We start from the raw sequence: 72,089 nt of genomic DNA on the forward strand, positions 1-72,089 counted from the left end.
CCAGTAATGGAAAGAATCAAACATTGCCGGCCGGGCTTTCTTCCTAAACAATTTCGCTTCTAAATTGTCAAGGATTTCGGGTTCAAAGCTACCATGCAGTGGCCAACTAAGGACACCGTCCTTTTCCGTATAGCGGACCCACACCTCATTATAAGATATAGGTTCCACACCATGCTTACAGTAAAGATCATATAAGGGAGTCCCAATCGGAGGAACCAGACATGAGTCCTCCAATCGTGAATCACTGTTGCAACCAAAACAAGACAACATACAATTTCTCCGACTTACCATTTTGCAATCCGGAACACAGAACAAACAAAACAAGAAACAGATATGTGCACCTGAACCAAAAACTTAGGCCTACCAAAAGCGAACTGATGTATCGATACCCAAACTAAACCAAATAGATTATCGTACCCAGAACAACCAGTGATAATCTTACAAAACCAAACCAAACCAAGAACTAAAAAGGATTTTAGCAACCCTCACGAAATAACCAGCTAGCAACCACTAAATACTTAACTGAGGCACTGAAGACGTCACCAAGGAGAAACCCGTCACGTTTCGCCGTACTAAGGACTGCACCTCGGGTCCAAGACAGGGCGACGGTCAAGGCAACGGCCCACTGCAGCCGTCCTGAACGGGAACCCTCGTGGAAGAGAACTTCGGGCCACTTTTGCGATATGCCGGGATCGATGAAGTGGGGCGCCTCCCTCAGGAATCTTCACACGAAGCTTCTCGAACTCTTCAGGCTTTTGGACCGGTACTGAATGACGTCGCCCTACGTTGGGCGCCAATTGGAGTTCTGGACTTTTTGGTTCCGTCCAGAGGTGTCAGGGAACAACACCCGAAGACCCCGGAGTTCCACCTGTCTTGGTGCACAAATAAACAGAAACACGGGCTTCTTGATGGTGGCGTCAAAGACCAAAGGTTTATTACTGCAGGGACACAGAAGTCACAGAAACTACGCATGGGCAGTGTCTAGGAGCCTGTTCAATTTGTACAAAGAGGGTTGCTCCTTATATACTAAAATTTGAGCTTGAGGCAAATTCTTTACATGTAATACATTCCCAGAACCTTTGTGTCCTAAACAATAAATATTTGGCGTTACACAGGAACTGTCGATAATATCTGATGCCAAACATTACGAAGAGGGGTTCCCACTAGTTCATCACAATCCCTTGTCAATATTGCATTCAAGAGCCGGACCGCCTCATCGTAAATTTCGTTACCTCCCCCTAATAAAGATTCAGAAAGAAAGGAACGGAGCCAGGTGTGGAAGATAGGAAAGTAGGATAAGGGATGTTTGTGGGTTGTAAATGGGCAAGGCTACCGGCTTCGGCCGCCTAATCGTGATCAGGTCAACGGACATGAGAACCAGTTTAGCAGGACTGGCCTCGGGCAGGGGAGGCAGCCTTTGTCGAGTCATGCAGCTACAGCGTGTTCTGGTCTAAGGAGCACGTGTCACTAGAGAGGTGAATCTCCGGCTAAGGCTACGTGTCCTTAATCGAAATGAAGTGATCAGAGGTTATTGCGTATGTGAGGGCAAGAAACACAAAATGGCTGCCATGATCTAAGATGGATGCCATGGGTAGATCAGAAATGTGTCTATTTACAGGAGTACTCTTGCTTGTAGCGTAGCAAAAACACCAGGATATGCTAAATGGATCATTTGCGGTTCGCTGATACCAATATTATGTATTTCCGACAATATTGAAAACACGGGTTCAAATCGTCACGGAACCTCACACAGCAGTTGGATCCGGCACTTGCACTGCCTCCTCCCAGAACTTTCCTCCTCCACCTCCCCACTGGGCCCAGCACCAGATGTTCCACCTACAAAGTACATTTAAGAATGTTAGATGTCATAGACATACACCACTCACTAATATTTTGTCTAGGAATGAAGAAATGTGAATACAGAAACCAATCTAATAATTTGTGACTGTCTACTCTAAAGTAAAAATGTCCCTTTTTCCAGGAAAGGTTATTGTCTTGCTGCACTTTTTGGCACAACTGATGAATGCTTGCTTTTTAACACGCACCATTTTTCTCATAACAGACAGAAGCTTCACTTCTAAGAACAAATCATCATCACTAGGACGGAGGGACCAACTATTCAGCACCAAAAAGAAAAATTAAAGTTCAAACCAGGTGAGGGCTCGGCTCGCCCACAATAAATGTGTGAAATAAATCACTATAAGCACTTTTCCATTTTTAATCAACCGTTTATGTTTTATGACAAGCTTGATTTTAATAAATATTTTTAATTTTAATAAAGCTTTAAAACTTAAATAGACTCTGTGGTTTTTGCTCAAGAGTGAATGAGCAAAAGGTTTTGCAATTTGCAAGCATGAGTCCGTGCCTCTGACACTTCTGCACTCTGACTCCGTACTCTTGTCCTGCGTTGGATAATCATCATTGGGGATCAATCATCGATGAATTCGGGAGCGAAATGACTCTGCCACACTATCTAGTCAGTAAGGAGGTTGGGGGTTCTTCAAAGTCTGATATCACTGAGGTATGTGGAAAGTCTACCTGCACCTATTATAATTGATAAACAATGCACTATTTAGTGTCCATAGTTCTGTTGGTGCAGATTTGTCCCTGCAACAGTAGTAGTATGGATTGTCCTCCTATCCAAACCAAAAGTAAAGTAGTATCTTATTCTTTCTTGGTGGTCATTCACCTTTTTATTGTTGGTAATTGTCAAAGCATAAACATTTAGAAGACTTGAAAAGACATTATGGACAATCCCAGAGGACTTCACTCAGTGCATAGAGCTATTGCTGACTAGAATGGGAGTTTCGTTTAACACCTTTTGCCAAATGTGCAATCTTAGTTAGCTACACAGACAGATTAATAAGAATAGTCTAGTAATACCACAGGGAGTCATAGTCGAGGCAGGATAAGAATTTAGATACAGTCTACAAGAAGATCAAAGACGATTTAGAAAAAATCGAATGAGGAACGCTAGGAAAAAATAGGTACTCTATATTAAAATTAAAACTTACCGGGGCCAGCAAAGGAGCCCTCGCCGGACCGATCCTGGCCTTGTTCAGCAGCAGCTGCCTCCTCCAATGTCCTCTTGCCCCTGGGGGGAGCTGATGTACAACATGAAAGAAAGAAAGACCTGAAAACATGGATGATTGTTGTCAACCAAATCAAACATTTCAAAAGAACAATAACAAAATATTTTGGCGAAATAGCAAATAGACAACTATTCCACGGGATATATTGACCTATCTCATGAGTTCTACTACGATATTAGTATTGCTTGATTTGCGGACCGTCGACTTGGAAAGTTATGTAACTCACTAAACAAACTACTAAAAAGGTTTGCCTAGGACTGGCAGGCAGCAGTCCGCAGCACGCGAAGTGACAAACAAACTCCACCGTGATTGCAGATCAGCGACAATTACTGGCACATCCCTGCTACTTTGCAGAGATGCGCCGGTAATTAAAAATCTGACCCTTAGTGTCTAGCATTAAGCAGCTCTACACTCATACATAATTTCTCAGGCCAATGAAATTAACACAAAATCAAAAACAAATAAGCATAGTAGCAATGCTACTGAGAAGGAGAGCAGTGCACCTGAAATGCACAGAAGATTTTGAAATATAATTTACCTACAATGTAATCAGCAGCATTTTTGCTCTTGGTAAAAAACAAAAATTTGCAATATAATAACACATAGAGCAGGAGAAAACAGAGTATTGAAGAAATAGCTACTACTACTCACCAAGCCCGGGGATCTTGAGGCCGAGCAGGTTGATCAAGTCGCGTTCCCGGTCCATGAGATCCGTCCAACGGTGGGTGGCCTGGTTGTAGATGCGCCGGACCCGAGAGTGTTGGTAAATGGCCCGGCACACCTTCTCCCACCGCTTCCGGCGCTCCCGGATCCCGTAGCCACTAGCGATCTTGCCACCTGCCATGATGGTCCTGGGGAGGCAGTGCTGGACATAAAAAATTAGTGCAGCCACCTCCTCCGTGCTAAAGATCTCCTGGGCTGTGACTGACTCCCCCCTCAAACGCCCGAACGGGAGCCGGGCACGGGGTGCGGGACCCTTCACCTTCTCAGGCTATTTCCCGGCTCCCTTTACCATGGTCTGGGCAGAAAGGAAGGTAAATAAGAAATAAGAAATAGAATAGGGAAGAAGAAAAGAAAAGAGTTTTAAGAAGTAGTTTAAAATTAACCAAAAGTAGCAGAAAACACAAAAATATAGAGCTAGAAAAATAGAGGGATAGATAATAAGTAAAATAGATTAAAAAAAACTTCAAACAAGCAAAGGATGGCAGAGATTGACAGAGGATACAGAAGGCATACCCAGAACCATAGCAATTAATGAGAAAGAAGATGGCCGCGCCCGTTCACGACCGCCTGGGTAAGTTCGCACGAGATTTTCCTCGTGATCACACGCAAACTTGTACTAGAGAGCCGCACACTTTGCAAGATTACACATAGCGCCCGGAAATGGAAATACGTCACGCAAACAAGATAGCCACGCCCGTGAACGACCGTGAGGGTAACTTCGCGCCATTGCGCTACAAGCGGCTCGCTAAAATGCACAAAACCTTGCAAACTAACACGCCGCAAAAAACAAAACGCATATTCGCACGAATTTGCGGCTTCCAAAATCGATCTCGTGCAAATTCGCGCCCCGCAAATCCCGCGATTGCAGAAAAACGATTTTTGCTAAACTGAAAGCACTCAGCAGGTGCAAAAGTTCAACCTCATCATTAGTAACCATTCCCTGTAGTGCTTCCTGAGGGCCCCCTCCAGAGTTCAGTTGCCTACTTGCAACTATTCTATGACCCTGCTCTGACCCTCACAGCAGGCTCAGAGAATAGATACAAGTAGGCCACAAAGGTCCTGTGAAAAAAAATTGCACTGCAACAGAAAGCAATTACAGATAAGGAAGCAGATGCCAGACTCAGTGACACATTAATCAACCCCAAATTAATTCATGTTAGTTGAAGCAGGGCAGGTGTGCTTTTCCCCCCATAATCTACAGTGATGAACCAGAGGGTGGCAGTGATGTATCAGAGGGTGGCATGGGTGAACCAGTGGGTGGCAGTGGTGAACCAGAGGGTGCTGTGATGAACCAGACGTAGAAACAACATAGTCGCGACAGTTGCGGCCCGACAAGTAAGTTCGCGTTTGCGAACTGGTACAAAACACTTGCGAACTGGCAGAAACCCTTGCGAACACAAAAAAAGAAAAAATCCGCAAATTTGCGAGAGTTCGCGGATTTTGCGGATTGCAAATTCGTGAATACGCAAATTCGCGAACCGCGAATTCCCAAAATTCGCCCATGCTTAACAAAAATTAGTAGGCCCAGTGGACTCCCAAGATATAGCAGACAGCCAAATCTTGCTACAATCCAAGAGGTTCTAACTGAAAGACTTATCACCTTTTACAAACCTGCAGTAAGAAAAAAAAGACTATGCAACAAAGCCATGGAACGTGTACCGCTTGAAACCCAAATAACAGTTCATCAAGAAACACCTGTCTACAATGATATAGCCTCTGACTATACTAATATGACAAAGGAAGAAACAGCCCCAGCGATTCCGAATAATCTGGATGCAATCCCAACAATTGACAGAACTACCTCTGGCTATTTCATCAACTTTGATACATTTTCTGAGGATCCCAGTGAACCTGAAACTACGCAAGTTAACTTTAAAAAAAAAATAACAGAACTCTTTCATCAATTTGGAAAAATATATCTGGTTTCACCATGGGTTGAATTTTGGATTGTGTTAGGTGTACTTTTACTCCTGCTCTGGCTCATTTTTGTTTTAAGTTTGGGACAGATGATAGATGTAAAATACAGTACAATGGATACAGTAAGGAAGAACATCAACCTGCTCCTGAAACCTCACAAATCATCTCATCATGAATGAAGAGACCTGTCATCAGTGAACATCACAGCACTTCCTATACCTGGTGGTATAGCATGGAACACAACTGATTATGACATTTATGGCCCTGTGGAACTGTTTGAAGATTCCACACCAGTTTAAGGTTTCTTTGAGTGACTTTGTCTCACCCGGCACATTTCCTGATGAATGGGACTTTGAAACTGTTAATAATATGCTGACAGATCTAGAAATGTCAGCTAAATTCACAAAACATGAATACTTAGAATGTTCATCAGATTATGAACAAATGTATTGTTTTATTCATTATGGTCACCATTACTTGCACAAATCTGCAAACCCTAGAAATGTTTTTACTTATAATCAATGGGAAAATTGTCCAACACCGCCAAAAGGCAGCTCAAAAACATTTTATGAAAAGTTTCGGTACTTCTCAGGTTTTAATATCACAAATCCAGAAACGTTTTATTTCAAAAATGTGAATAAGACAGGAATGAAAAACATGCTGGCCAATACTAAACAAATTTATTCTGCGAACTTTTATGCTCCGCTGTCTACATTAGGTTTTAACTTTTGGAAAGACAACATTGAGACAAAAACTGTCTGGGACACAAAAGACTGGCAGCTGCAAGGTTTAGAAGTCTTATTCAGAGCCTGCATTATTTCAGAACAAATAATGTTTTTAAATGACACTGTACAACAAACATCTTGTCTTGGCTTAGCTAAGATAAAAGATTTAAACAAACCGTCCATACCTAAACCCATACCTGATAGTAATGGAACTACAGATCAGGAGGTAGACGTAAATTATAGTTTACAACAGAACAGAACTAATCCTGATTATGAAAAATGGTGAATCCGAAACCGGTCCCAGGATGCTTGTTTCCGGTCCAGGGAAAACATGGCTTGGCAGTTCGGGCTGGACTGTTCCCATGAGGCACAGGGTCAGACTGATTTGCATATGGCCATGTCTTAACTGGGGTGGCTGAGTGAGCTAAAGAATGGTGATGGATTAAACCCAGATCAGTTGACTGTGGTGAGTGTTTGATTTGCTCAAACGCTCCGTCCTTCATCCTTTTTTGTTTTGCTTTGTTTGCAGGGTATGCTCAGATGTGAGTCCCTTGCTCACTTGGCCACTGGATTCAAGATAGCCTGGCTGATGAGGATTATGAATCCGAAACCGGTCCCAGGATGCTAGTTTCTGGTCGAGGGAAGACAAGGCTTGGCAGTTCGGGTTGGACTGTTCCCATGAGGCACAGGGTCAGACTGATTTGCATATGGACATGTCTGAACTGGGGTGGCTGAGTGAGCTAAAGAATGGTGATGGATTAAACCCAGATCAGTTGACTGGGGGTGAGTGTTTGATTTGCTCAAACACTCCGTCCATCATCCCTTTTTGTTTCGCTTTAATGTGGCCCACAGCTGTCAAGATAGATTCCTGAACAAAACACAAGGGTTCAAAGTAACCAGGCCAGACCCAAGATACTCCCAGAGACAACATCCAGGGATAGTTTCAACATACAGTGTAGGAAAACTATGCCTTGAGTGGCGATAGAAATCCACACTTCCAGAAATTAAACAAAATGTAACTTTACTTAAAGAAGGTGTTGACTTACGAGACTTCTTACTTGGACCTCGTAAACCACGTCAAAAACGTTTCATATACGCCGCAATGAAGCATAGAAAGTCACACAAATGGAAACTGCAGAAAGAATACGAGAAATGGATTGTATTAATTTAGAGAAAGCTCTCTCTGTAGCTGACAATGGGTTAACAACTCTGTCCTCCTGAATGTATTCTTTGGACAGCATTGTATCATCTACCATTGACATAATAGAACAGGACTTGCTAATGTTACAACATGGCCAGTCTCAATTACATTCTATAATGCTGTTAAACTGGACATTACAAAATCTCCATTCAGGCTACGTGCCATGGTGTCTAATCGTCATTGTTTACTGTCTTTAACCTTACAGATAAAGAAATCGCTTTGGCACAAAGAGGAGCAGACTATACGCTGCTGAGCATTGAAAAACTGGAAAGATTGCCATTAACCGTTTCTGAGAAACCTGTCTTGGAATGGATAATACATGGCACCATCACGATACCAGTGACGATTTTCCCTTTTCAGTTACAACATATACTAGCAGGCCTGTATGAAAGGTTGGGTAAAGGATACATTAAGTCAACCTGGAATTTACCATACACACAAATGTTGGAGTGGGGGAAAGGAAGTGTATCATAGTGGTAAAAATTGTAAACCTCCCTAAGCGGTATACTTTTATGCGAAGGTATTACTTTACACGGACCCTGCAAAGGTTCTTCAAATAACCTTTCTTGCCACCTGCACGGTTCACCAGCAGCAGTGATAGATCCAGTTTTTAGGCAGCTATCCAATGGTAGCTACATAATGTTGAATGATCACAGCTGTTGTGGCATGTTGCCAGGAAAAGCCTATCTAGTTAGTGTGTCAGCCAGGGTCACTTGTTGTATGTAAGTATTGTTTCCAAAAAGCAAGATAGACAGGGAGTCGGCGTTATGGCCTTCACTGAATATCTCTTCTATACGAATTGATACTTTAAGCAGAATGAAAGCCATTCTTTTGCAAAAAACTTATGGTAAATCCGGCCACCAAGGATACCAAAGCCGGCATGGAACATGCGCTACAGGCGATGAGGTACCGTGACAGAATAACACAGATCCTTGAATTGGCTCGTTTGAGAGATATGAATACCACATGGTCACTTTCATTCAGGCCAATCTGGCAAGATTGCATCTTACCTGTTCTGCGATGCCTGCTTTGTGGAGAGGAATGCGTGCTAGATGTTTGTCTAACCCTACCATTGGTTGCGCCAAAGTATGCAGACGCATTACTGGGTCCGGTAATGGCTCACATGTTGTGTTGCCCCCAACGGCTACCAATCCTGATGACGGCATTCATTGAGATCTCACCAGCACATCCAACTGGAGGTGAGGTACGAGGAACAACAGTCACACAGGTACCATTTGTTATGAACATTGCTAGTGCGACAACTGAAGCTGACGGCGATGCTTCTCATCTGACGATTTGATGTTTTCTCCTGACACCGAGAATAACTTTTGAAATCTGCACACAGTGTTCCATGAACTCTGAATTTGGCCTTCACTTTTCATAACAATCCTTTCAAAAGCCTTTGGAACTCTATTTTTCTACTGCTAATTTTGACTTTTCCCAAAGAACTTAAAAGAATTTTTTTTTTTTTGGCACAAATTAATCTGCTTAAAGTAGAACTATTTTTAAAGAACAAGAAATTCTTTAAATACTTCCTAAAGGAGCGATATTTGACCTGTCCTCAAAATGAAAACAATATATTATTTCTGCTATGGAATGGTCTTGACCTTTTATTCTGTAACTTAGAGCCATTTCATTAATGTCATTACATGATTCATTCAGTTAGCTTTGCCAACATCATACTTCATGTTTTGAATAACCCCTATTGCTTTAGATACGTACTGTACAAATGCTCATTTTTTCGTGTGCAAATCTTTTCAAATGCATTTTTTGTACTTTGGGTGGGATTGTAAACACATGCTTTAGATATGTTTTAGTGCTTATAATTTAGTAATGTTAGAGAGACGCTGTCGTTTCTCTTGCCGAGAAATCCAGCTCCAGTGTTTCCAACCTACCCTAGCGGGTTGTTGGGAAATCAAGTCCTGAGAGGGAGATACCAGACCTCCTTCATTCTGAAACCAAGGTACAGAACTGATTAAACCCTTAGAGAATTCGTGGATTAGATTCTTGGCAAAGAATACTGAAACTAAGCTACACCTAACTTACTTGTTCCCTTGTACTAGACCTAGGTTAGGTACACCGGGGAAGGCGTATTTTAGAAGCACCTATTGAGTACTTTTAGTCTTTATTTATTAAGGTACGTATTATATGTATTTTATGGCTTAGAAACCATATCATGCTTTTACAGTATTATTTTATAATACTCTTTGTATTGTACGCATTGTATTTTGCAACCAGTATTACGATTGTAGCAGTTCATTTCCTCTGCATGAGAAAGAAGACTGAAACTAAGCATGCACGATTGACTGAGTGAAATAACTATCTATTGTTTCCGTGACTCTAGAGATACATTTCTTATTCTTGGGAAACACGGTTGTCATGTTTATGCGGTTGTCAGAGACTAATCCCTTCTTGTTTATTCGAGAAAGTTTCTAGTGACCTTTGAGCTAGCTGGCACTCACAATTAAGTCTAGTATATTTGTTAGAGACGTAGTAGACCTCAGTCCTACGTCAAATCTATAGGATATATTATTCCAATGCGCAAAGCCTATTGGGAATATAGGAACTACACTACACCGGTGGGCACTAACCTTTACTGTGGCCAATTTCATAGGGAGTGTCAGAGTAGACAAATGCCTCAATATAAGGTACTGTGCTGAATCTTTGTGGCATGCGAAGTAAAGAACCCTCTCTCTGACCAGATTCGCCTAAAATGATATGAGACCCAAAAGGCGTACTGGCTGTCAGTATAAATACAGACAACATGTCCCTCACTCAATTCGCAAGCACGTGTTAAGGCAACAAGCTCAGCAGCTTAGGCCGATTGATAAGAAACTTGTTATATCTCAACTGTCATACGCAGAGTGGTCATAGCATATGCAGCAGCTGTAGTGCCATCTGGTAATTTAAAACAAGAGCCATCAACATATAGATCTCCTTGTGGGTCAGATAAGGGAACATCACTCAAGTCTACCCGTCCTTTCGTCTCCTCTACTGTCCGGAAAATATAGTCATGTTTATCAATCTCTTCACTCTAAGAAGGGAAGGGCAGAAACGTGGATGGATTCAAAGTGGCACATCTTTTGATCGTGATATGTTTGGCAAACAATGTTAATTCATAGCCAGACAGATGTGCACTGGTGAGGTGCTGTGTCTTTGACTTATTCAAAAGTATATCCACAGCATGGGGTACCATGACTGTGAGGTCAGCATCAAGTACGAGTCCAGCAGTTTGTCTTACCAAAACTGTCACAGCCACAACCACTCTTAGACAGCTCGGGACGTCTCAAGTGACAGCGTCAAGAACAGCAGAGAAATAAGCACACAGCTGATGCTTATCTCCAACATTTGTTGTTAAGAAACAAAGCACTCAACCAGCCATCTCATGGACGTACAACACAAACGATTTGTTGTAATCAGGGGTGCCAAGCACTAGAGCTGAACAAAGTGCAGTTTTCAATTGCTCAAAAGACTGCTGACATTCAGGCATCCAGTGCAGGGGCTCATGCATGTCTTTAGTGGTTAGTGCAAGCAAGGGTTTGATTAGTAAAGAGTGGTTAGGTCTCCATTGCTGACAGTAGGAAGTGATACAAATGAAAACAGGCACATCTTTCTGAGTCTGTGAGATGGGCATTTGAACAATGATACTGATGCGCTCAGGGGTCAATCTCCTACACTCCTTTGACAGTAGGTCCCCAGTTGACAATATTGAAATTTAGAAAGAGAAACTTTATATCTATGTTGAGCTAAGTGAAGCAATAACTTAACTGTACTATATTTACAACCTTGATCTGTGTCTGAAACAATAAGTAAGTCATCAACATACTGTACCAATATATTACCTGTGGGAAGTGACAAAGAATTCAACTTACCTTTTAGTGACTGGCTATGAATACTCAGACTCTCTGTAAAGCCCTGAGGAGCTCTACAGAAACTAAAGCTCCTACCAGCTAGGATGAACCCAAACAGATATCTGCTCTCTGGATGAACAGGAATACTGAAGAACGCATTTTTTCAAATCGATGACAGAAAATAATTTAGCAGAAGAAGGAATCATTGTCAAAAGAGTAGTAATGTCAGGAACCACTGGAAACTGGCGAACCACTATTTTATTATTTTCACGGAAATCAATCACAGAACGATAAACATCCTCATGTGCATCAAGGGAACTTGAAGGCATCCATTTAAGAATTGGAAGAATAGGGCTATTACAAATATTAGCAGTCATCTCCTCAACCACTCCTTTCTTAATCAAATCCTGTATAATTTGTAATAAGGCTCGCTCTCCTGGATGTGGTATTTTATGCTGAGGGATACAAGGCAAAATAGCGCCGTCCTTAACCTGGTTGTATCTGTAGCAGTCCCACATCTGTGTCGCCGGGTTGCCCAAAGAGTAGCTGGCACATCTGCAAATTCAAGAGGAAGAGGCGCAACCTTGGAAAAACACTGTTTAGTGCGTACTACATCCAGACCCATTGTCATATAGACACCTGCTGGAGAACAATACATCGTAGCATGCAATTTCTTCAATAAATCCAAACCCATCAAATTTTTGCCACAATTACATGTAGCAAAAATGGAGAATGCACACTGAAAAGAACAACAGTAAATGCAAGGGATCTTGAAATGGGGCTTACAACCAGTACACAAGAAAAGCCTATGGAAACATTATTATGGCGTGACAGAGCCGTCCAATGGACCATATTTCGAGAAACAGAACTTTTTGTTGCACCTGTATCCACCAAAAATTCCTTAGTCAAACCTTGCAATCTGCTGTTACATAAGGACCGTGCTGGTCTACAGGTATCAGAGCTGGTCCCCCACTCTGTCCCTGGCTGTCTTGGCTATAAGACATTCCTGTCACTTCCTCCATATGCTAATCATCATGATAATACTGTCCCTCACGGTGGTCATCAAAGTAACATTTATTAGAACGTCTCTGTGAGGCTGCAGCCTTCTGAGCCCTATCAGCCCCACCAGCTCCATGACCCATCCACAAAAACAGCATCCTCTAGGGAGTGCCAACTTCTGCAAATGCACAGGACACTTGCTACACCAATGACCATCTTCTTTGCCGTACGAACACTGATTTGACCCCAAGGTGTTGTATTTGGCTGCCTACTGATGTGTGGAAGCTGACAGGCACACCACCACGTCCTCTGCCATTCTCTCTGAAATCCTGTTCTTGATACAATGGGCTCCCTTCCGACTCCGATAAGGAAGGTAAAGAATTTAGGAGTCTATATAGATAATAAGCTCAATTTCAAGGATCAGGTGAACGCGGTGGTCTATGCAAAGTCCTACACTTTGAAATCTTGCAAGAAGATTATGCTGTTCCTTCCTAAAGACAGCCAGCAAATGGTTATTACTGCCTTGGTGATGTCCAAACTGGATTATTTTAATAGCCTTTACCTCAATATCCAGTAAGGGCTTATGAAAAGACTTCAACTGCTGCAGAATGCAGCAGCCAGACAACTCACCGGCACACTAAAGCATGCTTCAATCTCAGCTGAGTTTAAAAAGCTCCATTGGCTGCCCATAAAAAACACATTCTTTTTAAAGGTCTGTGTGTGGTCCACAAAACACTCCAAGGATATAGACCACTGCACCTGAACTGAATTTCCAGTGGTATGTTCCTAGAAGAACATTGCGCTCTTCAGAAGCAAAACGGGTATCAGTACCCTTTGTAAAGAAGGCCAACTGGGGGCGCAGACATTTTGTTGTTGGAGCTGCAAAGACATGGAACGACCTACCGCTTGACCTTAGGTGCATAACTAATCACCTGGATTTTAGGGGGGCCCTGAAGACTTGGATTTTCCAGTTCTAATTAGATGTCAACTCACTCCTGTCCGTAGGCCTCTGTAGGACATTTGGTTTCACCGCCATGACAATAACATAACAAAACACCTTTGTCTTCAAATCCTTATTCTTTTTCTCTGTCCTCTCCTTTTCCTTGTTATCCCTATGCTCATAATAATGTGCCATATTCAAAATAACTGCAAACAAAACAGGTGATGGACCGAATGTGGATCAATGTCACACATTCACCCCAGTCAAAAGATCTGGGCCCAAATTCATCGTTTTTTTGCACTCCACACCACCCTGGGTTAGACAATGGCGATATGCAAATCAGCTCTGACCCTGTTGCCCCATGGGAACAGTCCAGTCCGAACTACAAAAGCCATGTCCTTCCCAGAACGGAATCAAGCATCCGAGGACCGTACCGGTTTCGAGGTAACACCTCTCATCAGCCCGGCTGTGAGAGGTGGATTTGGGCCCAGATCTTTTGACTGGGGTGAATGTGTGACATTGATCTACATTCGGTCCGTCACCTGTTTTGTTTGCAATTGCCGCCCTAAGTGCACTGGGGATGCCCAGACGTGGGTCGCAGGCACTCCACACCACTTGGAGTCAAGCTAGCCGGGCTGATGAGAGGTGTTACCTCGAAACCGGTCCGGTCCTCGGATGCTTGATTCCGTTCTGGGAAGGACATGGCTTTTGTAGTTCGGACTGGACTGTTCCCATGGGGCAATAGGGTCAGAGCTGATTTGCATATCGCCATTGTCTAACCCAGGGTGGTGTGGAGTGCAAAAAAACGATGGATTTGGGCCCAGATCTTTTGACTGGGGTGAATGTGTGACATTGATCCACATTCGGTCCATCACCTGTTTTGTTTGCAATTGCCTCCCTAAGTGCGCTGGGGATGCCCAGACGTGGTTCCCAGGCACTCCACACCACTTGGAGTCAAGCTAGCCGGGCTGATGAGAGGTGTTACCTCGAAACCGGTCCGGTCCTCGGATGCTTGATTCCGTTCTGGGAAGGACATGGCTTTTGTAGTTCGGACTGGACTGTTCCCATGGGGCAACAGGGTCAGAGCTGATTTGCATATCGCCATTGTCTAACCCAGGGTGGTGTGGAGTGCAAAAAAACGATGGATTTGGGCCCAGATCTTTTGACTGGGGTGAATGTGTGACATTGATCCACATTCGGTCCATCACCTGTTTTGTTTGCAATTGCCGCCCAAAGTGCGCTGGGGATGCCCAGACGTGGGTCCCAGGCACTCCACACCACTTGGAGTCAAGCTAGCCGGGCTGATGAGAGGTGTTACCTCGAAACCGGTCCGGTCCTCAGATGCTTGATTCCGTTCTGGGAAGGACATGGCTTTTGTAGTTCGGACTGGACTGTTCCCATGGGGCAACAGGGTCAGAGCTGATTTGCATATCGCCATTGTCTAACCCAGGGTGGTGTGGAGTGCAAAAAAACGATGGATTTGGGCCCAGATCTTTTGACTGGGGTGAATGTGTGACATTGATCCACATTCGGTCCATCACCTGTTTTGTTTGCAATTGCCGCCCTAAGTGCGCTGGGGATGCCCAGACGTGGATCCCAGGCAATCCACACCACTTGGAGTCAAGCTAGCCGGGCTGATGAGGTGTTACCTCGAAACCGGTCCGGTCCTCGGATGCTTGATTCCGTTCTGGGAAGGACATGGCTTTTGTAGTTCGGACTGGACTGTTCCCATGGGGCAACAGGGTCAGAGCTGATTTGCATATCGCCATTGTCTAACCCAGGGTGGTGTGGAGTGCAAAAAAACGATGGATTTGGGCCCAGATCTTTTGACTGGGGTGAATGTGTGACATTGATCCACATTCGGTCCATCACCTGTTTTGTTTGCAATTGCCTCCCTAAGTGCGCTGGGGATGCCCAGACGTGGTTCCCAGGCACTCCACACCACTTGGAGTCAAGCTAGCCGGGCTGATGAGAGGTGTTACCTCGAAACCGGTCCGGTCCTCGGATGCTTGATTCCGTTCTGGGAAGGACATGGCTTTTGTAGTTCGGACTGGACTGTTCCCATGGGGCAACAGGGTCAGAGCTGATTTGCATATCGCCATTGTCTAACCCAGGGTGGTGTGGAGTGCAAAAAAACGATGGATTTGGGCCCAGATCTTTTGACTGGGGTGAATGTGTGACATTGATCCACATTCGGTCCATCACCTGTTTTGTTTGCAATTGCCGCCCAAAGTGCGCTGGGGATGTCCAGACGTGGGTCCCAGGCACTCCACACCACTTGGAGTCAAGCTAGCCGGGCTGATGAGAGGTGTTACCTCGAAACCGGTCCGGTCCTCAGATACTTGATTCCGTTCTGGGAAGGACATGGCTTTTGTAGTTCGGACTGGACTGTTCCCATGGGGCAACAGGGTCAGAGCTGATTTGCATATCGCCATTGTCTAACCCAGGGTGGTGTGGAGTGCAAAAAAACGATGGATTTGGACCCAGATCTTTTGACTGGGGTGAATGTGTGACATTGATCCACATTCGGTCCATCACCTGTTTTGTTTGCAATTGCCGCCCTAAGTGCGCTGGGGATGCCCAGACGTGGATCCCAGGCAATCCACACCACTTGGAGTCAAGCTAGCCGGGCTGATGAGAGGTGTTACCTCGAAACCGGTCCGGTCCTCGGATGCTTGATTCCGTTCTGGGAAGGACATGGCTTTTGTAGTTTGGACTGGACTGTTCCCATGGGGCAACAGGGTCAGAGCTGATTTGCATATCGCCATTGTCTAACCCAGGGTGGTGTGGAGTGCAAAAAAACGATGGATTTGGGCCCAGATCTTTTGACTGGGGTGAATGTGTGACATTGATCCACATTCGGTCCATCACCTGTTTTGTTTGCAATTGCCGCCCTAAGTGCGCTGGGGATGCCCAGACGTGGGTCCCAGGCACTCCACACCACTTGGAGTCAAGCTAGCTGGGCTGATGAGAGGTGTTACCTCGAACCGGTCCAGTCCTCGGATGCTTGATTCCGTTCTGGGAAGGACATGGCTTTTGTAGTTCGGACTGGACTGTTCCCATGGGGCAACAGGGTCAGAGCTGATTTGCATATCGCCATTGTCTACCCAGGGTGGTGTGGAGTGCAAAAAAACTATGGATTTGGGCCCAGATATTTTGACTGGGGTGAATGTGTGACATTGATCCACATTCGGTCCATCACCTGTTTTGTTTGCAATTGCCGCCCTAAGTGCGCTGGGGATGCCCAGACGTGGGTCCCAGGCACTCCACACCACTTGGAGTCAAGCTAGCCGGGCTGATGAGAGGTGTTACCTCGAAACCGGTCCGGTCCTCGGATGCTTGATTCCGTTCTGGGAAGGACATGGCTTTTGTAGTTCGGACTGGACTGTTCCCATGGGGCAACAGGGTCAGAGCTGATTTGCATATCGCCATTGTCTAACCCAGGGTGGTGTGGAGTGCAAAAAACAATGGATTTGGGCCCAGATCTTTTGACTGGGGTGAATGTGTGACATTGATCCACATTCGGTCCATCACCAGTTTTGTTTGCAATTGCCGCCCTAAGTGCGCTGGGGATGCCCAGATGTGGGTCCCAGGCACTCCACACCACTTGGAGTCAAGCTAGCCGGGCTCATGAGAGGTGTTACCTCGAAACCGGTCCGGTCCTCGGATGCTTGATTCCGTTCTGGGAAGGACATGGCTTTTGTAGTTCGGACTGGAATGTTCCCATGGGCCAACAGGGTCAGAGCTGATTTGCATATCGCCATTGTCTAACCCAGGGTGGTGTGGAGTGCAAAAAAACGATGGATTTGGGCCCAGATCTTTTGACTGGGGTGAATGTGTGACATTGATCCACATTCGGTCAATCACCTGTTTTGTTTGCAATTGCCTCCCTAAGTGCGCTGGGGATGCCCAGACGTGGTTCCCAGGCACTCCACACCACTTGGAGTCAAGCTAGCCGGGCTGATGAGAGGTGTTACCTCGAAACCGGTCCGGTCCTCGGATGCTTGATTCCGTTCTGGGAAGGACATGGCTTTTGTAGTTCGGACTGGACTGTTCCCATGGGGCAACAGGGTCAGAGCTGATTTGCATATCGCCATTGTCTAACCCAGGGTGGTGTGGAGTGAAAAAAAAACGATGGATTTGGGCCCAGATCTTTTGACTGGGGTGAATGTGTGACATTGATCCACATTCGGTCCATCACCTGTTTTGTTTGCAATTGCCGCCCAAAGTGCGCTGGGGATGCCCAGACGTGGGTCCCAGGCACTCCACACCACTTGGAGTCAAGCTAGCCGGGCTGATGAGAGGTGTTACCTCGAAACCGGTCCGGTCCTCAGATGCTTGATTCCGTTCTGGGAAGGACATGGCTTTTGTAGTTCGGACTGGACTGTTCCCATGGGGCAACAGGGTCAGAGCTGATTTGCATATCGCCATTGTCTAACCCAGGGTGGTGTGGAGTGCAAAAAAACGATGGATTTGGGCCCAGATCTTTTGACTGGGGTGAATGTGTGACATTGATCCACATTCGGTTCATCACCTGTTTTGCTTGCAATTGCCGCCCTAAGTGCGCTGGGGATGCCCAGACGTGGGTCCCAGGCACTCCACACCACTTGGAGTCAAGCTAGCCGGGCTGATGAGAGGTGTTACCTCGAAAACGGTCCGGTCCTCGGATGCTTGATTCCGTTTTTGGGAAGGACATGGCTTTTGTAGTTCGGACTGGACTGTTCCCATGGGGCAACAGGGTCAGAGCTGATTTGCATATCGCCATTTTCTAACCCAGGGTGGTGTGGAGTGCAAAAAAACTATGGATTTGGGCCCAGATCTTTTGACTGGGGTGAATGTGTGACATTGATCCACATTCGGTCCATCACCTGTTTTGTTTGCAATTGCCACCCTAAGTGCGCCTGGGATGCCCAGACGTGGGTCCCAGGCACTCCACACCACTTGGAGTCAAGCTAGCCGGGCTGATGAGAGGTGTTACCTCGAAACCGGTCCGGTCCTCGGATGCTTGATTCCGTTCTGGGAAGGACATGGCTTTTGTAGTTCGGACTGGACTGTTCCCATGGGGCAACAGGGTCAGAGCTGATTTGCATATCGCCATTGTCTAACCCAGGGTGGTGTGGAGTGCAAAAAAACGATGGATTTGGGCCCAGATCTTTTGACTGGGGTGAATGTGTGGCATTGATCCACATCCGGTCCATCACCTGTTTTGTTTGCAATTGCCGCCCTAAGTGTGCTGGGGATGCCCAGACGTGGGTCCCAGGCACTCCACACCACTTGGAGTCTAGCTAGCCGGGCTGATGAGAGGTGTTACCTCGAAACCGGTCCGGTCCTCGGATGCTTGATTCCGTTCTGGGAAGGACATGGCTTTTGTAGTTCGGACTGGACTGTTCCCATGGGGCAACAGGGTCAGAGCTGATTTGCATATCGCCATTGTCTAACCCAGGGTGGTGTGGAGTGCAAAAAAACGATGGATTTGGGCCCAGATCTTTTGACTGGGGTGAATGTGTGACATTGATCCACATTCGGTCCATCACCTGTTTTGTTTGCAATTGCCGCCCTAAGTGCGCTGGGGATGCCCAACGTGGGTCCCAGGCACTCCACACCACTTGGAGTCAAGCTAGCCGGGCTGATGAGAGGTGTTACCTCGAAACCGGTCCGGTCCTCGGATGCTTGATTCCGTTCTGGGAAGGACATGGCTTTTGTAGTTCGGACTGGACTGTTCCCATGGGGCAACAGGGTCAGAGCTGATTTGCATATCGCCATTGTCTAACCCAGGGTGGTGTGGAGTGCAAAAAAACGATGGATTTGGGCCCAGATCTTTTGACTGGGGTGAATGTGTGACATTGATCCACATTCGGTCCATCACCTGTTTTGTTTGCAATATTCAAAATAACAGCAGGGTAAGAGGTGGACCAATACATTCAGAGGCCTGAAATTAAGTCGCAATTTCAGGAAGCAAATTAGAAACAAATCTATTAACAAACAGCCGAACACCTCCCTCAATAGACAAGTCCTGCCCACTGTAATCCAAGACCGTGTCTTCAAACTGGGTGACAAAATCAGACACACTCTCATCTTATTTTTGCCGACAAGCCAACAGTTTATCTCAATCAACTTTTCTTGGTGGAATAAGGGAATGCATATAGGGAATAATACTACCTGGCAATGCTACATTTCTGCTCTGTTCTTATCACCTGGCTTCCTTTCCTGGTCTCATCATTTAATCACATCCCATGTACCTCTCAAATCCGCAACATGATCCTGAATGTAAAGCAGCCTCAAATTGTCAACCGAAACCAGCAAACCAAAAAACATCTCGATATCAGTCATTACAGTGGAAGAGGCAGTTTCAATCAACTCTTTATAATTTGCAGTAGGTTTCTTTTCTAGGGTCAGGCAAATGAGTCTTAAGGGACAAAACCTCAGATCTTTTCCACAGACTATAAACCCATTGTTCCTTAAAACAGGTCACCTCCCTCGCAACTTTGCCACGGCCATCCGTTAATCCCAGTATTTCTGAATGATATATAGGATGAACCTCCCGCACCGGGAACTGAGACACTGAACTGGGACTTTTCTCATGTAGTCTTTGCCTATATGCTATTACAGTCGCAACATTATAAAAAACCTGTCCTCCTCTTCAAAAAACTGTTGCCAAAGACAGATTAGCATTTCACACATGTGTTTAAGGGCATGCTGCTATATAAAAGACTCAAAATCTCTCATAGTCGCCCAGACATCCTCTACACTGTAAATAGAATTAAGGGCCCACTGTGCAGCCTTATTAGCTATTAGCTGTTTCTCCTCATATCCCACATCAGATCACACTACTGGTCCCATACGCTCCTTAAATTTCATCCAGTCTCTATGCTCAAACCCACGTACCGGTGTTCGGCTACTTACTAATGTTGGGGGAGGAAAAACCATAGTAGGAGAAGCAACAGAAGTAACAGGCACTAATGTAGCTGATTCTTGTGTTGTAGGAGAAAGTGCTGGTGAAAGGGACGCTGAGACAGTAGATGTGGCAGGAGGCCTAAGAGTCACGGTTGCCACAGATTGCACTGAAACAGATGGAACAGGAGGAGGAGGAGCCGGAGCCATAGGCCTTGAAATAACAGCAGTAGACACAGGAATGGATCAGTGGAAGCAACTGTAATGGGCTGGTGTGAGGGCACCAGAACAGTTGGATATATTCTTTGCGGGGCATATGGAGGCACGGGTCGGGTATCTAAAAATTCTTCCACAAAAGTATCATCTTCTTCCTGAACCACATGCTATTGATCAATATGTAATCAAAACCTTTTATCTTCACATTCAACACCCTTTTCCTGTTTTTCCCTGTCACATGCTACAGCTTTCTGAGTCAATATCTGCAGTTTTCCTTTCCGCGCCTCTTTTTCTGCCTTCAACCGCTTCTGTCTAGCTGCTTTCTGACAGGTTCTGAGGGAATCAAACATAGACTGCCTACTTTGTCTCTTAAACAACTGTTCTTGTAAGTACTCAATCTTTTGCTCATCCAAAGTGCCCTTCAACGCCCATTGGAACTCTGCATTGTCCCTCGTATATTTGTGCCATAATGTACTAAACATAATAGTGCCAAGACCATGCTTCACATACATATCAAATTTGGAGTGCCTTCTAGAGGTGCCGGCTGAGCTTCTTCCCATCAAGCATCAGTAGAACAACAGCGATAGCACAAGGAAAATAATTTACTAACTCTAGGCATTCTCAAAAGAAAACAAGTTCACTATTTTATACCTAGTAAAACAAGTTCAATTGCTTTTATCCCAACGACGGCCCTTAGACCTTAGCAAATACAAACCAAAATGGTACCATATCCACAAAGAAAAATAACAAACTCACCAGAAATATCCAGGTCAAACAAATGTATTCTCCACTGCTGACTCTTAAGACCAAACGGTCAGATCCAAGGGTTTCGCCATTCAGGACTCCAGTCGGGATGACCACTGGGCGAGGCACCGTCGACGAGACAGAAGGGGCAGCTGCAAGTACCAGGAACTCTTCGTGTAGGGATCCCTGATCCGTCAGTCCGACACGACAATGGCCTCGGCCTCCCGTCGTCCGCCGATGGGGATGGGTCAATCACCTGAAGGAGTCCCTGTTCAGGGTCCAACTGAAGGAAGTGGCCTCATTAGGGTCCCTTGGGTCACGCATGAACACCTCTCAGCCTTCCATTCAAATGAAGAGTCGGTCAGACGGTACAGAATACAAACCAATATTCATTTATTCAGAGCACACTCAGAGTGGAGCCCCGTCTGCCCAGTCGCTAGGAGTGCTGCATAGGGACTGACATCAGCAAGCATAACAATACATTATGGACACTTCGAAACCAATGAAAGCACGCCCACCATGGAACTTTACAAGGAGATGCAGCTGGACAGTAAATTACAAAGGAGTAAGTTTTGATTCTGAGGCAGGCACACCTTATCTATTAGTCAAGGTCACTCTGCCTGTAAGCACTACTAGACAAGTGAGAAAAGGCCTACTTCTAAAGGAAAGGTATGCGCTAATCAGAACAGTGCATTTTTTAGTGTAACAGAACTCAGCTCTGAAGAAACATAACTAGAGAAGGCAGTTTCTCAGAGATAGCAAAGGAATCATTTTGATCATGATACAAAATGGCGCCCTTACACAAAATAGCACAGCAAATGCTATCTTACGTAAAACAATGCTGAAACAGATTTTTCTATTCTAATAATAGGGTCAGTATTCTTTACATCCTTTCCAGGGAAGCTGTGCCACTTCTGCAGCTCCCCCACACTCTTTTGGGGCATGTTGATGGTGGCCCTACCATAAGGAAAGAAAATAGCTTTCAGAGCAAAGCCAGGCTTGGCATTATGATGTGCTCACTGGGAGCATGTATATCCAATGTTTTTGGGATAGCTGCTGCCTTTGTTTCCATTTTTTTGTTTGTCGCACTGCCTTGCACTGCAAAGCCTTCTCTCTTTCTTTGGGGGGTGTCCAGTTCCACCTGGGCAGTCCTTGCATGCTCAGGATGGGGGCAGCACAGGGAGCCCAACTTTGGCTTCACCCCAGCTCCCAATGTGTGCAGCACTCCTTTGTAATGCTGCAGGAGCCGGCAGGTTTCTACTGACCAGCCTGCTACTTTGAGCAAGGTGTTCATGCTGGTGGTGGTCACCCAATCCCGTTCAGACTTGTGCATGGGGAGCAGGGAAGGCCCACCACTGGTGGGGAATTTGCAGCAGTAGTCCCCCATCTCATTCGGATCCCTGGCCTGCCTCATTTCTCCTTTCCTTCAAGTAAAATGCAACGGTGCTTCCCCATATTTGCCTGCCTTTGGGGGCAAGGATTTGGGGTCCTGGTCCTGGACCCCCCAGTCAAGAAACTGACCTGGAGGATGGAGTCCCTAGGTTCACAGAACACTTGGGAGTGGGTCCAACACACACCCCCTCCCAATATATTCACTTCCGAACCTCTCCTTCTGTGACCCCCGGGTCCGGACCCACCTCAGGGTGTTTAGAATGGGCAGAAAGTAGAGTTCTAAGCACTCTGCTATCGTGCTGAAGGGTCTAAGGTAAAAAGCTTTCTCATACTGATATTTCAGACCCCATTGGGCCATTTTACATACCTTTGGGCTTGTTGTACTCCTACTGGTGAACTCTAGCCACCTGCAGCACTTTCCTTAGGCCCCCTGGACTCTAAGGTTGCAAACTTTGCAGGTAGCTGGCTCCACTGGCTCCCAGCATCAACCTTCCATTATTTCATTTGGGTCTCTCGTCATTGGTGCAGAAGCATAGCCTTTCCCCTAACTCTAACTAGTCCACAAAGAGTGTAATGGGATCCACTTCCCTGGTCCTGGGGAGAGCTCCACTAGAACTGGAGTCAACTTAAATTAGAGTCCTTTTTCCAGATGGCATCAGGGGGTTTTTCCTTCCAGTTGTCCACAGTGGCTGCCTCCAGCCCTAGTGCCCAGCAGAAAAACACTACCAGGAGCAAGCTCTTCCTCTTGCGCAAGACCTTTTAAGTGGAGGCGCAGCAGGTTCTAGCAGTGAGACACCTCTGGCCTATAATGGGGTGCCCCATCACCTATTCACCCCTGTCCTATCCTTCCTGCACAGCCTGCTGGGAGTCACCCAGGAGTCACTTGCCACACCTGCACTAGGGTCTCAGCTCCGCTCTTCACTGACTTCACTGCCAAGGCCTTTCCTATCAAATCTTCAAAGGGAGTCTCCTCCTGTGTTGGCTCCAGAGGTCCGGGCTCTCTCCTTGTTTAGGGGGCTTGGGCAGGCCCATCCCTGCTTGATTGATGCCGATCCTTTACCCCACCCCTTTCTTCCTCAGGAGACAAGTAAAATACTGTTAATTGTTCCCTTTGCAAGAAGAGTCCTTCGTTCCTGACGCTGGAGAGAAATGTAATTAACTTATCACAGCAAGGTGACAAACGGCCTGGTCCTCAGCTAAACCACAGAAATATAAGATTCCTGGATGGGTCATTGTTATGGCTGGATTTTCTGATTAGATGGGATCAGCCCCTAGGGGCCCCTCCAACCCAGCCAGAACGTAATCACATCCCTCCTCAGGACTATCCATCCAGGCACCTGGGTACCTACCTGAGGATGGGGAACTCGCAATATACAAGCTCATATTATTAAAAACACCACTAAATCTATAGGGATACTAAGAATACTCACTAATTACTAGGGATATCCACACCCTACACCACACTTATAGCGGCCACCCCGACCCAGACCGGTCTACCCTAGGGCAGATATGACACACAATCCGGTGCGTCTACACATGGGCCTGCAGAACCCAATGCTCTCTTTTCCAAACGGTTCGCAATCCGGCAAACCTACACGCCAGTCTCCCACCTGACGCTCTCACTTACGCAAGCCACAATCTTGTGGGTATACACGCTGGTGATCCAACCCAGCGCTCTCACTAACGCCGCATATCAACGACGACCACATTCCTATGAACACCTTCAGATATTCACTAAGGGTCTGCTACTACAATAATATTATGGGATGGCCGAATTACTTAGTGTCAACAATTCCCTAGCTCAAGGGCTCCCTGTTCTCCCTATTCATTCAGACTTACCGGATCAGGGGCAGCATCTGTTCTGGCTATAACATCTGACTAGGAGGAAAAAGGTTACCTATGCTTTGGAACAGAAGACGCTGTTTACAGGATTATGGGAGGGTGTACTAACTTAGTCCCTTAGTTGCAGGTCTCCTCTCTCCCTCACTATTACTTACCTGATCAGGGGTAGCATCTGTTCAAACAGTAATACCTACCAGGAAATATTACCCTCACTGTATGGGGACAAAGATATACACACTATGTGATTGAGTTATTTCTTGATTTAAGCGCTCCTACTCCCTTCTGATCCATCAGTGGCTCAACAGCAACTGGCTAGAAGCCAAGATAGCTTTATCATAAAAAAAACTCATGCACACTATTAATAGGGATGTTTATTGTAACAATAATAAAGTATACATATACAAAACTATGGGGTCTCTATAACTAGCAGTAACTTTAACACACCGCTGAAAGAGAAGGATTAAACATAACAGGAACACTCCGCTGAAAGGGAAAAGATTAGACATACAATAGCCTAGGGAATAAGAACAAGGTTAAAGTGTAAGTGTAAGTGTAACTAATTCAGACTACCTCACCTATTAGAAGGAAGATTTCTCTCTCTGCCTCTGGTGGGATCAGGGCTCTCTCTGCCTCTGGTGGGATTAGGGCTCTCTCTGTCTCTCCCTCCTTCACCACATCACCACGCCTCTGGTTCAGTTGCTCCAGCTGACAGCCTTCTTTGATGCCCTCTGCACTGCTTTCTCTCTCCTCATCTTCAGCAATCGTCTGCCTTCTTTCTCCATTTAAGAACTGCACTCTATTCTGCAGCTCCAGCAGACATTCTCTCTCTCTCTCCAAGCTGAATTGAGCTCCAAGCTGAACTGAGCTCCCAGCTGTTCTGAGCTCCAAGCTGTTCTGAGCTCCAGGCTGAACTGCACACCACGCTGAACTGAACTCCAAACTGAACTGAACACAAGCTGGAATGAACACCCCTCCTCTCCTGTAGCTCGCTAATATGGAAGCTTGTCCTTTCATGGAAAGTTACGGCCAGTAACCTGCCGCCCACCAAATTCTTGTACCTCCCCGTACCAAGGACACGTTCCCAGCTGGCCAGCCTGAAGTTGTGTCTTCGGAGTGGAGAAAAATACATTCCTTCGATAAGGGCCAGCCTGAGCCGGTTCTCTCCAAGCGAACAACAGCCTTAACTATAAACTTTAACTTTACCCTGAAAAGCCTCTCAGCTCCCTCAAGATGGAGTCGCTCTAGTTCTAGGCCTGTAGGCCTGAAAGGGATGAAATGCCCCTTAGCTCTGTCAGAATACCTACATAAACCATACCAATGTGTCAAGCATGTCAAAGCCAATAGGCAATAGACAGGTTAGAGTCAAGAATAAAGGATCTATCATCATATTAAGCAGCTATCCTCTTCTAGGTCTGGAAGAAAGGGCTTAAAAGGGCCAACACAGGCTAAGAATACCTATCCTAGATGTGAGCAAGAATAAGATCTATATCACTGCTAAATAGAGCCAAAAACTCTGCCATAACATTCCACCCTTAGATCCTTATCTTGCGAACATCAATAAACAACAACATCCATATAAACAAACATCAACACAATCTATCAACAAATCAAAAACTAAAAAACTCTCTAAAAAGAATGACAACTTAAGGAAATTCCACCTGAAACTCAATTGTAGGGAATACAAACCTAACAACCAACTGAAAACAAATCAAAGCACCCTTGACTTGAATGCTGAAACATATCTAAGATTGGATCTAATAACAACAGAAACTAACCAAAGCATCCTCAAACTAAATGTGCCTCAACTTCTAGTGATAACTGGTGAAATCTAGTGATGTAGGGACTTATGTGTTGAATGAAAACAACAAGGCGCCTAAATGGGGCCTACCTACTTCGGACAACTTAAGAACTAAATGTGTTTCAACTTCTAATGAAAAAACAACAAAGGGCCTAAATGAGGCCTACCTACTATGGTCAACTTAAGCTAATGATGACACATGAAATCTATTGGTGTAGGGGCTTAAATGTGTAATAAAAACAACAATGGGCCTAAATGAGGCCTACCTACTATGGTCAATTTAAGGAAACATTTTGGTGAAATCTGAGAAGTAAACATGAAAAAATGTTCTTAAGGTCTGGGCAAACACTAATACATAATCATACTAAAAGACACACCTCCCAGGACAATCCAAAGTCTAAGGTAACCACCCTTTGATCAATCAAGGTAAAAATGTAAGAACAGTAAAAAACAACCCCATTTCTACAAGATAGCTGGTGTATATATATATCACTTAGTTTCTTCACACTGTGGAACACATGTGTGCACCACCATTCAAAAAAAAGTCCTTCATTGGCAAAAACTGTGTTGAAGAAAACAGGAAAACTATAATAGGTGACATGTTTGTTGTTTTTTTTAAAAGTGGGGCCTGCTCGTAGTGATTGCAAAGAATAATGCAGGCCAAGAAATTATGTAAGAAAATCCTTTTGCTTGGTATATTTTTCATCAAAAAAAAAAAAAGTCCAATGTCAATTTAGGGCATCAGTGTAGGCCACCACCCAGCATCTTCGGTATCCGGACACTTCCTCCGATGCGGCCATTCACCACCCTTCCGGTCTGGTCTGGATCCATCCTCCAAAAATAATAAACTAACATAAAAACATGAAAGTAAAAAACTAAAATAATAAAGGAAGTGGGGGGGGGGGCCGACCCACGCACCAACACCACAACCCAGCAATCCTAGGACGAGAAAACAAGTATCATTAATCTTGCAAAATAAAATTTTTATTTAAAAAGCACCCCGGGTGCCTTTCATTATTGAAAAGAAAATATCCTAATTAATTAAAAACATTCAAAATCTAACTTTTTAAGAAATTTAGCAGGGCCTAACATACCCTAATCCTCTCTAAGACAGCCCCTCCCTTCAGAGCAGGAGCCAGGCTACAGTATGAAGTAATTTGAATCACTGCCAAATGATGATCTCACAGCAGGAGCAGGGCACTGCAAGCCTCCCATTTCCCTGATCAGAGAAGCCCGCCCAGGCCCACTGAATCTAACTAACTCCAAGGGTCAAGAGTGTGCAAGAATCCCTTATCAGCAGGCAATGAAGCTGCCTGCGTCAACAGCCAGGAAGAGCGAGATCACCCCACCCTTACATAAACATGCCGTCCGCGGAACAAAATTGGATTATGGCCAATCAAAAACAGGACAGGCTGCAGTCGAAGCCTGCAGAGGAAAAAAAAAACCCGTCTGCACAAACCAGCTGGTCTGCCAAGGTCGACAAACAAATTCCTTGCAAGCTTGTTCCCAGGCCTGATTGCACTAACTAACGAAAGCTAGCATTTTAAAAAAAACAATTCTGTTACAATGTACTGCTACTTAAAAGCTCCAGTTTCTAAAAAGACTTTTGTCTAACTAATTCAGCTAAAGGCAAGACATTAAAATATGGGCACTTATTTAGAAAGGGTCAACTCAGTTGTGCACACATGATTATACAGTCTGCAAAAAAAAAAACGAATTAACATGGACCATTGTCAGCTGTTGAAAGAGAAATAATTTTAAAACAACATAAAATGCAGACACATTTCAACATTGTATTATGTTCAACCAGGGGCATCATGTAATTTTGCATTACAGCGTAATTAAACATGCAAGCTATTTAATCCAACCTAATAAAAGGGCCACATTCATACATTAATAAACAGCCATTTATTTTCTAACTGAGTTTATTAACTTACCAATGCCGGTTTTGCTGCACACAGTCACATTAAAAAAAAGTTCACTTTGCATTTGGGAAAATAATAATAAAAATACATTTACATTTAAAAGCACACGGTTGCCTTTCACTAATTAAAAGCACATGTTACCATGAACTGTCGGGCAAGATTGATTATTCTCAACCTGTGATCATTGCAACCAGCACATTCCTTTCTAGATGGAAAACCCTCAAAGAAATAATTAATGAAAACAGCCCCGTAGCGTGCACTCTAACAGGGCCATCTTTTTAACATTTCACTCATTTTAAATCATGCATTCAAAAATAATTCTCCACATGTCAGTGGATGCATGTTAAGAAGCGCATTTAAAAGAACACAGCTCTCTCCGTGCAAACCCTTATCTCAATCCGACTGGTTGATTTATAACCTAGCGACCCCTACGAGCCAAACACATGAAATCATCAATTCCAAGGCAAACCCACACAAATTCGTAGACGCATTTCAAAAAGAATGTGAAATGAACAGAACCTTTCGCAAAGCACAAGATGTTACCTTTCCGTCAAGAAGCTGACAAAGCACGTAGGCAGACCAAGGAATCAAAAAAAAAAGTCAAAATCAAACCATCAATACTTAAAATAATCCACTGACTTTTATAGTCAGGTCAAATAACCATGCAAGGTAAAACAGCATGTTTAAAAATAAAGACTGCCATCTCAATTCAAGATATTAACCCTTTGGCAGCTCAAGCACAATCATTCCTCAATGTCCATGGATACATGGGAAAGTCTTGAGCACATCTCTTCACGTTTACAGATAACACGTACACACATTTTCAAAACGTTATTCCCAAGCACCCGAGAGAGATCCAGCTCTCTCCTGCCAAGCGCAAGGATAACATGCCCTGTCCAAGCCATTACCACATGGCGCTATTCACAAGCCATATTTACAAGACAAGCTTTTCACAAACAATATATCCAAGGCGCAATTCACAAGGAACACAGCAGATCAACATGAGAACATGCACCTCACAAGCCACATTAACATGGCGCTATTCACAAGCCATATTTACAAGACAAGCTTTTCACAAACAATATATCCAAGGCGCAATGCACAAGGAACACAGCAAGTCAACATGAGAACATGCACCTCACAAGCCACATTAATATGGCGCAATTCACAAGCCATATTTACAAGGAGCTATATGTAAAGAACTCCACAAATCATATAACAATGAACACATTTCACATTGCACAGCATAAGCAGATGCAGCAAGCAATTTAATGGGCAATTTAAAAGCATTTTTTACACACATTTATACAATTGGACCATCACAAAGATGTAACTGGTTTCCTCATGTAATGCCATCCTTCAACCCTGACAGTTTAAACACCAAGATGAAAACCATTCCTTCCACCCTGAATAAACCAAATGCCATGATGTAATGCAATCTCCTCACGCTGCAACTGTTCAAGCCCATAGGTCACACAGGCTACATAAACTGCCAAGCTACGCCAGATGGAACTGGCGCTCAGGGCACTCCCTCACAACACATGGGAAACTCTCTAAGCACATGGCCAGGTCACACAGGTTTCGTAAACTGTTCGTAGACGCCAGATGTTATGTCTGGCGCTCAGGGCACTCCCACACAACAAATGGGAAACAATCTAAGCACATGGCCAGGTCACACAGGATTCGTAAACTGTTCGTAGACGCCAGATGTTATGGCTGGATTTTCTGATTAGATGGGATCAGCCCCTAGGGGCCCCTCCAACCCAGCCAGAATGTAATCACATCCCTCCTCAGGACTATCCATCCAGGCACCTGGGTACCTACCTGAGGATGGGGAACTCGCAATATACAAGCTCATATTATTAAAAACACCACTAAATCTATAGGGATACTAAGAATACTCACTAATTACTAGGGATATCCACACCCTACACCACACTTATATTCACATCAGTTGGTCTCGCGGCCAACCCGACCCAGACCGGTCTACCCTAGGGCAGATATGACACAAAATCCGGTGCGTAAACACATGGGCCTGCAGAACCCAATGCTCTCTTTTCCAAACGGTTCGCAATCCGGCAAACCTACACGCCAGTCTCCCACCTGACGCTCTCACTTACGCAAGCCACAATCTTGTGGGTATACCCGCTGGTGATCCAACCCAGCGCTCTCACTAACGCCGCATATCAACGACGACCACATTCCTATGAACACCTTCAGATATTCACTAAGGGTCTGCTACTACAATAATATTATGGGATGGCCGAATTACTTAGTGTCAACAATTCCCTAGCTCAAGGGCTCCCTGTTCTCCCTATTCATTCAGACTTACCGGATCAGGGGCAGCATCTGTTCTGGCTATAACATCTGACTAGGAGGAAAAAGGTTACCTATGCTTTGGAACAGAAGACGCTGTTTACAGGATTATGGGAGGGTGTACTAACTTAGTCCCTTAGTTGCAGGTCTCCTCTCTCCCTCACTATTACTTACCTGATCAGGGGTAGCATCTGTTCAAACAGTAATACCTACCAGGAAAGATTACCCTCACTGTATGGGGACAAAGATATACACACTATGTGATTGAGTTATTTCTTGATTTAAGCGCTCCTACTCCCTTCTGACCCATCAGTGGCTCAACAGCAACTGGCTAGAAGCCAAGATAGCTTTATCATAAAAAACACTCATGCACACTATTAATAGGGATGTTTATTGTAACAATAATAAAGTATACACATACAAAACTATGGGGTCTCTATAACTAGCAGTAACTTTAACACACCGCTGAAAGAGAAGGATTAAACATAACAGGAACACTCCACTGAAAGGGAAAAGATTAGGCATACAATAGCCTAGGGAATAAGAACAAGGTTAAAGTGTAAGTGTAACTAATTCAGACTACCTCACCTATTAGAAGGAAGATTTCTCTCTCTGCCTCTGGTGGGATCAGGGCTCTCTCTGCCTCTGGTGGGATTAGGGCTCTCTCTGTCTCTCCCTCCTTCACCACATCACCACGCCTCTGGTTCAGTTGCTCCAGCTGACAGCCTTCTTTGATGCCCTCTGCACTGCTTTCTCTCTCCTCATCTTCAGCAATCGTCTGCCTTCTTTCTCCATTTAAGAACTGCACTCTATTCTGCAGCTCCAGCAGACATTCTCTCTCTCTCTCCAAGCTGAATTGAGCTCCAAGCTGAACTGAGCTCCCAGCTGTTCTGAGCTCCAAGCTGTTCTGAGCTCCAGGCTGAACTGCACACCACGCTGAACTGAACTCCAAACTGAACTGAACACAAGCTGGAATGAACACCCCTCCTCTCCTGTAGCTCGCTAATATGGAAGCTTGTCCTTTCATGGAAAGTTACGGCCAGTAACCTGCCGCCCACCAAATTCTTGTACCTCCCCGTACCAAGGACACGTTCCCAGCTGGCCAGCCTGAAGTTGTGTCTTCGGAGTGGAGAAAAATACATTCCTTCGATAAGGGCCAGCCTGAGCCGGTTCTCTCCAAGCGAACAACAGCCTTAACTATAAACTTTAACTTTACCCTGAAAAGCCTCTCAGCTCCCTCAAGATGGAGTCGCTCTAGTTCTAGGCCTGTAGGCCTGAAAGGGATGAAATGCCCCTTAGCTCTGTCAGAATACCTACATAAACCATACCAATGTGTCAAGCATGTCAAAGCCAATAGGCAATAGACAGGTTAGAGTCAAGAATAAAGGATCTATCATCATATTAAGCAGCTATCCTCTTCTAGGTCTGGAAGAAAGGGCTTAAAAGGGCCAACACAGGCTAAGAATACCTATCCTAGATGTGAGCAAGAATAAGATCTATATCACTGCTAAATAGAGCCAAAAACTCTGCCATAACAGTCATCCAGGAATGTTATATTTCTGCTGTACAGCTATCTTTTTGGAGCTTGTAGAATTGATTTTCCCACAAAGGTTATGCCCCAATTCCGACTGTTACTGGTCTCTGTAGGCCAAAGGCAAGTAAAGCTGCACTGTAAAAGTAGCCCCACCCATAGGTGTATAATGGAGTGTCATTGCCGACAAAACAGTAAACCACACTTTCTTGCCTCATGAGTGTATACTAACATTATGAGGCCGACCAGAGGTCAATACCCACCCCTGAAGAGTCGTGTCAGCTCCAGGCTACCGGACTGCATACAACAGGAGTCTCCCACCGCAGCCCTCACAGTCAATGCAGACACCCTCTCACCATGGTGCATGGGAGCCTGCATTGCAGAGAGGATTGTTTTTGTGCCATAAGGGATGCCTTCATGCACAAAAACAATTCTCTTAGGCTTTTTGCTCTTTCTACGCAGAAAGAGAAAAAAACTGAAGAAATAAAGATATTTCTCCATGTTAATCCTTACCTTGGAATGGCTCAATGGGGTAGATTAACACAAGGCAGCAGCTTGAACTGCCTTGCATTATTCCAGATTTAATGAACCTAACAGCACCACAGAAGGTGGCCTTGCATACCTTGGTAAATATCAACCTAAGTGTTGTGCCGCCCTTGCACTACCCTATGTGGCACAAGGTTGTCACAAAACTTCGATAAACATGCCCTATATATTTCCCTTTGCCTGTTTAATGCCCTAATAGCTTTGAATATATGTTACCCAGTTCCTTGGGGATTATTGGGTTGCCCTGTTTCTATTCACTAATAGCTTTGCAACATTTTGTTATTGATATTTTACATGATTTAATAAACTGTTTTTCATCATCTATTTGGACATCATAGACTTCCTGATAGAAATGGGGTTTCAAGTTGGCTAGAGTATGCACCTAAGACAGGCAGATCCCACCACTCTAGTCAGGGTAAGGGAGTTACACACACAAGATAACCCCTGCTCACCCCCTTGAGAGCTTGACATAGCAGTCAGGCTTATCCCAGAGGCAATGTGTAAAGTGTTTAAGCAACACACACACACACCAGAGACACACTAGGAACACCACAAAAAGAGACTCCACACAAGGTCATACAAAACTATCCTTTATATTGCAAAGACAACATTTTAGACCATAATCACAGAAATCACTGAGCCTCTTGGCACTTGTCATGACGCCACTTAGACCATAAAATCACTTTGCCATAGGGCAATTGCCATATCATCATAAGGTAGTGCAATCCAGTAAACACTTAAAGGTTGCCCAGGAAACCCAAACACCATCACTGTCTATAACATGCTCGTCCTGAACCTGTATTTGCTATCCTGTCAATATCTCCACATCAGGGCTATAAATCCAGGTTACTAAATAAAACAATGCACATGCCATCATTAGGGCATGAAATGCAACAAAAAACTATGACAGCGCTCCTATGCTACTCTTAAATGTTATTACTGTACTCCTCACTGGGAGACTGGACACATCAGCATTGGTGCACCTATAACTGGGACTACCCAGTACTGTTTCCTTCAAGGCAGCAACTTCCTACTCAGGGGCCCCGTCCCAGGCTCGCCCCGTAATGCCACCTAATACTGGATCAAGCGTTCGTTCTGAAGACACGTGCAGTCACTTATTGCTTAGAGCGTGACCTGGATACTGAAAGCGCTTGTAGATATTGACTTAATAATTGCACGAAGCGCGATCAAGCGAACTTTTAAAAAAAACTCTATGTGAATTGGCACTTTGCATTTTTAAAATATTTGTTGCTATTTTAAAATTTGATTTCACTGTACAAACCTCTCTGTGGCGATCCTGCGGCCCTTGCACCCCGGTCCACCACAAGCGTTAGGCTTGTTTGTTGTGGAGGGTGCAGGGCGCTACCTTCTTCTGGGTTTTTCCCGGTGCCGAACACTGATTGGTCTAGAGTGTGGGAGGCGGTGCTGAGCACTAGCACGGAGCCTACATAGCCCCACTGGATCAAGCGTTCGTTCTGAAGACACGCGCATTCACTTATCGCTTAGAGCGTGACCTGGATACTGAAAGCGCTTGTGGCTATTGACTTAATAATTGCACGAAGCGCGATCAAGCGACCTTTTTAAAAAAACTCTATGTGAATTGGCACTTTGCATTTTTAAAATATTTGTTGCTATTTTAAAATGTGATTTCACTGTACAAACCTCTCTGTGGCGATCCTGCCGCCCCTGCCACCCCGGTCCACTGCAAGCATTAGGCTTGTTTGTTGTGGAGGGTGCAGGGCGCTACCTTCTTCCGGGTTTTTCCCGTTGCCGAACACTGATTGGTCTAGAGTGTGGGAGGCGGTGCTGAGCACTAGCACGGAGCCAACAAAACTCTGACAATGCCTAATACGCGTGGCACCCGCGCCGACCCCGCGCCGAAGACACGCCTAAGACTAGCCCGTCTGTGCCCGTCCGTGTCAGGACAGGGCACGGGGCAGAAGGCTACGCCCCTAATGCCAGGCCTTCACAGGTATTGTCCCCTGATCAGATTAAGGCACTGCACCCTAAACTAAATGACAACTGTACTCTACTTGATATCCCGCATACGGGAACAGCCACCTGCCCTCATTGTAGTTTCACTATTTCATCCTCCCAACCCTATCCCCCTCGCAGAACTAGGCGTAGTAAGTTATTCAAACAGCTCTCTCCTATTGATGAAAACTGTTTGTTCTACAGTATAAACTGTCATTCCCTGCCCAAGCACAGGTTAGACATTTTTGACCTATTAGTGGATGATAAACCTAGCGCATTATTTCTTACAGAAACCTGGCTGCATGCAGGCTCTGGCCTTGACGTAGCCTCGGTCCTTCCCCCCAACTATGCAATTGTTAGGGTGGACAGAATCTGCAAAACGGGGGGTGGAATTGCTATTGCATGTAACAAAAAATATACATGCACGCTCGAGCCACTAGTAATACCGGAGTGTGAAGCTGCATTTTTTAAAATCTGTCTGAATCCCAACTTCACATTTTCTGGCATTCTCATTTACCCGCCGCCTGGAAACGGCGCTAAATGGGCTACTGACTTAGCCAATTACATCACCCCTTTTCTTTTGGCGTCAAAAAATTTCTCTATCATTGGAGACCTAAATCTTCATCTAGAAAACAAATCAAACACGACCTGTGCCAATCTGTTAGAAGATCTTACAGCACTAAATATCCTTCTCCTCAATTTCGGACCCACCCATAAGGCAGGACATTTACTGGACCCACTACTATCGAACCTCCCACAACTTACTTGGAAGGACACCACTCCGGTGTGCTGGTCTGATCATTTTTTAATTAAATTTACTCTCAAACCACTCATTACTTCCACTGACCATAATATATTACCGGCCTCACTAAGGAAAAATTGGAAATCCCTAGATATCTCTAAACTTAACATGGCACTCAGTATGAACCCACCCTCAAAGAACCAATCTATGGAAAGTATTGCTACTGCCACCCAACTATGGCTTACCAATGCGGCTGAGTCTTGTCTACCCACTCCCAATTACAAGGGCAATATACATCGTCCTCCCGCCCCATGGTTTAATGACTCACTTAAAGTGGAAAAACCCAAATGTAAGGCTCTTGAAAGAGCATGGCGCAAAGACTTCGACCCTGATAAAAAAACTAGGTACAATACAGCTAGAAATCTCTACCACACCGCATGTAAAAAAAGAACGTGCCATGTTTGTAACCAATACCATCACAGGAGCTGTAAACAAAGCTAAAACTTTGTTTAACACTGTCAAAGATCTTGCGGGTGCGCAAACGACAGCTCCAGCACACCCCCTAAATGAGAAGCAATGTCAGGACCTAGCTCAATTTTTCTCTGACAAAATTGATAAATTAATCATTGAGATAGATAAGAACAATCATGACACTACTTCGTTGGAAGAATGGGAGTATACTCCAACTATAAATCAAACTCTACAAAAATGGCCGCCCATTACAACCGATACTGTTATCTCCCTCATGAAATCGATTAGATCTGGCTCTACACAGGATCCTATTCCTATTAATATAATAAAACTACTGGATACGCCCGCCCTTGAAATTATTGCAGACACTTTAAATTCATCCCTTGAGTTGGCCACAGTTCCCACCCTATGGAAACATGCCATAGTGACCCCTCTGTTGAAAAAACCCACAGCAGATCCGGAACAAGTAGCCAACTATAGGCCCATCTCACTCCTCCCAGCATTTTCCAAATGTCTGGAAAGACATGTACACTCAGCCCTTACCCTATTTCAGATGAAAACGCCCTTCTCCATCCTACTCAGTCAGGATTCCGAGCGGGTTTCTCCACGGAGACTGCCCTGTTGGGAGTCTCAGAAACCATCAAGAAGCTCCTCGACGATGGTCATACAGTTGCGCTTATTTTACTCGACCTAAGTGCAGCCTTTGACACTGTGTCGCATAAAAGGCTACTCACCACACTTGAAAAAAATTGAATTGGTGGAATTGCCCTGCAATGGATTAGATCCTTCTTGAGTCAACGTACTTACCAAATAGCATCTACCGCTGCATGCTCTGGACATTTCAACTCCCCTCATGGAGTACCACAGGGCTCCATCCTCAGCCCGCTTTTTTTCAATCTATATCTTAGACCCTTAGCAGATCTAGTGGAAAAGCGGGACTCACCTTTATGACGTATGCAGACGACTCACAAATTGTCTTCTCATTGTCTGAATCCCAATCGTCATTTTCGTCCTCTCTTAAAGATGGTCTCCTAAACATCTTCAAGTGGATGACAACCAACCAGTTGAAATTAAATGGAGACAAGACGGAGATCCTCCTTCTGGGCAAACAGCCAGAGCTCTGGAGCACATCACACTGGCCTGCCCAGATGGGAGCTCTTCCAACACCAGTGCCTCATGCAAGAAATTTGGGAGTAATTTTGGACAATACATTGTCCATGAAGCAACAGGCAAGCAAAGTAGTGGGTCTCTGCTTTACTATCATAAAATGGCTCAAGAAGATCCTGTGGATGTTGCCTATCCCTATGCCAAAAACAGTAGTCAATGCCTTAATTACATCCCGGCTTGACTACGGGAACATCTTGTATCTGGGGGCAAACAAGTCAGTCTTAAAAAGATTGCTGTTGGTACAAAATACGGCTGCCCGACTTCTTTGCCATATACCTAAAAACACCAGCGTGTCCCCTTACTTGCTTGAACTGCACTGGTTGAGGGTGGAAAATCGTATCAGATTTAAGGCATTAAACTACATGTTTAAAATCAAATCAGGTACCGCTCCTAAATACCTTCAGACACTAGCTCATCCCTATATCCCTACAAGAAACTTACGGTCCCAATCAGCAGAAAAGTTCTGTGTACCTAGATTCAAGCTCTCCAGGATGGGAGGAAGATCCTTTGCCCACCAGGGTCCCACTATCTGGAACTCACTACCACTTCACATACGAAAGGAGGGAAGTCTCTCCAGTTTCTGCAAAGAGATAAAGACCTGGTTGTTCGATCAGTAACTTTGAACGACCTCTGTTATATTATTCCATCCATGCTGTTGTGCTCTCAGGCGCCGGGAAACCCTTTTTGGGTAGCTGTTTGCGCCATATAAGTTTAAAAAATAAAATAAAATAAAAATAAAAATAATACCGTGTGCCCACATGTATCTGGGTCCGCATGGACACACACAAGGTAGTCCTTTAAAATTGCCCAGCTGCGGCCACGTAAAGGGGCAGGGTCATAACCCACAACCCATCTATGCCTGACCCAACGCAGACAATTTCCAGGCGGGTGCAAATCTCCCACCACTACCTCCCAGAAACCATTGCAGCCCATCCGGACCCAAACCCCTGGGGCTACATGGACGACTGAAGGAAAAGTGCACGAAGGCAGCCTAACCATCACAATTCTGGTGAAGCACCACAAATGTGCAGTCCAAACGGACGGACTGATCGGGTACTGGGAGCCTGGGACTCTGTTGCCAGAGGGCCATCAGGACTTGGGCCCGGGCTAGAATAGGAGATTCTCCAATGGGGCCATGCTGAGGGAGGATCCCTCCGGGCAATGTCGGCTCCCTCTGTGGTCTTCTGCTGCTGGGACATGCGGGCAGAGGCTCGGTCTCCACAGGAGTGTCCTGCACTGCCTCGCACTGGGGGTCCCTCTTTGGTGGTGCTGGCTGGCTGAGGAGTGGCTGCGCCAACTTTCAGAGTTTTCCCTCTGATTAGGTCTGGCCACAAATGAAGAGCTCACATGCACTGCTGCAGTGGACCTTGGATGCTCTTCCCCATGCTGAGAGGTGCTCCAGACCCACACCTTAGTAGCAGGGCACTGAGCCATTGGACTATACAGTGTTCCCATGCCCTGAGTAAATAAAATCATAAATTGGTCAACCTGCTCTAATTTCACACAACCATGGGCTGTCCCCCAAGCCCTGGGAGATCACTGTTGGCACCCATAAATGATAGATGCAGCAGGTCACCACATCTAGTAGTGAAACTCCTCCCACCATTCTACATGCAGCCAAGTTCTATTCAGCCCACTACTGAGTAACCCAGGAAAGGCAGGACACACCTCAGCCCCCCTTGTGACTGTTGAAAGTGAATGCATATCCACTTCTCCTTTCAGTCTAAACCAGAGTGTGAATACACAACCAGGCAGGGCACGTGTCATAAGCAGAAATGCCCACTTCTAAAAGTAGAAGAAAAGCAGGGGTACCCCAATCTTAGAACCTGGGGTGAAATAATGTTTATAGAAACTATGGTTCAAAACGTGGCCAAAAAATGATCCAGGGCAGAATCAGGGGTTGCGCCAAAATGGGCAACAGTGCAACTAAGTACGGTAAGGCAATTAATGCTGGAAGGAGCAAGGAATTGTGTGACCAGGTTCACGTAATGATCAGAGTAACAATAGTTGTTTCTTTTAAATAGTATGCAAGGAATAATACTAGTTGGGGTGCTCACATAAACAAGTGACAACAAGCGTGAGGGGCTCAGTGAGGGTGACTTTAAAATATGTACATTGCACGGACAACACACAAGTGAACTCCTTTTGATAGAATTTATATAAAATATATGGAGATCTGGTTGTAGGGGGGGCGACGGCGTTTCGATCTCAGTTAGTTAGAGATCATCTTCAGGACACACATATGTGAGCAATCCGAATCTTACTCAAAATTAGATGGATTATAAGAAGACCTCTGAATGGTGGTCACTGGGGCTGGCATTAGCCCAATTGTATTATGTACCAAGGTGGCTGTGGGGAACATCAGCGCGGGAATGGCAGGAATTGCTTAGTGCAAGTATTAGGAAACTAGGGTGCCACACTTATGTACAAATTTAGTCATAATTAAACAGGTGATTCATGGAGCAACTGAGCCATGTTGTCAGTTGAGGCTAATTAATTAAGTCCTTCAGATTGTAGGGTCACTTAGTAATTAGACCACCAGAGGCAGTCTGAAGGGGAGAGCAGGCTCTGTCCCTCGCTTCCATGAGAGCCGCGATGTGTGGTGACTGGAGCTGCCATTCCTATATTTTATATACATTCTTTCATAAGGAGTTCACTTGTGGGTTGCCAATGTGATGTACTTATTTTAAAGTCACCCTCACTGAGCATCGTGTGCTTGTTGTCACTTGTTTATGCACTACAGGGAATGGTTACTAATGATGAGTTTGAACTTTTGCACCTGCTGAGTGCTTTCAGTTTTGCAAAACTCGCTTTTCTGCAATTTCGTGGGATTTGCGGGGCGCGAACTTGCGCGAGATCGAATTCGGAAGCCGCGAATTTGTGCGAATATGCGATTTGTTTTTTGCAGCGTGTTAGTTCGTGTGTTTTTTGCGTTTTAGCGAGCCGCTGGTAGCGCAACGAGGCCAAATTACCCTCGCGATCGTACATGGGAGTGGCCATCTTGTTTGCGTGACGTATTTCCGTTTCTGGGCGCGATGTGTAATCTCGCAAAGTGTGCGGCTCGCTAGTACAATTTTGCGTGTGATCGCGAGGAAAATCTCGTGCGAACTTACCCACGCAGTCGTGAACGGGCGCAGCCATCTTGTTTCTCATTCATTTCTATGTTTCGGGGCAAGCTTTCTGTATCCTCTCTGAATCTTTGCCATCTCTGCCATCCTTTGCTTGTTTGAAGTTTTTTTTTAATCTATTTTACTTATTATCTATCCCTCTATTTATCTAGCTCTATATTTTTGTGTTTTCTGCTACTTTTGGTTAATTTTAAACTACTTTTTTAAACTCTTTTCTTTTTTTCTTCCCTATTCTATTTCTCCTTTATTATTTACCTTCCTTTCTGCCCAGACCATGGTAAAGGGAGCCGGGAAGCACCCTGTGAAGGGGAAGGGTCCCCCACCCCGTGCCCGGCTCCCGTGCGGGCGTTTGAGGGTTGAGCAGGTCACAGCCCGGGAGATCTTCAGCCCGGAGGAGGTGGCCACACTAGTTTTTTATGTTCAGCGCCGCCTCCCCAGGACCATCATAGCAGGCGGCAAGATTGCTAGCGGGTACGGGATCCAGGAGCGCCGGAAGCGGTGGGAGAAGGTGCGCCTCAGTGATAACACACTTTGTAGTTGAACCCCCAATCTCCTTACTGACTAGATAATGTGGCAGAGTCCTTTAGCTCCCAAAGTCACCGATGATTGATCCCAAATGATGATTATCCAACGCAGGACAAGAGTACAGAGTCAGAGTCAAGAAGTGTCAGAGGCACGGACTCATGCTTGCAAAAATTGCAAAACCTTTAGCTCAGCCACTCTAGTCTGGAGGACCAAATACCACACAGTCTATTTAAGTTTAAAAGCTTTATTAAAAGTAAACACATTTATTAAAATCAAGTTTGTCATAAAACTAAACGTTTAACTGAAAATGGAAAAGTGCTTAGTGCTGACGATTAATTGAACACATTTCTTGTGGTCGAGCCGAGCTCTCACCTGGTTTGAACTTGATCTTGCTCGAGTTCTTAGAAGTCAAGCTTCTGTCTGTTAGGAGAAAAAGTGGTGCGTGTTAAAAATAAAAAGCAAGCTTTCATCAGTTGTGCCAAAAAGTGCAGCAAGACAACAGCCTTTCCTGGAAAAAAGGGACATTTTTACTTTACAGTAGACAGTCACAAATTATTACATGGTTTTCTGTTTTTTTCACATTTCTTTATTCCTAGACCAAATATTATATAGTAGTGAGTGGTGTATTCTAACATTCTTAAATGTATTTTGTAGGTGGAACATCTGGTGGTGGGGCCACACGGAGGTGGTGGTGCTGGACGAGGAGAACACTTCTGGGGAGGAGGCGGCGCAAGTGCTGGACGACACCAATGTGCCTGTGAGGGTTCACACGGTGGTGGCGGGCAGAGGTAAGCTATATATTCCTTACTTATTGAGATTGAAGACTGCAGAGTGTGCTTTCTGCACGGGTGTATTATAAATCAACCAGGTAGTAGCCTCCTCTAAATGTACTTCGACTTAGCTGTGAAGTTTTTGGCGAGAAGAATCCCAATCAGATCTGAGATGAACTTGATGGATGGGATGAACGAAAAGCGAAAGAAGGGTGTAAGCCAGTGTGGAAGGATGAGAAATTTAATGATGACTGGCAAAGAAGAATGATATGTGTTTGCTTGGTCCCCGAGGTGGCTGGGAAGGAACGAATATGGTATGGTGCATGGCTGGGTGAATGATGAAGCAAGGATGGGTGGAAGGAGAACAGCCTGGGTGGGTGAAACAGAAACTGTATATGTGCATATACTTTGAATGGATGGATGCCTGGATCATGGTACTATCTGACTCTTAGATAGCATATGTGTATCTAGAGAGAGCAGACGGTCACTGGATGAACTAAGTGTTACTTTGAAGAGCATGTAACACCGCACCCGCACGTCCGTTCCAGTGTAGGAAAGGCAAGGAAAAGAAGTTGTAATTTTGTCCAAATACTACCATGAATAGTAGCAGTAGTTTGTATTGCAACTGCAAGCACAGCATATATCCGGTTATTACGGTGGACACTCCCTACCTCTCTTAATAAGTTTAGTTTAGTAGTAGTACGTCATTCATGTGTGGGTGTATCACGGTTCACTCAATAAAAAGCAAAGCACCTAAAGTCATCCCATATGTAATCAAATACATCCCATGTGAAGTGATAATCAGATTATTTCGCTTCTTCATTTTCCTTTTCTAGTACTCATTTGCACTGTAGGGTGAAAGTTAAATTAATTAAGCAATAGCCCTTTTAACAGAGTATTCTCAGTGCCACCCGTAATAGAAAAGTAAGAGCTTCACCACCTGCATGTACTGGACCGGTACAGTAACGCAAGTCTGTCTCACTCATCATGGTGGGCCTCTGTTTTTCTCGGGTGCAAGTTCACTGCGCTGGCATTATGCCGGCTTGCATAAGATAACGTACCAATTTTCCTAAACAAGAGAGAAGAAGAAGAATAAGACTGGTGTACTGTCATAGTCAACTGTAATGGAAGTCCATAGTGCTCGTAGAATTTGTTCCTTAAACTCCCACTAATGTTAGAGCAAGGATGTAGAAGTGGGAGTTTAGATAGATGCTGGCCTCAATAGTTATGTACTGTGCTTTCAAGTTGCTAGTTGCACTGTGACACATATTTCTGCTCAATCATTTTGTGTTAATCTTAAGGAGCATTGGTTACAGACTATGTCTTTCTTTCTTCATATAGTTGCACCTTCCAAATCAAAAAAACCACAAGGAAGGAGCTGGCTCGAATGGCCCGGCAACGGAGGCTGGATGCCACTGTCGCCGAATATCGGCGGCTGGTGGCCCTGGAGGAGGAGGACACACAGTCTACTGGTACATCCACTGGGACAGCTGCATCCTCCTCCGTGCCCCCACGGGCTGCCAGCCAGCGCAGTGCCCCGGCGGTACGGAGCCGGGCTACCAAAGCCAACCGCCACCGCCGAGCAGCAAAGACAGCAGCTGCCCCCCACAGGAGTTGCAAGGCACGCCAGCGCCGCTTCTGCCTCAGAGTGTCCTACCTGGAGCAGGAGGTCCTAACATATAAGACCATGGTGGAGGGCCTCCGCTCCGACCATGCCACCCTCCGCAAGGAGTATGATGTCCTGGCCGCTAAAGTGAACAGCATCCTGCCGTAGTGTCCCTTGCCCCTTTTTTAGAGACTTTTGGGGGGGTGGGAATTGGGAGTTGGGTTGTTTTTGGGACTTTTGAAGGACAATCGTTGGGGTTAGGGAGGGTCTTGCGGGAGATTATTTTGTTAGGGCTACACAAATATACTTTTTGAAACTTTATCTGAGCATACCTGTTTTTTACTGCTTTTGAGTCTGGTGGGTGGGGGTTTAACAGTAAGTTTGTTTTCCTGAAACTTAAGTCTGTGTCATTTTCTTCCTTTAAGTGTAAATGGCTAAATGTTTTCAACACTAAGTGCCTCTCACAGAGTAAGTGAATTCAAGAGTCCTAGGACTTTAGTAGTACTACCGTCAATCTCTTGTCTCTCCTAATACTCCATTATACTACCTCCCACCAAAACGCTTATCTTACCTGTAATTTGTGTTTGAAAGTAGGGCTAGGCCCAGGGCTGGCTCCACGGGAAATGGCGAATAAGGTTGGCAATCCTGGGCGTATGAAATGTCCTCATTGCGGTGGTACTAGTGGTGTGACACAGTGGCAGTTGCATGCCTATGGAAAAAAAGAAAATGAAACCTGCTTTGTCCTTACTGGAGCATTACAACGGTACGATAGAGAATATAGCAGGTGACAGTACACTAGAACAGTGCCACAATGTAGCCTAACAAATGGTAAAGTATTGAAAGTATAACTAGTACTTGCGTTTAATTTCTTTGACATTGGCTACTACTACAAGAAATAGTACTGAAGGTGAAGGACACAGCAGCGTAATAATTTGCCACTTCTAGGAGGAGGATGTTCTTGATGACCTATCAAGTTGATGGCCCACATGAAAATCTGCTTTCATTTGCCAATAGTGACTGAGTGTGAAGCTGAGTAAGAATAGAATATATCCTCGGATTCCTTCACCAGCCTGTTGCTATGACCTTATCCTCCCCAGCAAGTGTGTGGAATTATTGCTGTCATTTAGTCACACATCAATCAAAACCACACAGCCCGGGGGAAGAGGGTTAGGGTTTGGAAAATGGATGGGAATGGGGTTTTTTTTGGGTAAGTTTTGTTGAGAGAAGAAAAAAAAGCACAGCATGGACAAACAATAATTGAAGATAAAGAAATCTTTTAAGTGACATAAAGGAAGTGCATTCACTACTGTATGCATTGTTACTGAAAAGTAAGTAGTACTTTCGACAACCGTGAATGACAGAATGACAGAATGCGACAGTACAGGGCTGCAGCGTTTTCACTTGCCTATCTCTGCACTCAGAGAAACACTTCTTACATTAAATTAGGTTTAAACAATAGCCGAAGTAAAACCTATAGAATGACTGTAGGGATCAATTTAGAAGCAGAGAGAGATCCAAGAAATGCAGAGTCACACTCATAGAAGTTCACAGCAATAACATTACTTAAAAAATAATTTGAAAAGAATGGATACTGTATCTGTATGTTGTTCTAGTTGTCCTGTTGAATTTGGTAAGTAAGTTGCACGCATCAAACCATTCCTTTTATTAGCGGCACTCCTCCATTCCAGCTGACGCTTCGTCCATCAATGTTGGTGACCAGAAGTCACCCTGTCCACTGCCTGCCTGGCGGATGCTGAATTGCGGCTCGCTAATGTGAAGCCTGACTTCATCCTTTTTTTCCCATTGCACAGACTGAAACCCGGCCTGTAATTATTGATGGAAAAACAGGAAGTGATATTAGAACACCACTGATAAATAAATATAAGGTATGTACGCTGTGTAGTGCAAAAAGTCACGCTTTGAGTTTCCTAATAGACAGTAAAATATTTTTGAAAGTGCGTACTCTGTCTGAGTCTCCTTTTGAAGGATAAATAAGTATGGGCAAATTAATTTAGCGGATCTTTAACCTCAAGCTAGGTGTACTGTAAACTGTGTTTTAGAACAAAATTAGACCTTCCCAGCAGTGCTCCCACCCAGACCCTTACTAAAGCCAGTCTCAAAAATGTAGAAGACCCCCAATCAGATCTCAAAAAACGAGGCCTAGTAGAAAACTGGTGACAAAACGTACTTTGAAGTAAATGTAGGCCCAAATCCCCCCTTACCCACCGTGGATTGTATTCAAACCACTTGCAAGCAAGCAAAAGTATCCACACCCAGCATCGCTCCAAGACTCGCAAACCCCCCCACAAACACTCCCCCACCCAAACACATGCAATACAAATACTGCTAACCCTAACGAGCCCTAAGTTAAGAATAGTGGCAAACGCTTTATTTAACTATGCCAAATCCCCCCTTTCCCACCATGGATTTTCTTCAAATCACTTGCAACCAAAATTACACATTCCCACGAGTGCTCTAAGACCCCAGAACTCAGTTGCAAAAATCTAGAACACCCTGAAACACATGCAATCCTGCTGCTAGGGCTAACCCTAACGAACCCTAAGTTACAAAAAGTGCCAAAAGGCTTTTCCGCATGGATTTTCTCCAAACCAGTTTTATCTGGTATTAGACCTTCCCAGCAATGCCCCAAGACCCGCCAACCCACCCGCAAAAAAGCACAACACCCCCAAACAGACAAAAAGGAAAATCTCATACTTACAATATTTATCGGCCTTCGGTCCAAACACGCTGTGCAGCTAGGTCATAACTCCCGTTTTCCACCACGGATTTCCTGAAAAGCAAATGCAATCAAAATTAGACTGTCCCAGCAGTGCTCCCAGACCCCAAAACCCACCCACAAACACCCGGAACCCCCCCAAAGAGCACCTCAAAGGCAAGCAAGTCAGCAAAAACACAAACAAATGTTTGCCTCCAATTTGGTCCAAACCACTTTTATCCGGTATTAGAGCTTCCCAGCAATGGCCCCAGAGCCTTCAACCCAGGCGAAAACTAGTAGAAGACCCCCAAACAGCCAAAAAGCAAAAGTACAAAAATGGGGACTTAGTCATTTTCATGGCAATTTCCAAAATCTCTCCGCGCGCGCTCTGCAGCTAGGCCCTAACTCCCCTCTGCCACCATGGATTTGCTTCAAACCTCTTGCAATCAAAAGTATCAATAGCCAGCAGTGCTCCCAGACCCCGAAACCCACCCACAAACACCAGGAAGCCCCCCAAACAGGCCCCCGAAAACGCTACTTTGAGCGAAATGTCAGAAATAGTAAAAACTTTTTCCTCATGGATTTTGTCCAAACCACTTCTATCCGGTATTAGACCTTCCCAGCAATGCCTCAAGACCCGCCAACCCACCCGCAAAAAAGCACAACACCCCCAAACAGCCAAAAAGGAAAATCTCATACTTACAATATTTATCGGCCTTCGGTCCAAACGCTCTGTGCAGCTAGGTCATAACTCCCGTTTTCTACCACAGATTTCCTGAAAAGCAAATGCAATCAAAATTAGACTGTCCCAGCAGTGCTCCCAGAGCCCAAAACCCACCCACAAACACCCGGAGCCCCCCCAAAGAGCACCTCAAAGGCAAGCAAGTCAGCAAAAACGCAAAAAAAATTTCGCCTCCGATTTGGTCCAAACCACTTTTATCCGGTATTAGAGCTTCCAAGCAATGCCCCAAGACCCGCCAACTCACCCGCAAAGAAGTAGAACACCCCCACAAGTGCGGAGTCTTTCTTCATTGGGCGTAATCCAGCCCTCTGCTTTGAGGGAAATAGGAGTCTGGAGGAGGAGGATAGAGGAGCATGTTCTTGTGAACTTGTGAACCTGAGGAATGCAGACTGCGGCACCTTCAAATCAATAAGCAAACAAGTGAAGACAGTTCTGCTGATGGGCTTGTTTTTGTGATTATGTGAATAAAGTTTTAATTATATTAACTGTGCAAAACAAAGAAAGACAGACACACAGGAATAAAATTGAATAAGGACGAAAAAGAAAGTTATTGATTCATTGGCTCATTTTCAGGGCTCGGTGTCAGGGAATAAGAATAAGAGTTCGACCTCATACTCTGCGAATTCAGGCAGAAGTAGGTCAGTGTCACCTAACAGAGAATAAATTCCCTCATCTAAGTTGCTGTCCTCCTCGTCTTCATCCGGCGTGTGTTCTCATACTTTGTAATCTGGTGGTATGAGGTGCTGATTCATCTTGATCATTGTTAACCTCTCCACATTTTTGGGCGGAGAGGCGGGTCCGTTTGGAAGTTACAATGCCACCAGCAGCACTGAAAACACGTTCAGAAGACACACTTGTGAGTGGGAAAGAGAAGTAGTTTATAGCCAGGTTGGAGATCTGTGCCCACAATTCTTTTTTCCCATGCCAATACGCCAATGGGTCAGCATTAACATAGACCTCTGTTGAGTCATTCAGATAGTCCTGCACCATTGACTCAAGCTTCTCCAAGGTTCCTCCACTTTGCTTACTTTTTGCTGGGACCTTTTGAGAACCAAACCCAAGCCGAGTTAGCCAATCCTCTTCTTCACACAATGTTACTATTGTGTCTGGTGCAGATGATCCGGTTGCCGGTGTCTTTAACGGCTGAGAGGTCACTTCTGCCACAGCCACAGGTGCAGGTGCAGAAGTGGATTATTTTGACTGGGGATGGCCTGCTGATGCTGATGTACTGCCTTTTCCTTCAATTTTCTGCCATTCTCTTTCAAACCTCATGGCTGACAAGGCTAGCCAACGTTTGTACTTTGTAACATCTTCATTATCAAAAGGAAAGAATGCTCGGCCTGCCAGCGCCTTTTTGTAGCGTGGATCCAGAATAGTAGCACAAATGTAATGCTGTTCTGAGTGGATCATTTGAAGACGTTCATCGCCAAGTAGGCGCTCTAATAATTTCTCCGCCAAAACAAAAGCTTCTTGCTTTTCTTCATCTTTTTGAAACGTAGAAGACACCGCCTCCAGTTGATGCTCCAGCATGCGCAACAATGGGATAGCTTTTCCCAAATTACAGTCCTCCCTGCTGACTGCACGCGTGAAGACCTCAAAAGGATGAAGCATGTCTGTCAGGCTTTTAACTAGCTTCCATTGCGCCGCATCTAGCCTCAGGTCCTTCTGAGCTGTACCCTGTGTTAATAAATAATGATCGAGTACCGTAAACTGCTCATACAGACGCTCAAGCATGTAGAAGGTTGAGTTCCAATGTGTTGGCACCTCCTGGATGAGTGCTTTCACTGGCATTCGATGTTCATGTAGCAGGCCCCTCAGATGCTTCCGGGCCTTAAAAGAATGGCTGAAATGGTTGCACATTCTTCGGCAGGTGGTCACTAACTCGCACACTGGACTGTCTTCTTCACTCAAGAATTTTTTAACAACCAGGTTTATACAGTGCGCCAAACACGGCACTCTGAAATAGTGACCCAGATCCATGGCCTTAACTACATTGGCGCCATTATCCATGGAAACATAATCAATCTGGCGTTTTTTGGGGACAGCCAGTAAAAGACCTTTGTGTTAAACTCATTCAAAATGTTTTCTGCTGTGTGACGTTTCTCCGAGCCAAACATGGCTAGTGTTGCATGTTTCCGAGCAGTTTTAAAAACTTGGTCCGGGTCAACACCTGCGTTTAGCTTTGCTTTAACCCCTGAAAAAGAGACCCAGTGTGCAGTGATGCACATGTAATCAGCGCCTGCGCCACTGGTCCACATGTCTGTTGTCAGATGTATAGTGTGTACAGCACTCTTCTGCAAAGCTGCCCCAATCACCTCCAGCACATCTTCACGTAGTGCTGGAACCGCAACTCTGGCAAAATAGAACCGGCTAGGAACCTTCCATTTAGGGCTGAGCGCTGCCACTAATTCTAGAAAACCAACCCCTTCTACAAAAGAAAAAGGGAGAAGGTCCAGAGCTAGCATTTTAGCCAGCTTAGTGTTATACAGACGCGTCAGTGGGAGGTTGCGATCATATGGCGCTTCTGAAAACAACATGGTTCTAATGTTGGCCTGGACCATGCTTTTACGGGATGATGATGATGATGACTTCTTCGACCCAGTTACGTTCGCTGATGAACTTTTTCGCATTGATGTCTCACTCTCTCCCACACTCTTAGTGTGGCTCACAGGGGGTGTGCTGCTGACAGGGGTACTGGGTGTAAGTGAAGTGTTTGACACTTCTTCCTCCTTGTCATCATCAGATGAAACATCAACGTTTTCTTGACTTGCAATTCGGGCTTCCTTGATCTCTTTTAGATGCGCAAACCATTGGACAGCGTGCTGTCTCTTAAGATGACCTCTCTGGCCTCCGGTACCATAGTGGGTACCAAACTTACCACGACTAACTGCGATCTTACAAATGCTACAAATGGCAAAGTTTTCCTTTTTTTCGGCAAACACTAAAGAAGTCCCAAACTGCGGACTTGAAATGTCTGTGGGGGCCGGAGGAGGCGATACTGGTGGTGGTCATGCTGCTAATGCCAGATGAAGTGGAGGATGTGTATTGCCGAACTTTACTACGTTGTGCACTTTCACCACCACTAAATGAGGAAATGGAGGTCGAGGTGGGTGGAGGTCCCTTCTGGCGAGGAAGAAATATGAAAGCGGTAGATGGTGGTGTACTAGTTAACTCCAATGATGGTGGTGTTCCCCCCATTGCCTCCTCATCGACAACATAATCACGCTCAGCAGCTTTTCGGGCTAGGGTCAAAATGTCTGTTTGCTGCATGCCCGTTAAGGCTTCAGTGACGTGTATGATGACTGCGTCGTCGTCGTGAGAGTCTTCATCAGCAGGAGTATACGCCACTTCTTGTTGAGCGTCATCACACTCCATAACTTTGAGAGGTTCGGGGACATTCCTTTTACGCTTAGCTACCTTTGTCAGATCATGGTGTGCCTCACTCTCAGACAGCAGTGGTGGTTCCCAATTTTGATCCATATCATCAGAAGGAGGTGGCTTGAAGAAGATGTAGACACCACCCTTAATCTTTTCCTTGATAAGGATGTGGAGGACAATGAATGATCAGGAGTGGCTTCCTCAAATGATAGCTCAGCTTGAATGTCGATTTCCTGATTTGCCCCTACTTCGGGAGGAACAACTATTGTGTGCACTTGTGCCCCTCCATGCACCTCTTCTTGCGCATCTCCTTCTGCTGCCTCTCCTTCCACATGTACTTGGGCTTGTACTTGCACATGTGGTTGTTGTTGCGGCTGTGGTTGTTCGACACTCATCAGATGAGTTACAATAACCTGTGTTGATTGAGGGACATTGCTGCTACTTACTTGCGACGAGCCAACATCACTGGTCGATGGTGATTGAACAACTAGACTGGCTGCCTCCAAAGCACTCAAGGGCTTGGACTTAAATTGGCGTGGTGGGGGTGGCACTGAGCCCAATGGAGCGGGGGTGCTGCTCCCAGCTTGATACCCAGCAGATCCCGCTGCTGCTGCAGGCGTACTTTTTTTTTTACTCTCAAAAAATGTGGCGGGCGGCACACCAGTCTCCTTGGTAACTTGCTTCTTCTGCTCCTTACTGGCAACTTTCTTGCTAGAGGAGCTACGGGGAACTTTTTTTGGGGCCATCTATTTCAGAGGTCAGAACAGCAGGCCGCAGTTACACGAGTTGCAGAGTTGTCTGTGGCCAGACGTGACGTCGCGTGACGTTATGCTGCACACACACACCGCTGCAGGACTTCTTCCTGGCACTGGTGGTTCTCTTGAGTCTTGTGCACCTAAAAGCAATGGAAGAAAGAGGAACATCAGTTCAGTTATACACACCAAAAAATCGAAAACCACATAAAAATCAGCACAATCCCATGCCATCCATGCCCTCCATGCTGTTTAAATTCAAGACACCCCACAGAAAGACTAGGCCCATGCACCACTCACTAGCCCTGGTCAAAAACAGCCCAAAAATCAAAAAACACACAAAAAACAGCACAATCCCATGCCATCCATGCCCTCCATGCAGTTTAAATTCAAGACACCCGACAGAAAGACTAGGCCCATGCACCACTCACTAGCCCTGGGCATAAAGGTTGAAAGCTAGGCAAAATGGGTGCAGGCCTGAGAACACTGCCTGCATTCAAAATGGCCCCTTGCCTCCCAGCACATGGCCAGGGCCTGCCAGTACCAGCACTCAAAATGGCCCCCACCCACATGGCCTGTCCCCATGAACCCCCCAAAAAATCGAAAAACATAGAAAAGTCAGCACAATCCCATGCCATCCATGCCCTCCATGATGTTTAAATTCAAGACACCCCACAGAAAGACTAGGCCCATGCACCACTCACTAGCCCTGGTCAAAAGGCCCCAACAACAGCCCAAAAATCGAAAAACACACAAAAAAATCAGCACAATCCCATGCCATCCATGCTGTTTAAATTCAAGACACCCCACAGAAAGACTAGGCCCATGCACCACTCACTAGCCCTGGTCAAAAGGCCCCAACAACAGCCCAAAAATCGAAAAACACACAAAAAAATCAGCACAATCCCATGCCATCCATGCTGTTTAAATTCAAGACACCCCACAGAAAGACTAGGCCCATGCACCACTCACTAGCCCTGGTCAAAAGGCCCCAACAACAGTCCAAAAATCGAAACACACACAAAAAATCAGCACAATCCCATGCCATCCATGCCCTCCATGCTGTTTAAATTCAAGACACCCGACAGAAAGACTAGGCCCATGCACCACTCACTAGCCCTGGGCATAATGGTTGAAAGCTAGGCAAAATGGGTGCAGGCCTGAGAACACTGCCTGCATTCAAAATGGCTCCTTGCCTCCCAGCACATGGCCAGGGCCTGCCAGTACCAGCACTCAAAATGGCCCCCACCCACATGGCCTGTCCCCGTGAACACCCCAAAATATCGAAAAACACAGAAAAATCAGCACAATCCCATGACATCCATGCCCTCCATGCTGTTTAAATTCAAGACACCCCACAGAAAGACTAGGCCCATGCACCACTCACTAGCCCTGGTCAAAAGGCCCCCACAACAGCCCAAAAATCGAAAATTCCAAAATTGTAGGTGCAGCAACTGTAATGCCCCAAACAAACTTACTTGTGAAATTTCTAATCCAAAAGTGATCCAAAGAAAGTCAAAAAGGCCTCAAATCCAAATATCCAGCAGCATCCACAAAAAGTAATTCTTCCAGGTCAAGATCCGAATGAAAGTGACCAGCACATGAAGAAAGCACTGGGAGGAGCCTGCTGGACAGTAACAGGAATTTGGAGACTGTTTGGCACTTCCTTCCTCCCACCCCCCTCCCCCACCAAAATGGACTCCTTGCAAAAAAAAGTGCAGGCAAATGTCAACCTGAGGAGTTATTCTGATAAAAATCATCATTTTCAGAAGGTTTATGCTGCTTGCTGGTGGATTTCTTGTGCAGAATTGCAAATTCTGTAATTTCGCGACTGCGAGATTGTTGCTGCCCGCCGCATCTACGTGTTCGCAATTGCGAACTCTCGCGATGCGTGCTGTGCAAGGTGGCAAGCCGCGAGTACGTAATCGCGGTCGCCAAACTCCCGCGGGATCCCGCAGCAAGATCCAAAATGGCGCAGCACTCGCAAAATATCGAGAAAAACAACTCTGTAAACGCTGAATGACGGTAAGTGATCGCCGCGCGCGGCAATATTGTATCACCAAGCAAAAAAATCTGCTGCGTGCGAATTTGCGGATTTTTGGTAAATTTGCGAGAGTTCACGGATTGCGATTTTACCGAAAATCCGCAAAATCCGCGAGCGAAACGGATTTTACGCCCATGCTTACAGGTAAATTAAATATGCCATACAGGTGTAGACCAATCTTTCCAAGTTTACAAGAGAGAGCACATGCACTTTAGCACTGATTAGCAGGGGTAAAGTGCCCAGAGTCATACAACCCAAACAAAAAAGGTCAGAAAAATTACTGGAGGAAGGCAAAAGGTTTGGGGATAACCCTGCAAAAAGGTCCAGGTCCAACACTTCTTCTTCATCTCTCTCCACATGTGAAACTGTATTGAAAAGCCTCAGTGCAAATTATTTTTATGCAGAGGGAGAAACATACATATGTGAAAGCCAAGTAGTGATCCTTTTGATGTTCCATGTTTGAGTTGAAGGTATTCACATTGATAATGATAAGGTTAAAGGTAATGGGCTTACTCTCACCCCTATCAAGGAAATCAAGAAGTTTTTATGCTTGGCAAATTTCTAGTAACAGTTTATTAAAGACTTTTCCAGGATTGTTCTCCATATTATTCAGCTCACTAACAAAGGTATTCCTTCTCATTGAGGAATTGATCAAGTGTTAGAATAAAAATATTCATGGTTGCGCATTGTTCTATGTATTTTAGCATTCGCTGTGTCACTTTCTATGTCGGCGCTATTTTAAGGTATAATCTAAACTTATTCTTCACTATTTCTGAGAAAAGGACTCTGTTGAGTTGTGTTTCTCCAAGGCTAAGTTTTGTTTCACTACTGTATACACTGTTCTTATTAGCACATACCATTCCCTCTAGATAGAGGCCTTCTCCCACTTGTCTAGTGGTGGGCACGGACAGAGCGATCTTGAGTTTTAGATAGTGTGTGCCCAGCCTCGGAATCAAAACCTATTTTCTGTTTTGGTGCATCTGCTTGTCAAATTCTACAGTGGGCGTGTCTTCATTGGTTCTGAAATTTACATAATGTATCGTTATGCTTGCTGAAGTTAGTCACTCTGCAGCACTCCTAGCAACTGGGCAGATTGGGCTCCACTCGAGTGAACCTGAATAAACAGATATAGTTTTGGATTCTCTACTGTCTGACCGACTCTTAATTTGGTATGGAAGGTTGAGAGGTGGTCATGATTGATGCAGGTGACCCTAGTTGGGCCACTTCCTTCACAATAAAAAGAGTTTGTCCATCATATGTAGGCTCTAACATCTGCTCCAAAAATAAGACAGCCTGCTCATGCTTTAACATTTATCATTAAAATATCCTCAAACACAATTGAAGCAATTTTGTCACAGAGACATTCCAAGACATAAGAGCTTCATCCAGTGGCTTATCTTTCCCACACATTAAATAGAGCCAAAAGCAACTACACTAGGTATGGCCATGGACTGTTTGTCATTCAGAAGCATTCTGTCATTAGAAACCCTATTTGTAAAAAAAAACAGCTTTCCTCACTGTACTGACCATAAAAATATTTGATACATTAAAAATAATGGTATGTATGAATGCTCAATATGCACATTTGACTGTTTTCATTTCATGATTCTAGTATAGTATATCGTATTAGCCTAGTAATTGACATTGATAACCAGTGGCACTCTCCTGGACCTTGAATGATGGTATTCCAGTAACATAACTGTCTACTATTCTTCAGGTAAAAGGGACCCCTCAAAAGATAACTAATGCATTGCCAATCAATATTCAACATCAACAGAGAACAATTCAAAGGTAGAATGGCTTCAAGGCAAGATAAAAAGAGAAAACATCACTAGGGGTATTCAGTCCATGATGGCAGAATATCTGTGCCTGACATGGCTTCTTTGGACACTATTTTACAATTGTGTAATGATAATCAAGTCCAGTACCAGGCCATCTTGGATTTTACAGAACTCAAGAACTGGTTCAGAGAGATTGTTGGTATCCCATTATAAATCAAGACATTATGACATTGGATGCAGTGACCTGATTGCCAAGAGACTCAAGACATATTCGCTAGTCCATGCTCTCATAGTGTAGTGCATAGAAGTAATCTCTGGGGTGTTTGGGTAGGCTTGGAACATGGCAAACATGTTAGACATTTTCATATTATTCTCATGTGTTATTGAAATTGTTTAAGAAAAATGGTGACAACTACATCTGCGATAAGAGTAAAATAATGAGAGGCAGTTACACAACATCTAAGGAATAGATTTATTCCCAATGCGGGGGCAGTTACATTTGTAATAGCTGAACACTCAAGGTATGCCTGTGAAACATTTTACTCATGGGTGGAGTTGGAGGCTATAGATGCTGCCTCAAGGTAGTTTCATGCTTGTAAACTGTATTCTTCCCCTTCACATTATTAGGCTTTCAAGTATCTCGAATTCCTTTTAACTTACCAAGAGCACCAGATTGATTGCTGATGAGTTACCACATCCAAGGACTATAATGTGTTAGATTGGGTCTCCTGAGTAATGAAGGGGCAACATGGCCAGTACTAGCTGTTTTTTCACGCCCTCCATGTCCTGAGACCCTACCACTTGCTGACACTGTAAGAATCTAAAATTGCATAGAGTCCTAATACTGGAAAAACATACAAAATGTGCTGCAAACAATGACAACTAGATCAGTTCTAGCAGGACCAGTAGCACAGGGGCAGGTTACCATAAATGCCATCAATTCACAATTGATAAACACTATAATTGGTAAGACTTTCATGAAGTGCAATGAAATTGCCTTCTGGATTGCTTGCAAGACCAACCAGTAGTTTACCCTCATACAACATCTAAAGACAAACATAGAATGCTGACTATGTGTCTTCCCCTTGGAATGCTGCCAACCAATGAGGACTGCAACACATGTATGCATTGAAACTAAAACACAGCACACACTTGCTAGCAGTTCTCTCTGAGATATAACCGCAAGTAACTCTTCGCCTACTTGCCTCAATTCTTCAACTGAAACTTGAATTTGTTGTCCTTGCGACTCTGTGCACTTTACTACTGGTGCTTGTGCTTACTGATCTTAACATAGTTAAACTGGTTTGCACCTGAGAGGCATTTTTCATTTACTTATAAATCCCTTGTAGAGTGGTATACTGTAAACTCAGAACCTGTAAGTTAAATGCTACCAGTGGGCCTCCAGCACATATTGTGCTACCCACTCAAGTAGCCCCTTAAAACATGTCTAAGGCTTGCCATTGCAGCCTGAATGCAGTTTTAAACAACCAATGTGTCTTTGTAATATAATTCCCTTTTTAATCTTTAAACTTTTTATTGCATCTATTTCACACCTAATATTGTCCCTAGGTAGAACATGGGGGAGGTGCATTGTAATGAAAAGGTTGGATATGTAATTTAAAATTTTAGCTGGCCTGGTAGAGAAAAACTCCTGCATTTGCTTTCATCACTATTGAGTGCTACATGTCCAATAGGGTACAATTGTGCTGTATTATTAAATGTAATAATTGCTAACTTTTGATTGGGATCATGTAAGCATTTCATGTTTGGTATCTATGAAATTGTAGTAAAAAATCCTCTTTCATGGTAGAGTCGGATTTTAGATTACAATTTGATAAAAGCCACTTTTAATAAGTTAGTAAACCAAAGGAGGTTTGGGTCTGTATGCTACCTAGATTGGACCACTTGAATCAATATAAACACACAAAGTATCAAGATAGCTCAATTTAAACAGATTATTAAACAGAACAAACCTGTGTCCTTAATTCAGAAGCCTGTGTGATTTATTTCACTTTTATTTTTTTACTTTAAGAAAAACAAGATTCTTACATTTCGATCATGTCATCTTGTCAGCCAACACTTTTTGTTTCCAATCATAATTAACAAACACTATGAAAAAGTACATAACAGATAAATCATAAAACAACGGTCAACAGGCGTAACTTAACAAAACGTATATGACCAGTCCCTTATTACATTTAGAAACATCTGGTGGACAAATGTGATTTAACAAACAATGTCTTATTTGTTCCTGCAAGTGTTGTTGGCTCTGGGAGTTATAATTATTTGTAGGGTGTTGTCAGTATGAGAGAAGTATTGGTACAAGTATTCTCTTGTGGCACACCCTGTGAGTACCTTATCCCAAGAGCAGGTGTCAACTCGTTTCAAACCCCACCATGTTGGGGGGTTCTCATCAGGACCTGGCCTCAGTCATGGCAACTAAAAAATAAATAAGGAACGTGTATTTTTCTAACTGTAAGAAACCCTGTTCCATTAGTGGTACTTATTCAACTGCACAAGGTACCTTCTATCTTTTGGAGGTCCAGGAGGCTGTGGTGGTACTCAGTGACAATCCTAACCAGAACTTCAAAGTAAGGTGCGAACCTTGGTTTTTAAAGCACTTCCATCTACTTTCTGGAAAAGGTATGTATCATTAACATTTATTTAAGTTGCAGTGACCCTTTACTGTGAGTTCACTTGATTGGAAAGCATAAAATTCAAAGGCTTGCCTGCTTCGAATGAATCTTGTATTCAGGCATCCATTCTCGTTATGAATAATCCACCTGCATGGAAAGACCAATGTTAGACTAGCGAGAGGAACTGCTGTGTAATGTGCATGAAACAAGTTACTCACTACTTTAATTATTTCTACTCGCGACTTGCCTCATAAGTTGAATAGCCTCGCCTTGTGTGTGCAACCTTCACACGCGTTATGTAAATATTATTTAAGGGGCCTTAGGCAGAGTAAGTTCTTTAAGCTTGCACGCTGTTTTCAAAGGATGGTGATCAAACATTCAAAAACGTGGCGTTCAGCACTATGCTTTGTGATGAACTCCCCAGGTTGATCACGTAGTGCCAAGATAGAAAATGCCAGCGTCACCTCAGACCTATTGACACTTGTTTGTAGATAAGAGCTCTCTCACGGAGAGCATTGCCGGCCTCAGCTCCAATTGTTTCTCGGTACTGACTTACGGCCTCAGTCTCTTTTCAAAGAGGTCTGCCAGTCCCGTAATGGCTTATTCAAATGTTGTTGATGTGACAACTACATTGCATTATATGTGCCATAGTTCTGACAGGGAAAATGCCTTATAGACAGGAGATCTGAGCCTGGAGGTGTTTTATAGTTTGGCAAATTCAGACATTTCGTTGAGCTCACTCATGGCTGTGTCAAATTTCATTATTAGATATGTTTCCTTTCTTGTAAGAAGGACTTTAGAGTCACCACCTCTTGGGTTCGGTGTGATGGCGCAGAGGACAGTCCATTAAAAGTATTTTTCAGTGTGTTTAATTTCCATATAAAGGTTGGCCATGGGATCTGTTAGGACCTTGTTTTTTAATCTTGAAAGATGCTGCACAATCCTGTGCTTCACTTCCTGGTTGGTTTTACCCATATCATTTTGTTGGCATGGGTAATATCATACACCACACTTTTGGTATTGCAATTTGTAAATTAGTTGTGCCGCCAATATTTCTGGCCTTCCGTGAAGGTAGTTTCTTCCATGGTCGAATAACAGACCAAACAATTGCCGCACTTATGGTGGCCTTGGATTGGTTTGAGATTCAATATGTTGCACAGGGTTTCTGTTCTTTTTGTAAGTGGTGCAGTGGTGCGTATGCCTTGTTCCCCGATGTTGCGATTCTTTTTAGGGGCAAAGAGTGGGCGGTACATATTGTGTATGGAACCCTCAATAAATTGAAAAGTTGGCATTTTCCTGCCTTAGCTAGTGGGTGCCTGCAGCCTTCCCTATGTCACATAACTGGGTATAACTGACAGGTAAACTTTGTAACTTCCTCTAGACCACAGGTTTCCAAACTTTTCATGTTGGTGACACACCGTTTTGGTAATGTATTTTTAGGGAGACGGTAACGCGAGCGAGTGCAGTGAGCAAGCCCGAACCACCTTTGGGGGTTTGGGGGGGTTCTCCCCCGAGAATTTTTTGAAAAAGTAGTGGGCCAATGTTGCATTTCTAAGCAAATTTGAGAAAGCAGGAAGGTTAATAAAGCAATTGTGAATGTGTTCTAACAAAAACAGTGACTGGCAAAACTGAGTGTAAGCAAGGTTAGGTTTGTGCATGAAAGAAGAATATAATCATGCACAATTTGACACATGCCCCAGTGATTTACGGTACAAAAAGGAGGAGTGCATGTGCTTCCAACCCTTTCAACCATGCAAAAAGTCCGCCTGCTGCCTTGCTGAATATGAGTTATACAAAAATCTGTTCAGGAAGGTGGAAATGTGAGTGATAAAACAACCATGCAACTTATCAGCCGGTCTCTGCACATTGAACTTAGGTGGGACCACTTTCCTCCGCGCAACGCGCTAAAGGACACCAGAAAATAGGACGAGTCGTATGTTTTTCCATTCAGCACTTTGAAGTAGAATTAACTGCATATAAGAGGTAAAGACAAATACATACATGTCATAGAAATTGTAAATATCAAAATGTATGGGGACACAACATAACTCATGAACAGTTTATTGATTTTGATATAAAAATATATGATTTGTAATATAACACACATACATTTCCAAAACATGATGTCCTTTATGAGTAACAATATGTAAATATGTGGAAGAATGAAAAACTTTGAATAAAAACAACAGCACTTGCCTTACTATTTTAATTAGATATATGAGGCTGATAGGATGAACACAGCTGGTCAATATTTAGTTGAATATTTGATAAAGACACTCGCATTTCATCATCAAGCATTTTCAAGCATCCACGTTTCAGTGTCTTTAAGTTTGTCATTGAAAAAAGGATACTTCACAAATGTATGTAGTAGAAAACTGCAAGAGAATTTTTAACGCTTTTGTACCTATGTTTGGATGCATTTTTGTAACACGAACCCAAAAGCTGTCTAAATCATCCTTTGCATGCATCATTAACATACTTCGATCATTTTTTATTTCACCTAATTCTTCTTCTTCAGTAAGAGAAAAGTTCCCAGTTGCATTTGAAAGAAATTGATTTCTGATCCAATCATAGTCTTGGATTGCAACATTTGGGAAGTAATGAGAAACTTTCTCTCCGAGCAATTTTAAATGGTCAACAATCAGCGGGCTGATATCACATTTCATCTGGCACTCATCTGTTTTGGACAACATTTCAAAACTGCCATCTTTCCCTTTCCTTTCCCAAATTTTTATTTGGACTCTCAAAGCACAAATTGTATCTACTGCTGTTAAGATATTTTCTCCTTTTCCTTGCATACTGGTGTTAATTTTATTCAAATGTTCAAATATGTCAGCAAGATATGGCAATTTTTTGCACCAAAGTTTGTTTTGAATTAGACCGCAGAATTCGTGCTGCTTATTGTCCTCAAAAAGTTTAAGCATCATTTCCCGCAATACGTATACACGACAAAGCACACGACCTCTTGAGAGCTAACGATAGTCTGTGTGCAGTAGGAGCTTTTTAAACCTTGCCCCCATTTGTTCACAAATATGAGCAAATATTCTTGATTTAAGAGGTCAGCTTTTAATGTAATTGACCATTTGAATCACTTTGTCCATAACTTCACTTAATTCATTCCCAATGGTTTGCGCCACTAGTGCCTTGCGATGTAAAAAGCAATGAGTAAATATGATATTTTCATTTTCTTTCTTTGCTAAAGCTATAAAACCTTTTGTTGAGCCAACCATTGAGGGTGCACCATCCGTGCATATCCCAATACAATATAACCAGCGCAAATGATTTTACTTCATGAAGCAATCTAAAGTTTGAAATATATCCTCACCTCTAGTTCTCAATGGAAGTTCTAGGCAACAGAGGAATTGTTCAATAATTTTGTCAGTATGAATGAAGCATATAAAAAACAGTAATTGAGCTAACCCACTGACATCTGTTGATTCATCTAGTTGCAATGTAAAGATCATATTGTTGTCTTGAAAAATATCCTTCATTTGCAGCTTGACGTTAGCAGACATACCTTGAATCCGTCTTCCAATTGTGTTATCTGCCAAAGGGATTTTATTCACTTCAATCTCAAATTCTGGCTCAAACATTGTTCGAACAATAACACAGCAAGATTGCCTTATGGTGGTTTCAGCAACAGTGTGTGGTTCCTTGTTTTTAGCAATTATTTGAGCAACTAAGTAACTCGCCTTTTGAGCTTTCTCTGAAGTCTTCATATTCTTTGAGAATGATGCAGACTGCTTCCTTATAGATTTTGCAAGCTCAATATAGTATTCTATTGGTTTTCCTGACAAATGGCTGTGTTTTGTGGTAAAATGGTGTGTTAATTTATTCGGTACCATACTTTCATTTGCAAGTATTTCCCCACCAACTAAACACTGGGGACAAGGATGGTTTTCATTACCAGAAAATGTGAACCCCAGTTTCATATAATCTCTATTATATAAACGGGGATTGGCGATTTTCCCTTTACACTTCTTACGTACTGAGACAGACTGTTCAGTTGATTCTTGGGGACTTTGCTCAATAGCTGCTACATTTTGTTCTTCGCAAACGTCATTGTCACCAGCTTTTCGCTTCTGAATTATAAACTTATCCATTTTGAGTTTCTGTTTGCCTTCCGGGGAAAATGAAGAAATGTGGAAATTCAGAGATAAGAAGAACATGAGATACGAAGTTTAACAATCGTACGCCTTGCTTACAGTCTTCATTCTCTCCAGTAACATTTCGGGATTTGAGTAGTAGATAAACATGTGGAATCAGAGCTCTGAGAATAAGGTGGGACTGGAGAAATAACTGCATTGACGCTGGCTCTGTCAGACTCAGGATACTAAGTGAGCTGTCCAGAACCCACAATTATATTCCATACTTTATCAGAAGGCCCTTACATTTCCATGCCATAGTCTTCCCCGCCAAACTAGATTGCTTACTTTCCTAAAACACAAATCAATGTCTAATTTTTAATGTATTTATTTGAAGTGGAACCAATCACGAGATAATCACATAAACAACCACATATTCATCTACTATGACATTGAAGCCTTTTTAACTGGATCAGAGACAGGCAACCTAAATGAGGTAGCAGTGCGGCACGCTGAAAACATGCAATTGAAGGTGAAAGCACCACGCCAACATTGCCCATGGGAAATTGTGTTGAAAATAATGGCTGACATCTTTCAAGAATCTAGTTCTAATCCAGTCAATCCTATCACAGGACTTAATATTATTCTATAAAACAATAAAGCAAACAAAAAGAGATGGTGTGCGGAGCGCTGAAACTTTACAGACACTCACCCCCAGTCACAGATCTGGGTTGAATCCATCATCATTCTTTAGTTCACTTCACCACCACAGTGAAGACTCAGCTATATGGCAATGCATTTACACTGGAAGAGTAAGCAGTAAACAAAGAGCTGGAATCTCAACCAATTTTGAAAGTCAGAAATCTAAACAAAGCATTTACTTAACAGCAAAAAAAAATGGTTGTTTGAAATGTGACTTTCAGAATGTACAAGCAACCAGAGTGCAACAATATCTTTGTGGCGAACTGAACAACTCTAGCTTTACATTTATATTCACAGACATCTCAATCTAGCATACAGTAAGGCTCACTTTAGTGCACAAGTAACTGAGCTGTCATAGGATGGTAAGCATGTGAAACAGGTTATTTGATCATGGTGTTTCAAGTGTGCAGCTTTAAGAGAGAAGCCAAACTGAGGAAGCTTGCTTCTGTGACTACACTCCCAGACCACAAACAATTCCTGCATTTGACAAATAGCAAAGATTGTCTGGCTGCACTGGCAACTTGAAATGAAGAACCAAACATTGGTCCTGTAACTTCAAATTACTCTCACGTCTTCTCTGGCCAAAGAAAAAAGTTGGCTGTGTGTTTAAGGTACATAGTCTAGAAAACAGAGCTAAAGTCGCGACTCCCTCACCTAATATATATTTAACAGAAAAGAAGCATGCTCTTCTTAAAAGGTGCAAGGTTCAGCGAGCAGCAGAGACCCAGTGGAAGAGTGCAGGGACCATGGTTGGTAAACAAAGCTTTCAAAAGTGTGACATATATGACCAACGTAACCCCTCTGTGCTGGAAGTATTTTGACTAATAAAATGACAATATAACTGAGAAGAGACGGGTCCTTAGGAAGGAAATAAATCATGATGAATGGCAGCAGATTGAACGCAAGTATAAGAGTAAGACCCCACACCACACCACTGCCAGGCACAGCAGAATATCATTATCCAGTGATGACCAGAACCGAACTGAAGCATGTCATAAGTGAGAGTAGCACAAATGCTGATATTGCACATGCCAGCCTCGAAGATATGCCCCTTCCAGACCCACCCCAAACAATGTAGTGAGTAGTGGAACATTTCTTTTCCCATTTAAAGCACTGCTTAAGGTTCATGGCTCACAGCTGCAATGGTAACTAATGTGACCATACAAAGGAGGAAAATGGCATAGAAAGGAGGCTGGCGAGAGAGTGGAGGTGAAGAACATAGCATTCTTCAACACAACCTAAGAGAAAAGAGGAGAAAATGCTTTCATGAGGCACACCATCATCGGAAGGGAGTCGGAGAATGTCACCAATCCTGTTTGACAACCAGTGGCGGCTCCACCATGGGGACGTCACCCCACTGCTTTCTCACAGTGCGAGAAGGCAGAAACATAAAATGGTAAAACTAACATTTTATGTTTCTGGTTCTTGCATTGCGAGAAAGCAGAAGTGCCTGGCTGTGGTAGGGAGGGTGGGCGGTCCCGCCCGAGGGCAGGGTGGAGTGGCTTATCCACTGTTGTGGGTACTGACTGTTTGGTCGGCCTCAGAGCCGAACAAAGCGGTCATGCGCACTCCCCCCTTTTCTCTATGTAGGCTGCTGCATGCAGCCTACATAGAGAAAATGGCCCGGCTGGGGCGCTATCCGCTGCGCCTCACCAAACACACCCCTGCCATTGCAGCATTGTGATTGGCTTAGGGGAGCTGGAGGAGGGAGCCTGCCTACAACTCGCCAGGACTCCAGGGCAGCATGAGCTGAGGTGGCGGCGTGGTCACAGAGAATGGTAAGTTTGACTTTTTTTTTACTGTATATAGATCCCTCACCCCCGAACCCACCCGCCCGTGACTGCTCACCCCAAGTGGTCTTCCACTTGTAGAATCCACAGAGGTGTGTGGCGTAGTAGATGTTCTGTGCGTGAACGCTTGCACTAGTGTGTACTAGTGTGCACCGGTGCAACAGGGAGCTGTACCAGTTCTATCTCCTGGCGGGCGGGTGTTACATCATGCCTGCCTCTTTGCTTAATGACAGTTTTTTTAATGAAGGAGGTCTAGTCCATATTTTTTGCAGTCATCTCTTCTTGCTTGACCTTGAAGTGGGCGACAGTCAGCCTACAATGCCCTAACCAACCAAACACAGCAACACACCTCAACTGCGCAGTCTGTGCACACTGTTTAATGTGCATACAGACAGAATAGCTTTGAAGTGCACTGATAAAATCTCGTTTTGCATAGGCGTTTCTTTTGCTTGCCAATAATGATTTTCTTTTTCTGTACATACATATGAAAACAGAATATTGAAATGATCTGTGTATTTTAAATGGTTAAAATATATGTAACATTGCAACCCATGCCAATGGTAGCCTACCTGCTGGGCATCAAGACTTTTATACCTGTCCTTATTAGGGCCCTGCCTTCTTCCTTCATGTGCAGTTTCCGTTTCGGAGATTCGAATACTTTTGATAACTAACTGCATACCAGGTCTATCGATCTGGTCTCCCATTGAGGCTGTAGTGGCGCTGGAACAATTAAAATGCACCATTTACCCAATTTTTTTTTTTTTTATTCTCTGGGGAAGAACTCTCTTCCACAAACCCCTTTTCTGTCAATTAGGCTTGCTCTCGACATAACTTCCACATTTAAATCTTTTATGCCCTACCACTTTTAAATATAAGCAGCCACCACTGTCCACAACACATAAACTGAAATTAAATGGAGGGAGTGAGCAACAAGGTGACACAAGTCCACACCCAGTACATAAGATCACACCAGTCAAGCCACAATGAATCCTGTTCAGGGGCAGACATGCCACACCCACCACACAGTTTGAGGTGGCACATACCTTTTAAAATTGTAAACTCATCTGTCTAAAAAAGAAAATATGCTTTAAGCCTGCCTGTGATCTAAATGAGTGCCTCCCACTCGCAGCTTTCCAATGCAGCCATGCTTACTGCTCAGGTAGCCAGCGGCAATCAAGGGAATCTGCAAGGCACTCAGATGATTATAATTATACACATATTCCAGACCACTTTATCTATTTGCTACAATTTTGGATAGTCAGATAAATGAAAGCTGTCTAATAATTATTCTTAAACTTTGCAGCAGTTAACTTAGAATATGTCCTTGCTGAAAGGGGTGTAATTTCTTATATTTGTGTTACCTTCATCTTCGTTGCTTGAATTTTGCTCTCTAGAAAGTGCCACGCATAGTCATCGAAATGGCACTAAAATTTACACTGAAATTATGAGAAGGCCACACACGGCAATCTACAACCTTGGCAGCTATGCACATTTCTCTTTCCACAAGCTCTAGGGCCCCTCCGGCACTGTGCACTGGCGGCGGGCCCCTGGCCTTGGAACTTCAGACTGGCTCGGGAGGGGAGGGTGTGGGGGGGGGGGGGTGGAGAGTGGAGGAGTCTCCTCCATTTAATTTGCAGATTCCAGGGTTACGGTGATGCACTATTTCTTCCCCAACTAAAGTAATCCAGTCGACCAGGTCACTGGCTCTCTGGTGAGGCAGAGTTGCTTTTAAAGCAGCACAGCAGTTTTGCCCTCTTGGACCAGGATTCGCTGTTCCTCCCCACACCTGGCGGCCTTGAGAGGCAAAATAAACTGTGCACGGTCCAGGCTTGAGTACTCACTGGAGTTAGTCTGGTCAGTGTGCTGTGTGTCCTAATATAGGGCCTTTGTGTCCTGATCTGTGTTTGTCCAACGGGGCTGGGCCAGACAGGCACGCAGTTTGATGTCTCAGCCATACAAATAAGAGCGTACCGTTGTGTCAGGACTAAGTGTTGGGAGTGGGGCTGTCCCAGGGCCAGCAGCGGGGCTAAAATAAAGCTGGACTATGGCCATGTATAGCAGTGAATGTGACCACCGCACAGTTTGAGATGGCACAGATCTTTAAAAATAGTAATCTTACTTTGAGGGCAATCTAAAATCTTGGCAGCTGTGAAGGAGTGCGCGAAAATAAACACTTTGACAGGGAAAATAAATCTCAAATCTGCAGCAACTTACTGCTTTTGATGTAACTTTGTTTGCAGTTTTATGTTGCGCGAACTCGACGAAGGACGCTACACTAGGGCTCCAGATCCTTTCTTTATTTTTTGTTCTGCACCGGGAGTTTGAATTACGCCAAAGTCGAGACTCGAAAATTAACATCGCAAATCGATCGAGAATGTGGAACCATTCCTCTCATAATGCATACACTGATTTTTCATGCAAACCGCAGGGCAGAAAACAACAAACTGTGGCAATTACAATGCGCCCAATGAAAAAATAAGTTACAGGACAACCTTACCGAGCGCCTGGGATGGGGCTCTGTGGTCACTGCTTCTGAAAGGGAACACGTCTGTGTTCTCAGGTCTCGCTTGCCTAATACTGCTCCTTCCACCTCGTACTTCGAACTGAACGTAAACACAACGTCCAAAAGAGCATTCCCCTAATCGGCCACGCAGATGTAATCGTCGCGCGACACACCCACACATGGGACGCGACACAGTACTGTCGTGACACACAGGTTGGAAAGCTGTGCTCTAGACAGTCAAACAGGGTTTAGGTGGTCCTGATAGGCCATCTGCTGGCAAGATGAGTGGTGGTAGAGCTGGGCACAGCCCAATTTGAAACTGAATATGTTGTGCTCTGCCTTCACACAAAGGGCCTGCCACCTCCACATTGTCTCTTCAGTCATCTTGGAGCAAGGGCTTGGGTGTTAGTAAACTTCATGTACTTCAAAAAGAAATCTATAGAAACTTCTCCAAACTTCAAAGAAGGTACCAGGTAAAAAAAAAACTATCAAGCCTACTCTTCAGATCCATCTATGGACCTGTAGAAAACTCTCAGAGGACTGCCTGCTGCTGTGGGACTGCTGTGTACTCACAAAACTGCTTTGCTGCACCTTAAAGTAAAGGACTGTTTTGCTGCCTGTAGCCTGCATTGAACCCTCAGAGGCCATCCCAGGTATTTGAGCCCTGCAGCTCCACCTGAACGCAGGACTACCAGAGTATTTCCAATAGCTAGTTTGCTGATGTCCTCTTCAGAGCCACTGGGAAATAAAAGGCTCCCACCATCTTAACACACCTGGACACAGTATTAAGGAGTGCTGAACCTCCAAATGGTGTCCTGTCATTCCTGGACCCTTGGTTGTGATGCCCAGATAGCCAAAATAAAGAACTTGGGTCCTACAACATGTTTGACTAAAAACTGTTCTGAGAACTCATGAAAGACCAGGACCAACCTGCTCATCTATCCACCCAAAGTGGATTGCCAGTCGGCCTGACTTCACGGCTGCTGCCATTACATACTTGCTTGTAGCAGCAAATACTGTTTAGCGGTCCTTCACTAAAGTCTCTGCACAACCTGCAGTTGGTACTAAACAAGAGTACTCCACAGCATGCAAAGCATTGCAGGGTGAAACTAAAAACAATGAGTTTCACTCACAATGCACAAATGCCAAACTTCTAGGTAACAGCACCACACAACATGCATAAATTATGCAGAATTGAAGAAGTCTGACACATCAGTTCCCACACTAAGGGTATCTGATTCATCATTCTGTCTGCAAGGTTACAATGAAGATATATAACACTAGGACTTGAACAGATTCAAAGATTCCAACGGTAAACATATTAAGAATAAATATATCTGGGGAAATGTAGCAGTCTCACAAGATACATTTCTATTGGTACATATGATGCACACTTTGGGTCATCAGCGTGACTGGATTCAAGCCACAAGGTACTGTACAGATTACTTATCTGCAGAGCAGCATTGAAAGCTGTGTAATTGGCAGTTCTAACCAGATCTGAGACAAAGAATAATACAGATACACTAGCCATTATACAGGCAGCAGTAAAGCATGAAGCGCCTCTCGCTAACTCTCCTCTGATATATTCCTACACTCTCAATTCAGATAATATTCTTTGGTTAAAATACTAAGCATGGGCGAAAAATCCATCCCGTTCGCGGATTTTGCGGATTTTCAGTAAATCCGCAATCCGCGAACTCCCGCGAATTTACCGAAAATCTGCAAATCCGCGAGCGGCGGATTTTATTGCTTGCTCGCACTATTCGCGCGAGTTTGCGGCTTCCCAGTTAAATTTTGCGCTTATTCGCGCCCCGGGAATAAGCGCTAAATTGCAGAAAAACGATTTTAGCAAAACTGAAACTACTTACCAGGTTCAAAAGTTCAAGCTCATCATTAGTAGCCATTTCCTGTAGTGCTTCCTGAGGGGCCCCTCCAGCGTTCAGTTGCCTACTTGCAACTATTGTGTGACCCTGCTCTGACCCTCAGAATAGTTACACGTATGCCACAAAGGTCCTGAATTACAGCTAAGGGAGACAAGCAGGAGCCAGGCTGGAAGTTCAAATTCAGTGACACATTAATCAGCCCCTAATTGTTTAATGTCAGTTGGGGCAGGGCAGGTGTTGTAACTAATTTTGCAAAAATTAAAGCACTTAGCAGGTGCAAAAGTTCAAGCACATCATTAATCAGGAAGCACTAAGGAAGCAGGTGCCAGCTAAAAAAATATTCTGTGACACATTAATCAGCCCCAAATTAATTCAGGTCACTTGAGGCTGGGAAGGTGTGCTTTGCTTTGCCACAATAATGCACACTGGTCAACCAGAGGGTGCTGTGATGAAACAGAGGGAGGCATGGGTGAGCCAGAGGGTGGCATGGGTGAACCAGAGAGTGGCAGCGGTGACAGAGGGTGGCAGTGATGAAGAAGAGGGTCTCAAACAGGCTGGACACGGAGAAACAACAAGTTTGCAAAACTTGCGACCCGACAGGTAAGTTCGCGTTTGCGAAATTGTACAAAAACCCTTGCGAACTGGCAGAAACCCGTGCGAACACAAAAAAAATAAAAATCCGCAAATCCGCGGGAATTCGCGGATTTTTGCGGATTGCGAATCCGCAAATCTGCAAATTCACGGATCGCGAATCCGCAAAATCCGCCCATGCTTATATAATACCTGAAGTGGGAGACAGAATAATTCCTACTAAACTGTCCACACTAAAATGAATCAAAGAAACTCAAGAGGGGTTAATAGTGTGTTTGTGCTGGAATACATGCAACTGTAGCAATGCTACTGGTAGCCATGTTTATATACAAAGGTCAGGGATTATGTTCAACAATGTGATGTTTGTCAACAGATTAAAGCTTTTAGTGTTAAAAGACCGAGCAGAATTTCTCCCAGTCTCCAGTATATCATTTAGGATCCTATAATTAGACCATGTCAGGCCAATAAATTCTTTTAAGCAATATCAATAATTATTTGTGGCAATTGATACATGTTCTTAATTCCTATGAGTGTGGCCGGAGAGAAAGGTAGATTCTTTAGCAGTCACAAAGGACTTGCAGTGTATGATAGCCATGGGAGCAGTCCATACCTTTTAGTGATACAATAGTCTTACATTTGTCTCCAAGGCTTACAGGGATGCTACATCTGCTCTGGAAGTATGTCTGCAACTCAGAAATCTTTTTTGAGTAGAGATGAATGGGTTAGTCAAGCATGCTACTGGCACTTTTTAACAAGCCGTGGCTGGTACGGTCCTCAGTTCACGAATTAGATTATACTATTGCCTGTATGCAGTTCAGAGAGCAAAAAGCAACTTAATCAGTAATCTTCTGAGTGCCAACGTATGTTCCTTGGTTAGATAACCTAGGGAAAGTGGCAAAAGAAAACTAATTTGACCTTGACCAAAGCTTAAATGTCTTACAGAATTTTCAAGAAGTAAGAGAGAGAAGTCATCATCATCTGCTGATGGGTACGTCCTTCAAGGAGGGGATCATGTTTGAGAAATGATCCACAATGAGTAAGATTTTGGGCTGTCCTACAGACCACCTATCCAAGTTCTTGGGGCAAATGGTGAATAAACTGCAATCTTGTCTCCTTTTTCTGGTTCAAAGAAAAAGCAACAGTTGTCTACTGACCACATGAAAAATACTATGTGGCTGATTCTGTACAGCAGACCCTCCTTGACTTTAAGCAGGATTCAGAGCAGAGCTTTTCAGCCTCTCTCTACCCTGAATTAAATCCCCATAGCAGATTGCAGTAACATCAATAACTTTAGTAGTCAGTCAGGGATATTTGAGCCTATGTGTCTCCAGCTTTACACTGAGCAATGGATTTCATGGAACATTATGATGCTGCAATTACTACAGTTGCAAATGATCCAAGAAACACTGTGTTTTCTTATGAAGCACCGCAGGAGTTAACATCAACCAAGATGTTGACTGACTTCTGCACAGATTACTTTTCAGCGCACTGGTTGTTGGCCTGTCATCCTCTCACTCAGCATAATCTGAAACACAGAGGTTGCAACTGTATTAGTGATTGACCTGGTATTACATGTGGTGCAACACCAGGGTTGTATTAACTGTACTTTGCATCAGCAGATGAGGATCCTGAGATCTGGTTAGTGTACCACCACAATGACCGCTCACACCAAAGCACTGAGGTGTTACATGGAGATGTACATAATACTAGCAAACTCACCAGCTCCAGCCACAAGTCGCTGTCCCTTCTCGTTCCACCCTGGTGCATCCTGCTGAACCTGTCTCCTCATAGATGTTGTAGACATAGCTGTAGAGGATAGAGACAACATTCTCAATGATCTGCATCACCAATTGACAGACAGGCATATGTGACACTCCTGATTTGCATTACACTTTGTAAACAGCAATTGTTGATTCCATGCAGAGGGGGATCTTGATCTCTGTCATGGCCTAGAAATCAAAGCTAGTGACACACCTCAGGCCAGATTTACCTGAGAGACAGGTCCGCGAGGGTTTCACTGCTGCAGCCAGGATGTCATGCGTCCCCTGGGATGTTGTCCGTGGCAGTGCTATCATCCTGCAAGCACCTGTGATGAGACACACATGTCCATATTTTATTACAACAGATTGTAGCTATGAGTCAACATGTCATTCTCAATAACCATTTTCAGGTAATCCCAGGACAATGTGCAGCATGTTTACCTCATGGACTTTACATGTGGGCATTTGCCAGCTGTTGCATCCCTGCAGCACTGCCATCAATAAGATCACACGGCAACTGACAAACTTGTATGAGAAGGTCACCAATATTTTAAGGAAGGGGCGAAATGACCCAGACTCATCCGCATCACACTGATTTCACCTTTGCCATTGAGACTGACATTTTTCATGAGTGTAATATTGTCTGTTGACAAGTCAGAAAGGAGTTCATGTGAGAGATGTGCAGTAGTCAGGGACATGATGCTGCTCATTTGTGCTTCCCTACCCATGGGGTCACACAGCTCATTTTTGAATGTGAGAACACAGATTTCTAATGCCCATCCTTTGAGTGTCCTCTGTGACCATACTCTATTTCCAACATCACATGACTACTTACCTGACAACGGATGGTGTCTCGTGGAGCAGACATCCAAACCTCATATGTCAAACACTCACCTATACTTGTGAATACGATAGAAGGGAGGTAAGCAGAAAACAACATTTGGTTATGATCACACATTGCCGATGATGTGAGAAGCTTTGAGGCTTCCCGCCTGCACTGGATTATCATATTACTCTTCAGCCAATTCATTTTGCAGGTGTAACTGCATGTTGAGTCACCTTAGCAGCCCCTACACCCATCTCTGAGGTACACAACTGGCATCAGTGTGTGCCTCAGCCATACCAATTTCATTTTGATTTGACCATGCATAATTTAGCCAGGGATTTATCCTATCATTGAATTGCAAGCCTGTTGTGTTTTGGTCAGTTCATATGACACATTGTTCTATCGGATGTCCATTCTGCACACACTTGGCATACATTTTGTGTCAACCTCTTGATTGCTACCAGAGTCTGATCTGCCATGTGTTCAGATGCCACATGTGAGCATATTGTGATGCAGGACAACAGTGTTGTACAACACATACAACTTACGGTAGAGGTGAAAGGCCCAATTAATGAGCATTTAGCCAGGTTGACTTACCTTGACCCAGAACCGGAGCAGTGTGTGGTCCCTGACCAGATGTCACATCCAACCTAGTAGCAGAAGTCAGTGTGTGTGTTGGATTTTGGGAGGACCGCATTGTACCTGCAATGATAAGTGTTTTTTGCAACTTTACATTTCAGCTGCCACATGTGATGCACTCAATTTCTGGCACAAAGGACGAGCACAAGCAGTTGTGGGCACCACCGTTGCAGAAGTGTGTCATACATGATGTCATGAGTGATCCCACATATAACTTAGAATGGGCCCA

This window comes from Lissotriton vulgaris, chromosome 5 (assembly GCF_964263255.1).
Source record: "Lissotriton vulgaris chromosome 5, aLisVul1.2, whole genome shotgun sequence".
NCBI lineage: Eukaryota > Metazoa > Chordata > Amphibia > Caudata > Salamandridae > Lissotriton > Lissotriton vulgaris.